Source organism: Papaver somniferum, chromosome 1 (assembly GCF_003573695.1).
Source record: "Papaver somniferum cultivar HN1 chromosome 1, ASM357369v1, whole genome shotgun sequence".
NCBI lineage: Eukaryota > Viridiplantae > Streptophyta > Magnoliopsida > Ranunculales > Papaveraceae > Papaver > Papaver somniferum.
Window position 1 is genome coordinate 6,300,210 of NC_039358.1, and position 71,386 is coordinate 6,371,595.

The following is a 71,386-nucleotide window of genomic DNA, read 5'->3' on the forward strand; positions in this document are numbered from 1 at the left end:
GCGCTGAAGCAGCTCCAACTGAAGCTGCTCCAACTGAAGGTGCTCAAACCCGTGGTCGTGCAGGACTGGGAGGTAGTCACGGTCGTAAAGTAAAGAAGAGTAGATAAATGACAATGATTTGTGTTGTACATTCGGAAGTTTGGGTAACTAAGTTAGACAAGTTCAAATGACAATGGTTTGTGTGGTACATTCGGAAATTTTGGTAACTAAGTTAACTTCCGATTATTTCAAGTTCATAATTTCAAAAGTATCAGTTTTTCCTAAATTCTGATTTTTGGGTCATCGTACATTCGGGACTTTACAAAAAAAATTATCCTCCGAATATTACAAGTTCAAAACAAACCATTCCATGGCTCTAGGTGGTTCCAAGGGCCAATATAGAAGGTTAGACAGCCCATATTCGGAAATTTTGGTAACTAAGTTAACTTCCGATTATTTCAAGTTCAAAATTTGAAAAGTATCAGTTTTTCCCAAATTCTGATTTTTGGGCCATCGTACATTCGGGACTTTACAAAAAAAATTATCCTCCGAATATTACAAGTTCAAAACAAACCATGCCATGGCTCTAGGTGGTTCCAAGGGCCAATATAGAAGGTTAGACAGCCCATATTCGGAAATTTTGGTAACTAAGTTAACTTCTGATTATTTCAAGTTCAAAATTTGAAAAGTATCAGTTTTTCCCAAATTCTGATTTTTGGGCCATCGTACATTCGAGACTTTACAAAAAAAATTATCCTCCGAATATTACAAGTTCAAAACAAAACATGCCATGGCTCTAGGTGGTTCCAAGGGACAATATAGAAGGTTAGACAACCCATATTCGGAAATTTTGGTAACTAAGTTAACTTCTGATTATTTCAAGTTCAAAATTTGAAAAGTATCAGTTTTTCCCAAATTCTGATTTTTGGGCCATCGTACATTCGGGACTTTACAAAAAAAATTATCCTCTGAATATTACAAGTTCAAAAAAAACCATGTCATGGCTCTAGGTGGTTCCAAGGGCCAATATAGAAGGTTAGACAGCCCATATTCGGAAATTTTGGTAACTAAGTTAATTTCCGATTATTTCAAGTTCAAAATTTGAAAAGTATCAGTTTTTCCCAAATTCTGATTTTTGGGCCATCGTACATTCGGGACTTTACAAAAAAATTATCCTCCGAATATTACAAGTTCAAAACAAACCATGCCATGGCTCTAGGTGGTTCCAAGGGCCAATATAGAAGGTTAGACAGCCCATATTCGGAAATTTTGGTAACTAAGTTAACTTCCGATTATTTCAAGTTCAAAATTTGAAAAGTATCAGTTTTTCCCAAATTCTGATTTTTGGGCCATCGTACATTCGGGACTTTACAAAAAAAATTATCCTCCGAATAATATAGTCGTGTTTAGAAATACCAACCTAATCGGTAGATAAAAATTTAAGTTTGCTACTGAATGTCTTATTCGGAGGGAATACGTGTATCGTTAGCAACCGATTGTAGTGCATCATTGATACGAAACCTCAACGGCCATATTTTCAGAAACCTCAACGACCATATTTTCAAAAATTAGAGTCGTTGGACTCTAATCTATATAAGGAGGGTAACCCCTCTCAGTTATTATTGAGTAAAAAAGCAGAATGAAAAACCTTTTCAATGGCAATTCCATCATCAATCGACAACATACTTCGAAGATGCAAGCGAACAACTACATCAATTGCAGCAATGGAAGAAGAAATACAAAAAAGGAACAAACAACCCAAAAAAATTAAACCATCGTTAGTGGCAACGAAGGAGGAGGAAGAGGAAATCAAGGCTAAGAAGCGAGGTGAAGAACAATTCCATCATAGAGAAAGATTAAAACAAGTTGAGGAAGAGACCGAATGGATAAAAAATTATTACATTGTGAAAGATCTACCCAAAGAACAGCAGGACGATCGTATATTTTGGATTAACGTTTCATTGGGTCCTTTTGTTGGTAAGTACAAGAAGCCACGCCACAATTATGAACCATCCCATGTTTCTTCAAGGGTGCACCATGTTATAAAATTGTGCACCGAGTACAACCGTATTCTTGCTAGGCACAGAGACGACAGGTTTGCGGCACAAGATGCTTATTCCAAGTGGAGAGGAGAGTCGTTTCTACATTTCGAAGCCGCGTTGATTGTTGCATCTCGGACTGGGAAAAAGAATAACATGTGATGTTTGAGTGCTGTAAATTCAAATTTTTAATATTAATCGGCGGTTTGATAAAATATGGAATTCCCGAATATGATTAATCGGATTGAAGTGTTATAATACTGTTGTTCCGATTACATAGTTTCAAAAAAAATTATAGCCGTGCCTCGAAATACCCACCAAATCGGTAGATAGATATTTAAGAGTTCTACCGATTATAATATTCAGAATCAAAACGTGTATCATTACCAACCGATTATAATATTCGGAATCAAAACGTGTATCAAAGAGCCCGATTCCTACATTCGGGAGACAACATTGTATTTTTTGCGACCGATTAAATCATATATCTTCACAAAAAAGTTTCCAAAAAACTTGTACAAATTACATGTTCGAAAAAAAAACGATCAAACATCGTCATCATCCGAGGGGATCAATTCGAGTAACTCAGCGGGAAAGTTGTGTCCATAACGCGATCCCAATCAACCATGTTGGACTCATATTGTTTCACCCAATCCTTGCAATGGTTCATCGGGAAGTAATCGTGCCACTTACTCAACGGAGGTAACGGACAATCTTTCTTTACTCTTAAACCGATAAAATGCATTTCATTCACAAATGCCATTACGATTCTTCTATCTTTAACCGACTCGTCGCAAGCCGTTCTTGTGGGTGCAAACGTCATGCTAAGTCCATACATAGGAGGAACAAAGAAATGTACCACGCAATTCAAAACGTCCGCTAGGAGATATCCAAATTTAGGCATTGTCATCCAATACTTGGATCCGATTGTCTTCAATCCCTTTCGGCACTTCACACGCGCAACTAAGTCTTTGAACTCTTGTTCTTTGTCGTATCTATCTCCTCGCCTCATCATCTCCATATAAAAACCCTTGTCCTTCACTAGTTGTACCGCCATCTTATTTCTTAAATATTGGCATTGGGTGACATCTTCGATATCCGCCTCTCTAAAGTAACCCATTTGTTCCGTAGCAACGTGAAACCCACAATTTCCATCCCCATCAACCTCGTCGGACAAAACAAATGGAATGATAAGTGGAGGGAGTTGTTCCAAATACTCTTTGTATATTGTATATGTGGATCGATTTGGTCTTCCATTAAGATCTCTAGGGCAACGAAGAGTACCTTTGTCCTCTTTTATAGTAAGAATTTCCATTGATTGGGTTTGTTGCGAGGCGTTCATTTGCTCAACAACTTCTTCGACAACATTGGGTTGACTTACTTGAGAAGGCTCTGTAGAGATCTTTGGCCTTACTTGTCGGGTGGTTGGTCCACTTTGATCATTTCTTGGACGACCTCTTTTCTTAGGTTCCGGCTCATCTTCAAATTCGGCTTCCGAACGCTCGTGCCTAGACAATATTCTTTTATTAGACAAATACTCCTTCAACTCTTTTCTTTGGATGGTCCTCGACACTTCGGTGTTCGGCCTACCGGTGTTCTTTTGCTTAATAGGTTCATCAACCTCCCTTAAAAAGGGTGAAGGGCTTCCTCCAAATTATGCATCAATATTTGCTTTTTGGTGCCGTTTGATGTAGCGTAACGCTCGGCTATTCGTGCACACAATTCCGACTCCAAGAAAGACGGACCATCAACTACCGGGGTGTTCGGAGTGAAATTTAATTGCTTCCAAAATGGGTGAATATCATCGATGTCAATCACTTCAACATACCTACCCAACTTATGACGACACGGGAGTCCAATACCTATCATATCCTTGCAAACACAAACCGTATTCTCGTCATCATAAGTTTTATATAACTTCAATTGTTTCATCATGCGATTTATTGCCCATCTTGAAACTTTATGAACAACTCCCCTTAGAAGCAATTTTTCCTTAATATGTTCCATCGGGAATTGGTGTACACTAAATTGCATACATTTCCTAATCTTTACGAGATCACGATTGGTGAATTCATGGATTGCTTCTTGGATCGACACAACTCCATTTTGACTACCAATTAGTATTTTCTTTAGTCGACCATGAGACCCCTCCGCAATGCTTGTCGCCTCGTTCTTGAAGTTACGATATTCATATGTCCATGCAAACACAAACCTCTCCTTAATCGTTAACCATTGTTTTTTACAATACTCAACCGGTTTTGGGTAGTCCGTGCCGTATTCATCCTCAAATTTCTTCAAGTTACATTCGTAAATTTCCTCGGTCATCGACCAAACGATTTTGTCCCATGCTTTCATGAACATTTTCCAAATAATTCCATCCTCCTTCCACTTTTCTTCAAATAGCCTATCCTCTTCCTTACGTTCTTCCACGGTTAATTTACTAATGCGCTCATCCTCTTCCTTTGACCTCTTGGTACCCTTCCTTGGTCTTTTAGCTTGGAAATGATGATGGCAATTGGTTTTGAGATTGCATTGAATGTGCCACGTACATTGCAAGTTTTGGGCTTCCGGAAACACTACCGCTATTGCATGCATTAAGGCTTGATCGTTATCCGTTACAATAACCCTTGGAAAATTATCACCGTTATAAATGGACCTCAACGTCTCCAACATCCAAATGAAACTCACATTGTTCTCATGATCCATTAAACCCCATGCAATCGTAAACGTGTTTTTGTCCGAAGTATGGCAAGCAATGTTCAACAACGGCATGTTATACTTGTTTGTCTTATAAGTAGCATCTATCAAAAAATTTGATGAAAGCATTGAGCCAATTGGATCATTTCGGGATGTGCCAAGAAAATACGAACCACTATACCATCCTTTTCTTCCCTTCTCAAGGTGTAGCCGTGTAACTCCGCTAACCACTCCGATTGTTGCATGACCGTTCTACCATCCCATTCAGTTTTTGATCGTAGCTAGGGCCGACTTAATTGTAGACAAAGAAGACAAGTTGTCGGGGTCGTCCTTTATTTTACTTAAGATCGCACTCGCTTTTTGGATCCGCATAGACCTCACCGTCTGCATTTGATGTGGTTTTAACTTGGCAACCATTACATGTCCAATTAAATCCAACGGATCATCATGGTTGTGACAACCGTTATCAACTTTATACATTTTATACTCTTTACCTTTAATACCATCGGGCTTATAGAAGACAATCTTAAATGGGCATCCTATCTTCTTGGTATTGCTTCGGTATTTCCTATTCGTCTTCCGTACGTACTTACTATTCTTTCCCTCGTGACTCTTTCGCGTCCCACCTCGCTCACAAATCATTTCAAATCGAGTGTCACTAACATGATTATTTTGAACTACCACGCACATGTTATCTTTTGCCTTGTTCATAAGCCATTCCTTTGCCTCCTTCTTACTTCCAAATGTCTAAACGTGCATAAAACAAAACAAATCTAATAAGCATAACCATTTAACATATAAATTTTGAAAAAAAGAAAAGTAGTAATGAGTATACCAAATCGTTTGCATAGTATAGGGAAGTGTCGGGCCTCAAATAGAAATCATCAACAAACTCTTCAACGGCCTGCATATGAAAGCAACAAATTATTATACAATAATCGGAGGTTATTAAATAAGTAAACTGCCGAATATACTATATTCGGAATCCTATCGGTTACCCAAAACACCCGATTTATGCAAATGAATGTACACAGTTTACTGAGTGCAAAAAATGATATAATCGGAATCTAAATATATAGTAAAACAGCCGAATATAAATAACCGGGAGATAACTTTAATCGATAAACATCCGATTTTCAAGTTTTCGGAAATTTTATTTTGAGGCCACTGTTATATTCGGCAGTCAAATAATGTTAAACTATTACCGATTGTAAAGGATAAGAATACTGAGTTTTGAAATTTTTTGAGGAATTCGTTTTTGGGGCCATTCGGAGGTAAATAACTCTACATAACTACCGAATGTAGATTTTTTGGAAAACCAGTTTGGGGTTTTTTCTCATATTCGGCAGTAAACTACTATCTTGGAACTACCGAATATACATATTTGGTACTCAGTGTGTTATATTCGTAAGTTTATTCGAGAAATTATCTACCGAATCTGGGTAGTTCATGGCATTCAATGCATGCAATAATCGGTTTTTCTTGTTTACAAAAGCACACAAACGCATGCAAATCGAGTATTTGAGTTTCTTAACACAATACCTGTGTTTTACATGCATCGTTAGCTTCAATATCAGGCGATTCTCCATTTTCTTCCATGAAAGGGTCGTCTAGGTTTTCCTCTCCACAAAAGTTTGGATCATTCAACATATACCCCAAATCGTCTTCTCTAAACGGTCGTGAACCCTCAACATTTTGTTCTTCGCCATGATTCTCACCTTCTTCTTCATATCCATCCATTTTTGTAGTGATAAAATGGGTTTTCCCTTTTTTCCTTCACCTTCTTCTCTATAACTCTAACAACTCAAAAATGAAAAAGAAATGGAAAAAATGAAACAGAAATCATTCTAATACTGCACCGACTACAATCGGAAGTCTGGGTAATATTTTGGCTTCCGATTACAATCGGAGGATAACAATGTTATCATATCCTCCGAATATATAAGGGTAATTTCGCCATTACGAATTACGCGAGATAAGGGCTGGTTACATTTTCCCTTTGGGTGACCTTTTTTGTTTTATTGTTGGCCCCTAAATCCTTTTGAGTGACACCTAAAAACGCGAGGATCTCAAACCCTCAGAAAGACTGACATATTCTTTAGATCTTCAAGACACTACAGAGAGAAAATAATGACGTGAGATAATATTTTCTTTTTTATAAAGGCAAACTGGATCCTTGCCTCGAAAGGGCCCGCCAGTTAGGCTGGCCCTACTTTCATCCCATCCCGCCAACTCTACATGCAAGTACAATATACAATGCTGCAAAAAAGTTCTAGGACCGTCGATGGATACCCGTTAATAGGAACCGGACAAGGTGGATTTGGGTCCGTTTTTGAGTCTTAAATTGGACCCATTAGTAATTTACGGCCCGACGAGTGTTAATAACTTAATCGGGCAATATCCCGTTGGGTATCCGATTATTCATTCTTTAACTCATCATTTTAGTCAAATTTTAAATATTTTATTAGTTTCGTCTTGTTTTGATTTTTTTTCTTTTCATTTTTCATGTTTTTATTTGATCTTCGTTTAAAACATAATAGCAAAATTATAAGAATCTTTTATTTTTATTTAAATATATTTTGCGCTCAAGCCGAAAAGAGAACTTAAAACAACAAATAAATAAAATAAAGATATTAATTTTCTAAGACTTTTTTGATAACTTTTTTCATAACGCCCAGAACCGTTGGGTACCTGAAGTCTCAAGCATTAAAACACAGGTAAGAGGAGATAGAGGATATTGAATCGGTATGGATGCAGTCATCTTAAACCTTGATACTTACGAGTGACCAGTCAATCGGTAACAGGTGTATATGTGACTAAATCGGTACACATCGACCACTCGGCCTACAATGAAGCTTCATTTGCAAGACGGCATAGCACTATGAAGCTTCATTCCTGCATATTGTAGCGTCCATTTCGGAGTTCACTAATTTAGGAACCGTACCAACTTTTATAAGTAGGGTCCACGTCTAGTGGTACCCGGGAGGACTCGAACTCTACAAAACAACCTAATAGAGGGGCTTCACCAATAGGATAAAAACGGGTCACTAATTAGTAATTTCAAAACTTCTTTATCTAAAATATTTTCATAGCAGCTTAACTGATAAGATCAAATTTGGAATTGATATCGGTGTACACAGTGGACTTTGAGGGCAAAGTCCCATTTAAGAAGGGTGGAATGATAAGACCACATCTTATAGGTCATGTCAACGTTGTTGACCCGATACGGCACTGGAGCATATGTGATCTTGTTGGTCCATTATATGGGTCAAGTCTAGATAAATTATGGAAGCCTCCTTGGTTAGTGAGTGCGAAAGTGAGAATATGGATTTTACGGAGAACTCGGTAATTATTATTAGTTTTGTTAGGAGTTTATTATTAATTAAAATAAGTATTTTCTTATTATTAGGATTTCTCATAGAATTTGTTTTAAGGTTTGTTTTCTTATTTTACAAGCAATGTAGCCTATAAATAGGCCTTTTCTATTCATTGATAATAACAAGAAAATTACTAGGAAAATTGCTACCCTTTGGTTTATTGATTTCTTTTAATCATGACCTTTTGAGCTTGAGTTGTTGGCCGTTGAATAAGAAACAATTTGTTTCTTATCATAAACATCCATCTTTTACTTAATGGTAATAATCTGATGAGAGAGAGTCCCCTCTGTGACGGCCCGGAAAATTTTTCGCTTCCAGTCGGCCATGGAGTTCGGGCAACTGACAAGTTCCAAATTCTCTGAGCTGTCATTTGAGATGCACAAATTGAATACCATTTTGTAAAGAGTAAAAGTCATGCTAATATCAAACATAACAAAAGATGTTTCATTTACATAAAGCAGATAACCAAAAAGTGTGGAATACAAGATATGAGACATGAAACCATTTAAACATGACCCACACTTACTAATTATAATACACTTTTTTTACAAACAACAACTTCAATAAGAAACGATAGTATCAGTTTTCACAAACTAAAACAATAAGAAATACAATATTTTTTTCATAACCAACTCAAATACACAAGAATATATATATATATATATATATACATGAACACAAAGTGATGTACTCACTTTGACCCAGAGATCTCAATGCACCAAGCTTAAGCAAGCTTACTACCTTAAGCCGCCCTCAAACTCTGTACACAACAAAAGGTTGAGCCACAGCCCAGGAGAGTTTAACGATACGATAACATGAGTATAAAGAATGCCCAAATACAAATAACGATAAAATTTCAAATCGAATAAAGCATAAACAATGCGTTGAGTTATTGAGAACATCCAAATCAAAGTATCAAAGGCCTTACAAAGCCAATACACAATCGAAATCATCTAAAACTAGTGAGTTCGAAATAATCTACTATGAGGGTCTGAATAACCAATTGTCGTAGTTTAACAGAAAACTAGCCTATCGTCCCGGACGATCTTCCGCGGGTCACCATTAATATGGATTGCCCCTTATGGGCCCGAAAAACTCAGTAGTAAGGTTTATAACCAAGAGGATGTTCAACGCAATTCATAAATAGTTCGAAAACATCGTTAAATGCGAGTATCGAACAACCATCAACAAAATATTGATTCACAAACATTGAAAGCAACTTACCATAGCTTTTCTCGCATAAAACAAGATCATAAATACATGTGAGTATCAAATCATAGAGCTGGGAAAACCTCAAAATCGATAAATGCATCAAATCAATGAATTTGTGCAACATAATCCGTTCCAAACCAAATCTCTTTTAAACCATTTAAAATCATAAATTTCCATGGGCTTGATATAAGTTAAAATTCAACAATCCTTATTACGTTAGAAACCATAGAAAGCCAGTATTCATATAAAAACTACCAACAACAAGAATACATTCAATAGCTCAAAGAACTAAATACATAAGTGTTAGAGCACTGCTCGGTCAAACTCGCATGCGTTGCTATCTCAAGCATGTTTGTCAATGTTAGTGATCAAAACTATAAGTCTTGATTTCTAGTCTATTATAGATAAGTCTCGGACTAGGATAGTAAGTGTAGTTGAGCTCAAGGACTCCATGGAGATTCATCACACAAGACGAAGAACTACTCAAGGAACCGGTGGAACTTCTCGACAAAAAGGTATGTGGAGACTTGAACTTATCTACCACTCAAAAGTCGATCTAGTATATCTCATACTCTTTGAGACAAAAAGTCGTATGCTATATATATAGACTTTAATTATACACATATGGTATTTCGAGCCGAGTATACCTCGCCTATCTATATATCGAAATATGTATTGGTAAGATTTTCGCTTCGACCAAGTTTATCTTTATCTAGTGACGAAAGTCATGATATGTTTCAATTGCTTTGAAAATTGCTTTGACGAGAAATGGTGTAACAAATGTATAACGTCCTCTAAGAATGTTTCAATGGTTGGAATGAGAGTTTAGATTACATAACCAATGGTGGACATAAACATTATTGTGGAAACACATTTATGTATAAGTCATATTCCTTAAACCAAAGTTTTTGAACTTTGTTGATCAAGAGAACCGGAAGAATGGCAAGTGCCAAGTCCGCGAAATCAGTCCGCGAACTGCCGAAGTTCTCAAACCCGAGAATTTCTGTTGGAGTTGACAAACTACTTACGTGAAGCTAAGTCCGTGAACCGGCGAAGTTCTCTTTCCCGAGAATTCCTGCTGGAGTTTGTAAACACTACCCGGTATCTTAAGTCCGCGAACCTAGTCTGCGAACTTAAGAAGGTTATATATCTAAAGATGATTTCTGAACTTAAACTTATAAAGACTAAGGAATGCAGCTTGCAAACCATGGCTATAAAAGTTCATGAACCGATTCATGTGAATCAAATCATCTTTGCTTCATTTATGTCTTGTGTAGTTACATAAGATTTCCTTACAATTGACAACTCTCTAACTAGTTCATTTGAGTCATTTGAACTAGTTATGGTGAAGAAGAACATGGTTGATATGAAATGCTCATATGGCTAACCTTTTGGAAAACCATTATTGAACCAACAATGTACACGTTTGGGTACGGTTAAAAAACCTAGAAGCGTGCATTTCATTTGTGTATAACAAGCTAAGTTTTCGATCTAACGGTTGAGAAATATTAGCTTAAATCTAAATCAGGTTTTCATCTAACGGTGGATATTGATTGCTTTGTTACCAAGGCAAAACCCTGATTTGAAAGACTATATAAGGGGACATCTAGCAACTTTGCAAAACTAGTCCCCACACCTTACGTGTGATACTATTTTGCGTGCTATAGTCGGTTCTCCTTTAACCTTTGGTTTTCTTCTTATAAAACCAGGTTAAACGACTTAAAGACTTCATTGGGATTGTGAAGCCAGACCGATATTACTTTATCGAAGTTGTGTGATCTGATCTTGCACCTTCTATCGTACGAGTACAATCATATTTATTGGCTTGAGATTGATATCTCTGATAGGCAAGATATAAAAAGTAATCGCAAACATCTTCGTCTCATTGTTTGTGATTCCGCAATTTCTTGTTTCGACCATAAGATTAAGATTGTTGTGAGGTGATTGATAACTCTAGGCTGTTCTTCGGGAATATAAGACCGTATTATCAATTGTTGTGAGGTAATTGATAACTCTAGGTTGTCCCGTGGTTTTTCTGCATTTTCGGTTTCCTCGTTAACAAAATTTCTGGTGTCTGTGTTATTTCAGTTTCCGCACTATATTGTTTTATCTTTATAATTGAAATAATACAGGTTGTGCGTTTAGATTATCAATTAAATAATCTAACCTTTGGTTTTCGATTGTCATTGATTGATCCTTGGATATTGGTCTTTGGTACCATTCAAGTTGTTCCTTGTATTTGATTAGAACTCGCAGTCCCTGCTTGAGAATCAAATCAAGAGAGAGATATAAACTCGTTGATATACTTTTAATTGATTGAATCTTGTTGATTCTCTTAAAAGTATATTCGATTTAGTCCATACATATTGCTAAGAGAAATATTGGGTGGTGTTGTGTTATGATTATTAGCAGACGATGAAGATGAAGACGGGGAAGTGGAGAAGAAAATTGGTTTATTGTTTTTTGGTGCATCGGGTATTTGATAGTACTTCCGTTGATTGTTTAGCACGTGTTGAGTGTGTGGTTTTTCGAAGGAAAAGTATGTGTCTGTAAGCAGATGTGGTGAAGGTGTACGAAGATTGATTTGGCTGAGAAGGAATGTATGACAGTTTGGTGATGGTTGTGGGCCAGGATCTTGGTTTATGCTGAAAGGATAATCCATTGGGTCCACTATCAAACTCCTACGAAAAAGAATAAATATGTATAGAAAAAAAAACTAAATATTCTTTTGCTTGAGGACCTTTTTCTTCTCGAGATCATTTTATCTCAAAAAAAATAAAAAATAGGTGAGCACAGGTAATAACCTCGGGAGTTTCAAGTTTTTAGAGAATGTGAAGGACTTGCCCATCATTAGTAAGTGCTAATGCCTCTCGGTTACGGACCTTCGTAAAGTATACTTCAGTTTAAACAATTATTTCCTTTGCTTAAATTTTTAATTTGATTCACTAATTGAAGGTGAGATATTAATGTAAACTTAAAAAACTGTTGGTGCAGTGATTTCAAGCATTCATTGTGTAAGTACAACTATGAAATGCATTGCGGTGAGTTTCTTTAATTAACGCAACATAAATGTTTAGAAGCTAATTAAGCTCTCCGAATTCTAATAGTTCAGTGTTTCAACTTTCAGCTTGGTGCAGCTGAGTTACTTCAAAAGCCACTATCAGAAGAAAAACTAAGAAACATATGGCAGCATGTTGTTCATAAGGTTCGTTTCAGCAGTCCCAGTTATGTCTTCTTAAGTAAACATTGAATCGGATTAAAGAATATAAAGTAGTTAATATTAAGAAAATTGAGATTCATAAATCTCAGAACTTATCTCATTGCTTTTCTTTTGGTCCGAGAAAAGGTAAACTTTTTGGGGGTTTTTTTCTTCCCGAAAATGTAATATTTAAGATTATGAATGAATATGATTTTGTTCTTTGATTCAGATTAGATATATAATATTTCCTACGTCTCAGTTTAGATGAAGGTTTAGGTTTTTTACAAGTCCCATATTACTTAAGGTTTTCCTATTTTTCCCATAAATTTCCAGATTTTTCCAAGCTTTGGAATCATATACAAACATGAAATATAATATAAGCTCAATTTTCCAAATGAAATTTTTAAATAATCCACTAGATTCCAACTTCACACTAAAATCTAGGAATTAAAAACTAAATATTTAAATATTTTAGGTAGCGCTGAACATGGTTTCGGTTTTCCACCGGAACCGGACCGAACCAGACCGATAAGGAAGAAACCAAACCAAACCATTTACTAATGGATTGGTTATGGTAAAAAAAATTAAAACCGACATTACTGGTTTGGTTTTGGTTTGACCTGGAACCGAACCAAAAACCAATGGAAAACCGTTAAGTATAGGCCATTGATTAAAATCAAATAGATTTAATCTACCCCGTCCATCTCACACTTTGTAAACCTAAGTTCTACCCTTACCCAGACGAGATCATATTTTATCTTCTTCTTTTTTCTCTTCTTCAGTATTTTGAATCTGTAATGTTTATGTTTTGAACTATGCTTATAAACTTGAGTTATGAACTACACTTGTGTGCTAATTAAATTCTGCAGGTAGGTTAAAACAAATCAACTGCGTTATTTTTTTTTTAAGAATTGAGCTGTCAGTTTCAGAAAATTGACATACAATTGGTTTTCCATTAGCCCAATGGAACAAACCGAAACCGACTAAAACCATTAAGAAACCGAACCAATGGTTAATGGATTGGTTTGGTTTAGATTTTTAGAACCGATAGTATTGGTTTCGGTTTTGGTTTGGCTGGAAACCGACCCAAAATCAACCATGAACAGCCCTAATCTTAGGAGATATTAATGAGGGTAAATTTGGAAAATATATAGTCTCTTTCTTGTTTCATAATATGTGTAAAAACACCTAAACCTTCATCTAAAATGGGACCAAGGAAGTATGTATTTTATCATTTTTAGAATTGAAATCCAATTAAAATAAAAAAAGAGAAAACTGGTTAAATGGACGAAAACCCATCGAATATGGTTGAGATGGACGAGTAAACTATTCGGCTGGGTGAGATGGACGGGAAAATCTCTAATATGAAAATGATAATTGTACCCCCTGAATTTTCTTTCTTTATCTATCTCATCTCTTTCTCCGTCGCTCCCACATCATCTTTCTCTCAAATAACATATAAACTACAGGCCCTATCGTTTATACACCAACAAAGAAACTATAAACTCCATCCTTCGCCATCATCCACCCCGTTAACATCAGTAAATCACTACCACTGCGAACACCACCGTAAACATCACTACCAACTCGATTCATTCAATGCCACTATCAACAACATAACACTCGGTTACTATTAAAGACTTATAGTACCCTAATTTCATTATAATTTCTCAATTTCATTATTCCGTAAGAATGACAAGCTGATTTTCAACATTACTCGTGATAATCGGAAACACGTAAGTTTCCCAACCCTAGTAAAGAAGTTTCATCTTGTTTTAGATTGGATTGAGTTTTTTTTATATTTTTAAACTAGGATGAAACTGATTTCATCCTGTTGTAGGTTGTATTGAATTTGTTTTTTATTTTTAAACTATGATGAAACTGATTTCTTCCTTTTTTTTAGATTGGATTGAATTTGTTTTTTATTTTAAACTATGATGAAACTGATTTCATCCTGCATTAGATTGGGTTGAATTTGGGTTTACTCGTGTTTAAACTATGATGAAATCGATTTCAGCTTGGTTTCACCCATGCTTAAACTAGGTTGAAAGGGATTTCGTTCTGCCTTAATTTGAGTTGAAATTGGTTTCATCTTGTTTAAATTAGTTCATATTTGATATCCATGTTTCATAAACTATGATATCATAATATAAGTGTTGCTTGGTTCATTATCTATTCATAAGAGTCATGCAGATTCTTGCTCTTAACATTTTTCCCATGCCATGGACGTTGGGATTGACATAATCACACAATAATTTCGACTGCATTTTCGCGTAAGAACATGAGTTCGATTGGTTTCAGCATGTTTAAACTAGGATGAAACCAGTTTCATCATGTTTTAGATTGAGGTGAAACTGGTTTCATCCTTTTTTACAATATAAAGTTTTAGCATTGCGCACGATAACTTTTTTAAAGACTAAACTGAACTAGAGGCCATAGTTATTGGGTTCTTTGTTTACTACTAATATTGTATTGCGTCAACCAGGCGTGTGGAAGAGATGGAGTTGTCTGTCATATATGGTAGGGCACCGCGGTCGCACCGTATTTTATGGTGATGGAAATTGCAAAGAAAGTCGTTGGTCTCTATGTACATTAGAGTTAAGGAAGACAGAAAATTCAACAATGAAGAGAGTCACACGGTGATTTTTCATGAATCTACTTTCTTGATTTTTCTGGATTGTTTTTTTTTGGTTGTTGTTTAATTACAGAGACCTGTGGAATTTGTTGATGAGTGTGAAGCCCTAAACACTTTATGCATGCCTAAATTTAAGAAACTTGACGAAGCATTTTTGCCATTTAAAGGTTTTAATGGATTTCCAGTAAAATTGCCAAGGACAATAAGAAAGGAAGATAAATAAGTTCCATAACCAACAACACATTCTTTATCTCTTTCTCGTCCTTCTAGTGAATAACAATTGAATTCTTGTAGCCGAAATGTTCAATCTTCGGTAGCAACAACATGATCAAACCCTTCAATCTATTTACTGAATGGAATCCCTCAACCACCTTCTGGGAAGCATAGGAGATGATCGTCTCCTGATTTACATAGGCGATTTCTTAGTGCTTTACAACAACTTGGGGTTCTCCAGGTAAGAAAAAAACTTTTAAATTTTTACCGAAACTTGTTTAGTTTGGTCATGAATTGAAAATTTTGAAAGAAATTTCGTAGCTTCAGTTTGTGTCGATATTGCATTTAGATTTTGTTGCTGCAATTGTTAAATTTTGTTTGTTTGTTTTTGTTTCAGTGGCTACACCAAATCAAAAAAAAGAATTGATGAAGGTAGATGGTTTAACAAATGACGAAGTGAAAAGCCATCTTCACGTTATAATTTGTAAATAGATTCAGTTGTTGAATCATGTCTCAAAATTCGGTTTTTTTTCTTTTCAGTCATGATTATGTAATGATATGTCATATAACGATTACTGTCATTTTAGTTCGGGACTAGATCTCTTTTATCTTTCCTTTTCTTTATTAGATGAAACCGACGACCAATCTTATCCCTATAGGATTTCGCTCATCTATCTCAGATTTATCTTATTAGCAGCTTTGTATTATGTTAATAATTAGATAGAGATATCTTAGTCAGTTGTGAAAAATAAATTTGTAAAATTCTGGGCAGGTTACCCAAAATGGTTAATAGAAACCTGGTTAAATTGGGGCCTATCAAATTTTCATTCCCACACCACAAAATTATTGTAGGCACCCAAACTTCTAAAAAATACTAATTTACCCCCACATTAATTTCTAAAACAATCTCATGTAAATACCAATCCTTATCATTTTCAGTAAATCCAAAAACAAAAAATCCGAAACCTTAAAAAACTTTCTATGTTCATCGTAAACTTTCCAAATTCTCAAAACCCTAATCAAGAAAAAAAAATCATCCTATTCTCCGACGATCTTCGATCCAAATAAGAAAAAGGTAAATCTCTATCAACCCATTCTATGATTTTCATTTCTTTATTGATTTACAAAGTTAAAATCTTCGATTTTCTTCCATCAAAATCTCTGATTAAACCAGAATCAATTTATATGATTAACATCAACCGATTATGTGTTTTGGTGTCCGCCATGAAGAGCATGCGCAGTAATCGGTTTATATGATGATTAACATTAACCGATTTTAGGGTTAGAAACGAAAACATCATCAGAATCGGTTTACAAGTGTTTTAGATTAATCCGATTTTGGATACATTTTTCTTTAAATATGCCATCCCAGAATCGAGTTTTATGTGCCTGATAATTTACCGATTATGTTTGTCTTTTCATATTCCTATTCATAATCGGAATTTATATATGTACCACATAAACCGATTTCGTATGCTTAATACTCCTGTATGATTTTGTAGTCAGAATCGGATTACATATGATCAATGTAGTCAATATCGGCCGTATCGGCCGATATATCGGGGATATTTCGGATATCGGCCCAGAACGATACGATAAGAAGGATATCGGGGATACGATATTCGCCCGATAATATCGGCCGTATCGGTCGATACGAAATTTTCCTACATTTCCTGATATGAGACGGTATTGGTCGTTTTCTATAAAGTTTAAGGGTAATTTTGGCGAAGAAAGTCTTCCAGGTGGTAGTAGAGGTGCATGTAGCTCTCGAAGCAAGTCTACTAAAGTTACTCTTTTGTTTTTTTGATAAAATTGATGTTATCTATTATATCTTATCCGAAAATGTGTGGAGAAATGTTTAACATAAAATTATAGTCTCTAAATCTAGAACCGATATTTCAACGATAATATCCCCGATATAAAATCGTACCAGTGTATCGGTCCCGGGCGAGATGAACCGATATCCGATATTAACTACATTGCATATGATTACTTATGTACCGATTTTTAACTATTTTTTTTGTTTTTGTTTTGTTTTATATAGATATGGACTTCGAACACCTAGCGTTTTACTCTCAAGAGCTCACATTGGAGGACATCCTTAGGAAACCACAACGAGTGCCAGAAAGAAGCCTCTACAAGTTTTCCTATGGGTGTGAGACCAATCTTGAACAAGCCCTCGCATTGATTGATAAGCTTGCACTGGAGGAGCTTTATGAGGTCATAAGGTTCGCTAGGATGAGAAGAAACATCATTAGAGCTGAGAGGGAGGTCCATGCAGAAATGGAAGGTATGTGGGAACAAATGGATCAAGTACAATTTGTTGCTCCTGATGGTGTTGATGCTGGTGTTCTTGCTGATGGTGGTGTTGCACATGCTCCCGGTGGTGCTGCTACTGCTGATGTTGATGCTCCTGCTCTTTAAGTTTTAGATATTAAAAGTGTATGATTATCAGACTTGTGGTTGCTTTAAGTTCTTAACACTGTTTTAAAGTTTGTATTTTGGATGATATTTGTGCTGAACTTAATGCACTTGAAGTTTTAATTATAATTATGTGTTGTTGCTCAATAATTCTTGCCTGACATGCCACAATCGGTCTACTCGATATGTCAACATAAACCGATTGTGCAAGCTATTTTTCCTGTATGTTTTTCAAGCTAGAATCGGATCACATATGCATATATATAAACCGGTTTTGCAAGCTATTTTTCCTGTATGTTTTTCAAGCTAGAATCGGTTCACATATGAGTATATATAAACCGATTAGTTCCGGTGAAAAATTCAATTTTTTTACATGCCTTTAATCGGTTTATATTGGTTACAAAAAAGACCGATTCCTTGTGGTATTAAAACACAATCGGGTTATACATACCTTCTAGAAGACCGATTATGCCAAATTATTTCACGTTTTTCAAAAAAAAACCGTTAGGGACTTTCTCTATAAATAGAGACCTCACCCTCGGACCCCATTTGCCCAAAATTGATCATTTCATTACCCCTCACTCCATATACTCCACAACTACTCATTTCATACATGTACATACAAGAAATGGCATCGTTTGACTCCGCGGAAGATTTGGCAATCACCGAAGCATGGTATGTGGAAAATCGCTTAGACGTCAATCCTCCGAAAGGGGAGGATTACACAACCTTTTGGGCTAGGGTACACAACAAATTTGGCCAAGAGTTTGGGAATCCTAATGATGTGTGACAACAGAGATCATTTGAATCGGTTTACAAGTGAATGAACGTAAACCGATTCTGGGTACTGTTTACGCAAAAAAAAAATGTTTGATGTTTTGATGAACTCTCTAACATTAGTTAATCTCACATCCAAAAAAAAATTATAACCTCTAATACGATTAATTAGTGCTAATTATTCAGAGATAAGGGTTGGTGTATGAGTAATTTCTAATGACCTTTTTTGTCATCTAGCTATAGGCCCCAACTTAGCAAGGAATAAAAGAAAAATCTTTTGATACCCATCCATTTAAATAATATCAAACTTTATAAAAAAAAAATCCATGTACGAATCGTTGTTTTAGGACTAGTTGACCAATTTATCTGGAAGTTAATTATTTTGTTATAACAAATCAATTCTATGTGTTTGTTTTGTGCACACAAAATTGCATTTGAAAGTCATTGATCTCAGAGCCACCTCGTATCATCAGGTACTGGACAGAAAGAATTACACTGATCTCCCAATTTATCAAGTTAGATATTTGTGAGTGTCAACGAATTATCAAGAAATTATCCCAAACGAGAACTGCATTAATCAAGTAATAACATGGTTCAACTTTTCTTATTTCTGGGAACTTTTAGATTGACGTTTTGGAACCTCAAAAAGTTAAAAGCACCTTCAGTTGTAAATCAAAATATTTTGGGGTGGAACACCAATTTATTGACAACCGTAATCTGATCATCAGAGACGGGCGCTCCCTCACCAATTATAGAAACATTCCGTTGATATGAGAGGTTGCTGTTGAGAAAGATTGAGACGAAGAAGATAAAAGAGGAAATACATCGAGCCTTTAATTTGAGAATTATCTACGTGTTTTTTTTTTTTTTTTTTTACCGTTATTAGTACATTAAGAAACTTGCTAAAAATGAGAAAGTGCTACAGGGACCCCGGTTCCTTACACCATTATGTGACACTTAGATTCACCGTTGATTTCCTCTCCACCCCCATCCCACCAGGAAAATAAGGGGCATGTTTAAAGGAATAAAGCAATGGGTAGTTGACACATAGGCGGAGTATATTTTTGGTGTCAAAGCTATCTAGCATTGGAGACCCGGGTTAATACCCTTATGTGTCATCCATCTCGACCGTAGATTTCATCCTCCCCTATCCCACCAGGAAAAAAATAGGGGATCCGCTTTAAAAATAAGTCAATAAAAACTTGACACATAGTGGTGTGAATTTTTTGGTGTATAAAACGGGCGTCTCTTTAGCATTTTCGAATTTGGAGCTTGGGATGCACTGGCTCAACACTGCGCACGTGGTTGAAGTTGTTTATTTAGTATGTCCAGATACCTGAACAACTTTACTTGCTTTTAATGAGTGGGTCTCGTGCCTTTTCTTTGTTTTTCGAATTCAAATTTAAATCAACCCACAAACCTCATATCTAAACCTAAACTACTTCAGAGTTTTATGGGTCTTGTCGACCTAAAGCCAGTCTCATCTTTCACGCTACTTCAGCATTTGGAATTATGGATAGAAATGTAAATGTAGAGGTGGAATAACAAAAATACTAATTAAAATAGCGTTTTAAGCTAATCAGAATAGTGTTAGAAAAATGTTATTCAGAATAGCGCTTTATGTTATTAAGACTAGCGCTTTTTTTTCCAGCCATTTGATTTTCAAGGGCTCGTTTTAAATCTACGAATTAAAAAAAACGCAATTCTGCGCTTTCTATCTTCTAGTTCGCTATTCAAAATAGTGTTTTACGCTAATTTGATTAGCGCTTATATGGGATTCTGCGGGACCTCTCACGAAACCATGGAACATTATTTGGATTTTTCATGGAGAACGCCAATTTAAAAGCCACTAGACTTGACATCCCATAATTTTTCCACACTTGGAATAAGATGGATTCCACCATAAGACTGGCTCTTATATACCGTGATAGATGATGTTAAGAAAAAATAAAATATTATTTTCTTGTATTTGGTTTCATAATTTATTTGGGAATCTTAGTTTTTGTTTTGGGAATCTAATTTTGTTATATTTAGAAACGGTCACTTCTGACTTTACCCCTTATAACTTTAAAAGCAACATATAATCTATTCGTGAAGGAATAAGAAACTAAAGTTTGGGACCAGGCTATCCCACCTTGCATCAATCAAATTCTCTCAGTGTAATAACAATTTAATTTTATAAATATATACATGCACGCTTCAAAAAAACAAAACAAAAACGTTTTTGGATGCCTAAATCATTATGCCAAATGACCACTGTGCATCTGTCTAAATTCATGGGAAGCATTAAATTTGAAATTTACCTATGTCAAACGTTACAGATCTTTTTCCATTTATCTTTTGAATATCTCAATCTAATTGTTTCACGATATCTTAAGATCTCTCATTCTGATTGAGGTTTTTATGATTGAACTTTTTATGAATCATGTGATACTAGTTTAGTTTACTATAATTCATATGAGGGTCTCTCAACATACATTCCAACTAAAATCTCAATCATTAATCCATATCGTTTTAGTTTTTGGCTTAGAAAACAAGGCACCTCATCATCTTAGCATGATAAATAGAAACAAGGCACCTCATCATCTTCAAAAAAATCCTTTTGATCTTCATCTATATACAACTCAATTACCTACCAACTTCATACAAACTCGAGTCTTAATCTAAAAACCCGAATTTCTTATTATAGCAACATCAACTCCATCTTTTCTAAAAACCAGTAAACATTAATCACCACCACCAACCAATTATCCATGATAACTTGAATAATTCACTCGACCTCACAGCCTCAAAACTCTGACAGAATCGCCAGAGCGCGAGAAACAGAATAAGAAAAAGAGAAGAGAAGAAGAAGGAATGAGAATGAAGAATAAGAAAGAAGAAAAGAGTTTATCGTCACAGTCTGGGGATAAGGCCGACCAAAACTACTGAGGCACAAAAAACTTGGATAAGGGCTGCCAAGTCGATCCAAATTAATAAGACTATTTTCTTTTATACTAATCTGATGATTTGTTCTTCGTCCAGTATCCGAATGACCCGTTCGAGCATTCCATTTCGCCTAACTTTTCGATACCTATCTAGTGATACTAGTTTCGCATCTAGATCGTTGTTAAATTAATTTCTATTAATTAACGTTCGGGTTTAAACTAATCGAGTTATTAACGGCTAAGACGTCTCTTGACTAGTCTAATAACGTTGACGATCTTGAGGGTCCTTACACTAAGTTTGTTCCATCCTAAAGGATTATAACCTCTATTGTTCTTATGCCGCCACCAAAAATGTCTTTGAATAGAGTCAAGCTGAGCTAAAGTATTATTGGGAAGTTTGAAGCTTCCCATCTGATGAGTAGGCAAAGCATTTAGAACATGTTTCACCATAGTAGATCTAGCAGACTGATTTATGGTTTTGCCTTTCCAGTTCTTTAATATAGAGCCAAAGGAATGTATGATGGGTTTAAAACCTTTATTCTTATCTCTGCCTAATAAAAATGTAACAGCCATATAGATGTTTGAATCTTGCATTTCAGACATATTTAAGGCTCTAGTAAGAAATTATTTAGTATCTCGACTTAAATTTTTACTAAAATAAACACTAGATTTATTAAAGTTAAACATTTGTCCCGAGTACTTACCAAAGTCACTAATAACTTTCAAAATACCTGAGATATTATGCATGTCTGCCTTTGCAAATAATAGAATATCACCTGCAAATAATAAGTGAGTGATTGCAGGAGCATTTCTTGCAGCTTTCACACCTAAGATAAGATTATTATTAGTATCAACTAATAAAAGTCTGGAAAGATATTCCATAGCTATAGTGAACAGATAAGGAGATAGAGGATCCCCTTGTCTTATTCCTCTAGTAGGACTATACTCATGAGTAGGAGTACCATTTAGCAGAATAGAGATTTTGGTAGTAGTTATGCACTGTTCAATATATCTGCAAAAAAATTTCATTAAAACCTATTTTCTTAAGCATACCCAAAAGAAAAGGCCATTCAAGCCTGTCAAAGGCTTTAGAAAGGTCAAGTTTTAGAGCCATAGTATCACTGTTTCGCTCCTTATGTTTCATGGTGTATATCATCTAATGAGCTATAACTATGTTATCATAGATAGCTCTACCTGGCACAGAAGCAGATTGAAAAGGTGAGACAACATGCTTTTAAAAGGGCTTCATTCTATTAGCTAAAATCTTGGAAATAAGCTTATAAATAGTATTACAAAGGCCTATAGGTCTAAAATCAACTGGTTTTTGGCAACTTCAGTTTTGGGTATTAAGCTTAAGTAGTTTTTGTTAAATTCACATCATAAACCACATCATTACCCACAATATCCCAATTAGCTTGGTAAAAATCAGCTTGAAAGCCATCAGGCCCTGGAGAGCTCCAAGAGGCCATATCCTTTATTGTTTTATGAATTTCCTCAGCTGAAGGAATATCTGTCGACCTGTTGTTATCCTCATCATTTAAAACAGTAGGTATAATATTACAAATTTCATCAAATAAGACAATATTAGAAGAGGTACCGGCGAAAGCATACGACATAGTCAATTGGAAGTTTTTAGAAGATATGCTACAACTGATGGGGATTCAAGGTATTGCCAAATCTCTTATAATGATCTGTGTTACTTCTGCAAGTTTCTCTATAAATATGAATGGTGCACCACAAGTTTTTTTCAAAAGTGACAGGGGAATTCGGCAAGGATGCCCTCTTTCTCCATCGCTCTTTATTATTTGCTCACAGGGGCTCTCGATCTTTATGCATCAACATGAACAAAATGGCTTATTTCAAGGTTACAATTTAAATAGATGGGCTCCAAATATAAGCCATTTAATGTTCGCAGATGATCTGTTATTTTTTGGTGAACATTCAAGGGTTAATGTTAATAACCTAAAGAAAATTCTAGAGGAAGTTCTTTATCGGGACAAAGGATTAATTATAATAAATCTTCTACACATTTCAGTAGAGGAGTTTCAGATGTGAGAAAACAGGCGTCAATACATGATCTTGGAGTAAAGTAAATGGATGTGGAAGATAAATATTTGGGTATTATCCTTTGAAGTCTGATTATAGAATATCAAGTTTCAATTTTTTGGCTGATAAGGTAAATTCTAGATATTTTGGATGGAGACATCATTTCACTAATCATGCAGGAAAAACAGTTCTATGTAAGTCTTCTCTAACTTCAATTCCAGTGTTCTTTATGAGAATCTGCTTATTACCTAAATGAGTTACAAATCATATATACAAAGTAATAAGGAGTTTTTGGTGGGGTCATTCGTCTGAGACAAAGAAAATGCATTTCTTCAAATGGGAAAAGGCAAACTTGCTAAAATATTTTGGAGGTTCGGGTATTCGCAATGCTGAACTGGTCAATAAATCCTTAATTTGCAAACTGGTATGGCGTTTCCTGGAAAATGAAGATGCAGCGTGGGTTCAATTATTTTCAGCAAAATATTTAAAGGACGACAATTTCTGGACAGTGAATGCAGATCCTAAAAACTCTGTCGTGTGGAATAGTATGTTAGAAGTTAGACCTATACTGGAAGGTAGAATATTCTGGCAAATCTCAAATGAAAGGAAAGTTAAGATTTGGGATGATCCGTGGATACCAAATCTTCTGGGAAATCTTATTCCTAAAAATATCTTATCTCCTTCAAACTTACAAAGAGTTTCAGATCTTATTTTGCAAGACACAAACACATGGAATCTAAATTTGTTATAATCCATATTTCCTCCAGATATTGTTCAAAAGATCACCGCCATTGTCCTAAGTCCACAAGATGAAGATATTCACACATGGTCTTGCTCTCCATCAGGTAAATTCTCAGCAAATTCATGTTATCATCTTCTTTCTCAAAATGTCCCAGTTTCATCTTCATATTCTCAATTTCCTTGGAAGAAATTTTGGTCGTTGTCTGGAATATTACCAAAAATCCTAATTTTTGTATAGAGAATATTAAATAATAGGATTGCAGTTAAACAAAATCTTCAAAAAGGAAGTATGAATCGTGATGTTGCCTGCACTTTTTGCAATCAAGAAGCAGAAACAATCTTCCATCTTCTTTTTGATTGTCAGATAACAAAAATGGTATTTGCTTCGGCTGCTTTAAGTCATGTTTCTGGTGAAGTAAATGAAAATCCTTTTGAGATCCTTAGACTGTGGATACAATCTTTATCAATATGTGAGTTTACATATAGGGTTTGTGTTCTATGGAATATCTGGAAGATGAGGAATGATATGGTTTTCTCTGGTGCGAATTTTTCTTCAAACCTGATTCTGCCAAAGTCTTCGATGGATTTAGACTTATGCATGTCTATCTCAGATAGTGGTCAAAATAACGATACTGGTACTCCTCAAGCACAACAATAGGTTCCTCCTGAAGAGTCTTATGTGAAGATTAATGTCGATGCAGCCTTTGTTCCTAGTAAAGGTGCAGCAGGAGAAGTAACACAAGATCATACTGGTTGCTTCTTAGGCTGTGAAACTGTAACTTTTGATGCTACTTCATCTTTACTTGCAGAATCCATTGCCTGCAATCTGGGTGTTTCGTTGGCAAAGAGGTTAGCTTTTCCCAAAGTAATTATAGAAGGTGATGCTAGCAGGGTCACTAAAGAGATTCTTGGGAAAACACGGGACATACCTTGGAGTATAAGATCAGTTATTTTGAAGATCCGTAATGACTCTTCTTCTTTTGTAGATTTCAACATGTGCCAAAATCAACAAACTATGTAGCTCATGCTTTATGTCAGTTTGCAATGCATGATGATATAATGTTTAGGTGGAATGCTAATGAACCACCTAACTGTATCTCTTCAAACCTCAATTTTAAAGGAGGTAGTTTAATAAAGCTTTGGGCTTGCTTTAAGCTTCTTTTCCCTTTAAAAAAAGGGATTTCTTAACTTATATACCCGGATAGAGGTTAAGAAGCATTTAATAGTCCACTTTTATCTCGGGTTTAGAATAGTAAACGATTATTTTTGTGCGAATTTATCACCTTGTATTGGAACTGACGTAATTAATATAAAATAATCCTCAGTAATATATTTCTGTATCTACCCTTGAAACTTCTAAAAATATGGACCTAGATATTTATGTTTGTGGGACTCGGAAGTTTTGGTCAACAAAGATTCTACTAAGTAATTCCTAATCACACTTGTATATACGAGTGCAAATTTGTGCACCCCTTGATTACCGGGGTGCACGTTCCTGCTCCTCTCATTGGTCCACGTTAAGAGATCTGGTTTCTGGTTTCCCATCTTAATCTTTATGTTTTCCTTTTTTTTTTATCTTAAATTATATTTAAAATACCAGAAATTGAAGTCATCGCCATATTTTTTCTCAATTAAATCCATGTTTATCTCTCTTCTCTCCAAATAAAAAAAAAGAATAAGAATACGGAAAGTCAACTGAATAAGTCGTGTTCTCTATCACTTTTCAAAACCCCAGCAACAACATGATTTTGAAAGAATTTTATGAAGCTAATGTCGATATTGCTCCTCGTGGAGATTCGATAATTGAGGTAACTTCTATGATTTTTCTGTTTTTTTTCCTTCTGATTTATATGTGTTTTTTGTTTGCTGGCTAATATATGGATTCATATAAATCTTGAAATGGTTTTCATAGGTAAGTAAATCATGTAGCGTTAGCGAAGATGAAGGTGACATTGATGGTAATTATAGCAATTGTTCAAAAGATAGTTTGGGATTTGAAAGTGACTGTGAAATGGTAAATGAGTACTGTGAAAAGGTTGAAAATCATGAAACGAGAGAAATATTTTCAGATGGTATTGAAACTAGGATGAAAGAAGATCCAAAGATTGGAATGATATTTGACACAATAGACGAAGCTTATGAATACTACAACAGATACGCAAGAAAGGTTGGTTTTAGTGTGAGGATACAAAGAACAAATAGAAACCGAACCGAGAAAATTCGTCGGCAACTTTTGGTTTGTAATTGTGAAGGTTCATACAGGAAGGTTAGAACACCTAAGAAGAAAAGAGCTGAACGAAGATTTGGATGTAAAGCTATGTTTGAGATTAAACTTTGTGATGGTGACAAGTATGAGGTAATCGGTTTTTGCGCGAATCATACACACGATCTCGTACCGGCATGGGGTTCCCATTATCTGAAGTCCCAAAGAAAAATCGAGGTTCCCCAACAGGGGATTATCAGTAAAATGTACGATTCTGGTATAAAACCGGCAGAAATTTTCTCATATATGCGTGAAGAATCTGGTTGCGCTAGAAACCTTAACTTCACTAGAATTGATTCTAACAATTTTATACAGAGGATTAAAAGGCTTGAATTCTTCAAGAAAGGTGATGCACAATGTCTCATAGACTATTTCAAGAAAAAGAAACAGGAAAACAAGCATTTTTTCTACTGTTTTCGAACAAATGAAGACGGAGAAACACGTGGTGTTTTCTTTTGTGATGCACAGTCGAGAAGAGATTATGCATTATTTGGTGATGCCGTATGTTTCGACACGACGTTCCGGACGAATAATTACAACATGCTTTGTGCACCAATTGTGGGGATAAATAACCATGGGAAAACAACACTTTTTGGATGTGGACTAATAGATGGTGAATCAACTGATGCTGTGGTGTGGTTATTTAATACTTTCATGGAGGCTATGGAAGGAAAGAGACCTGTAAGTATATTTAGTGATCAAGCACCAGGAATTTTAAAAGCCGTTGAAGAAGTGTTTCCATATTCTCACCATGGATTATGCTTGTGGCATATCAGTCAAAACGCAGCTAAGCATTTGGGTAAAACATTTTCTGAGTATAAATCATTTGCATCAGATTTCAAATCTTGCATATATGATCCGGAAACAATTGATGAATTTGAAAAAAACTGGAAAAAAATGCTTGAGGATTATAAGCTTACAAATAATGAGTGGTTGCAAGGGATATATGATTTGCGAGAAAAGTGGGCTCAAGTTTACAGTCATTCTTATTTTTGTGCTGGAATAACCACAACACAGAGAAGTGAGAGCATTAACAAGTTTCTGAAGTCTTACTTCTGTAATGGAAAAATTCTTCTGCGACAATTTTTTCATAAATATTCTAAGGCTATGACTGATCGACGAGAAAAGGTATTGGAGGAGGAATTTAAAACGCAACAAACATCGCCTAATGTTTTTTTTTATTGGAATGTAGCGCGTGAAGCAGCTAAATTTTATACTCGAAAAATGTTCAGTATCTTTCAAGAAGAGCTCAAGTTAATTGTTGGGTTGTTATTGGAAATGGAAAAAGAAGATGGAGGCATTCGTATTTATAAGGCAAAAGATATTGACGATATGAGAAGGATACGTACACTCACATACAATAGCATCGAGAATTCGGTTTCATGTTCTTGTAGGAAGTTCGAATTTAGTGGAATTCTTTGTGCCCATGCACTAAAAGTCTTCCATGACTTGCAGTACAAAAATCTACCCCCGCAGTACTACTTAAAAAGATGGTCTAAAAAAGCTACAAACGAAGTTGTGTTCGACGCTTCTGGCGATTTAATCCCAAATGACAACGACACATCTGCTACACAGTGTTACAGTGAGTTGTCACATATTTCTCAAAGAATTGTTAGCAAGTGTTGTTCACAATCAAAAGAATTATTTGATTTGACTAAGTTGTCACTGCTGAGAGTGGAACAACAGATGGAGGCACACATACGTTCACTAAAGGAACAAGAGTCTAATGTTCCACATAGTACATCAAATGCCCCGACCCCGGTACCAAATGTGATTGAGGAGGAAGTACTTCGAGACCCACAAAAAAAGATTTCTAGAGGCCAATCAAGGAAACAGATAAAGGGTCCGTTTGACACTGGAGTACCAAAAAATTCAGTTAAAAAAGGTTAGTCTCCATTTTTTTACCTATGCATTTCTAATTGTGTTAGCATGTTAGAAAATTTCTCAAGAACACCATTTCAGGTCGCACAGTGGATGAAGTTACCATGAACCAATTGGTGTATAATTCAGAAAGACTAGAAGCCTCACAAGGAGTTGTTGATCATCAAAGACTATTACTGCATAGTGGATCTCTTTTGACACAGCAGGTGAAAACTAGACTTGTATATATATTAGCATCAAATTTATATACGTGTGTGTTAGTGTCTAAATATTTCAATACACTTAAGTTGTTTCCATATATCATGAATAGGCAGCACGTTCCCAAAACTCTACGTCTATTGGTACAAGTATCTCTACGACAAAGAGGAAACCAAGAATTTGCAAACCATGTGACAAGGGAGGTCACGATACTCGGAATTGCCCAAGAAAAAAAGAAATTGGGAAATTGGGTATCGGCATTGTTGTTGGAGGCCAGGTTTATTTGTTAAACATATAATAAGATTTTGGTGTTCTAATTTTTCCGCCAACAACTACTATCCTAGTGATAATCAATTTATAAACGAGATTCTAACAGTTAGTTTTGGTGCGTTTTGTTTACAGGTACTTGATGATAATGGGCATTTAGACGTCAATAATGGTTAGAACTTAGAAGAGTGCTTGTGCACAGACGTGTTTCTTTCTTCACTCTTATCATTTTGGCTCAATCTAAACTTATTTTGTTTCAACATTTTTTGTCAGACTTCTTATGGTTCAGTTTAAACATTTAGTTTCACAAACTCCCAAGGGATTTATGCTAAAAAAATGTATTGAATTCCTTTCTTGTTCAGACTTGTTTCTTTCTTTACTCTTATCAACAATTTCCTTTTATGCATTAATGCAATAGTCATTTCTGTTTGGTTCCGTGGATTAAAAAAATGAACTTTTCTTGTTCAAAATCAAAAAAATGAACTTACATCCAAGCCTCAAAACTGCAGTCATAGTTACGACTTGTCGCAGACATAAAAAAGAACTTGGACAAGCCAGATGGGTAGACTGGCATTCGTTGTTGCAAACGGAATATGGAAAATTTCCTTAGTAGTCGTAGTGGGTATAAAACTATCATCTGCACTGCAACACAAAGAAAACAAAAAACTACAAACGATTCCAGAACTTAAAACAAGAAAAAAAAGAGAATTAAAACTATATTTTCTACGTTAAGTGTACAATTTCAATGAAGCATGTTCACATGAGTTAATGTTAACTTCGTTGAAGCTCCAATCCTACAGATAGGGTTGCAATATCTCATGTTCGTGTGCATGCTCGCATATCTCACGTGGGCTAAGAAGCATTTCCTACTCTTTGACGCGATGACTTTCGGACATGTCTTTCCAACCGGCGAGCATAAGCGTTTCAGTAGGTGTAGGAGCAGAGATATGTACATAGTTGAACAAAAAAATTAGCTTCCGGTGTATGAATAATACTAAAAAGAAAAAATGAAAAAAACCAATGAACACACTCATCGTTCTTGATGATAAAAAGAAAAGATTCCTTGTAACCAATACAAAATTTTACATTCAAAACTGTCGGGTTTTTTCCTTTCCACAAGTATTCGGTCTTAAGAGATTAGTATCTCCTCTGCCAATTAACATACCATTTTCTTTCTTCTTTTGTCGATTCAGTGATTTCTTAGTGGGTTTCGAAGAGAGAGAAATTTTTTTGGTGGAGATTCAATCGGGGGTGAAGAGAGATAAACATGAATTTAATTGAGAGAAATTAGGACGCTGACTTCAATTTCTGGTATTTTAAATATAATTTAAGATAGAAAAAAAAGGAAAACATAAAGATTAAGATAGGAAACCGGAAACCAGATCTCTTGACGTGGACCAATGGGAGGAGCAGGAACGTGCACCTCGGTAATCAAGGGGTGCACAAATTTGCATGTCAGTTATTTACTTTTGGTTAATATCTAATCCAACGGTCAATTAATAATCACATTAAAACCCTAATTTTTCTATTAATGATCTTTACAGATTTTTCTCCTCTTCTGGTATATTAACAAAAAACAAGCAAGATTTACACATAGAGAGAAAATAAATCAAATTTTGTGCATTAGTTTCTTGAGTTTTAAAAAGTACTGTAGGTTTAAAATCATTTTAGTTATCTAGAAAAGGAAAAAGAGAAAAGAAAAGAGGAAGGAGGAGAGACAATTATATGAAGGAAGGATCTTAGAGCTAGCACTATAGAGGGGTTCATCCCCTCTCTATCCCTCAAAAAACCAAAATGGCAATCACTGTGGTCTCCCAAATTCCTATATGAGTAGGGATATCTTCCCCTTCTTTATATGGAGGATCACATCTGATCCCGTCTGTAGGGAAGGGAAATCACACGGCTATTCAGTTTCCGTGTCAAATTCTGCTCAACGGTTACTCAGTAGACGAGTTTCCGTATTTGGTTTTTAAAGTTTTACCCTAAAACTTTCCATTTTCACATTTTTTTTTTACAAAACTCTTTTTTAACCTATTATATCTTCTTTTTACGTATCATATATGGTTTTTTATTCTAAAATATCCTTTTTTACCTTAACAAATATATTCTTATCGGAAAAAAAAATGGAAAAAAAATATACGGCAACTCGGTAGCCGTTTGACACTATTTACACGGCTACTCAGTTGCCGTTTCATGTAGGGACGAGATGAGAGGACACCATATCAAGCTTGGTTTCATTGTGCCATCCCTTCCTTACATATAAGGGATATGCAGCACCATAGTGCTAGCTCTTATCATGTTAGGATTTTTCATTTCATCATCAACAATTAATAGTATGGTGGACTCCACCTGAGTTAACCAGGGGGTATACTAGTGATATGGCACAAGCGAAAGCAATGAAAAACAAGGAGAATCCACTTCTTAATGGTGATGGTAGAAAACTCCAATCCATGAACAAAGACTCTAATACAAGAGTTAAAAGGAGAATAACAATGGTGTTGAACCAAACAAATTTTAGCAGTTTCATTAATCAAATAATAGCGAGCGCATCCGTTTTACAAAGATGATAGAATAGGCTATTTATAGCCTCAAACATAAAACCTAGAAATCTAGACCATTCCTAACTATCCTAACAGAATATATTATTCTCATTAAAACAATATTAATTAAATAAATTCTCTTAAATAAAATACTTAAATCAAGATATATACAACATATCAACAAATCTTGGAAACAGTTATCCAACCCCAAATACGTCCATATCAACTAGGAAACTTTGTATCATCAAAAACATAAAACAGTAATTGATGAGATTCTTTATGGTCCTAATCAATAGTTGTTAAATCTAAGATAAAAATAATATATTTAAGGCCATATATGGTGTATACAAGATAAGAGGGCCAAAAACAAAAAAAAAAAAAAAAAGTAAAAAGAAAAGAAACACAAACCCGTTCTTTACTAAAAACTTCATACGGACCGATGACATGTAAACCAAAAGTCATACGGATCCATTACATGTAATAATATGAACCGTCAGATATAAATCTCAAACTCAAAAACTCGGAGGACATCTATTTCCGACCGAACAATTTTGATTGGTCGAAACCAAACTCTACGGATCGCTTAGCATATAATTTTCTAGCCCTCAGATTATAATCTAAACAGCAGAATTCATACGGATCCATGACGACTGACGTGTTTCATTTCGCCGTTTCAGGATAAATAACCACCATACATCTCCAGAAAATTTCACAACTTGAAATCAAATCTCAAATCTTTCTCAAAGACTCTGCTTTTATTTATTTACTCAGTTTTCAGTATAACAATGGAAGGAGGAAAGGTTGGAAAGGGAGGAAGGAAAGGTGGAGACAGAAAGAAGGCAGTAACAAAATCAGTCAAGGCTGGATTACAATTCCCAGTTGGTAGAATCACTCGTTTCTTAAAGAAAGGTCGTTATGCTCAACGTGTTGGTTCCGGTGCTCCGGTCTATCTCGCCGCTGTTCTTGAATACCTAGCTGCCGAGGTAAAAAATAAAATTCAATCCCTAATTTTAATTTCCAGGTTTCTGATTTTGAGATAATTGATTGAAATCCTTTGATTTGAGATCTGGGTTTTGCTTAATATCTGATTTTGGATCTGGGTTTTTGTTTAATTTGCTTTTGATTGCGTTGTTTTTAGGTTTTGGAATTGGCCGGAAATGCTGCCAGGGATAACAAGAAATCAAGGATTGTACCAAGGCACTTACTATTAGCAGTAAGGAACGATGAAGAATTGGGAAAGTTACTCGCCGGAGTTACTATTGCTAGTGGTGGAGTTCTTCCAAATATCAACTCTGTTCTGTTGCCAAAGAAGGGTCTTGACAAGGAGACTACTACACCTAAATCTCCTGCTGGAAAATCTCCAAGGAAAGCTGCTGCCTAATTATGATCTAGTTTGCTCGTTTTTAACTTGTCTTACAGTCTACTATGTAATGAAATCTGGGGTTTGAATGATCTGGTTTTTGGGGGGTTAGTTTTTATGATTTGAAATCACTTTTGGGTTTCAATGTTCATAGCGTTTACTAGAATGTAGCTATCTAATCAATGGAATCGCTCTTTTTATCTCTATTTCTTGCCTTGTGTCTCTTTATGGATGATTGTTTGGATGAATCCCTCAATGATTATGTGATGGATGAGTGTGGAACTGGAAGAATCAAGAAGCTTGATGATGGTTTGATCAACTGATTTTGTTATCCAGAGCTACCTACTTGGTATACAACTGCTATGGCATTTCAAATGTTTGTTAGATTGACTCAGTGACCTCTTTTAGAACAGGGTGTTATTGGAAGCTGAAAAACTAATAAACGAAATGGAAGAAAAGGGTTGTTTACACAGGAGACTGGCAAGGCATTACTTTTTCTTGTCAAGATTCGTGAAAGAGAATTTTGTACCAAGTGATCCTCTCTTTTCCTCTTTAGTGAACACTCTCACAGTAGGTAGATGAGCAGAAAAATTTCTAGTTGCTTTTGCTTGTCTGTGCGTAGTAATTGTTGACGTCTGACTGCGAAAATCTGAATCTCGACCAAGTAGTACAAGATAAAGAATTAGGATTGAAGTTTCTTCTTGGCCGGTTAGGAATTGGTGGTGGTTATTTGAGAACAGAACTAATGGATCTTGTAATGAGGGACTATAAGACTCCTTTTGAAGAATACTGGGATGTCCAAATGAGTGCTGGAAACTCAACAGTTGTAACATATAGTAGTGGTGGTAATATTGTTGGCGCTGAACCAGATGATGAAGGAGATTGTGCTGCATCCGCCCTTACGGCAGAGAGAGCAAGAGAAGAAGAGGAAAGTTTTGATGATGAAGGAAAAAATGAGCTGGAGACTTATTTGAGAGAGAAACGAGAACCGCGGAAAGAGAAAGTTTCTTTTGATATCTTAGGTTGGTGGAAGACGAACTCGACTAGGTATTCTACTTTGGCACTAATCGCAAGAGATATATTGGCTATACCCATCTCTTCAGTGGCATCCGAATCTGCCTTTAGCACTGGGAGGCGTATTCTCGATCCATATCGAAGTTCTTTACTTCCCACAACAGTTGAGGCATTGATTTGTGCTCAAAATTGGTTGAAGACGCCGATTGATCTTGATATTTCTTCCTTGGGACCAGAAGAGGAAGTTAGTTCAGGTATTATTTCATTTGTTAATTTGTTTGTAGAATTTTTGGACACTCACTATATACTACTGATCGTGCATTTGTTCATTGCAGAATTTTTGGACTCTCTCTAAATCCATGTTCGTAAACATAACAGATGATGATGTTGAGGACTAATGAGTACCAAGGTAATTCATCTCACCAATTGGATTAGTTTAAGTTGGTAAATATTTTTGGAAGCATGTTTAGAATGACTGGTTCAGTTATTATATTAGTGGCTACCTTTTCAAATCCGGCCAATCAGGTTTAATTTATCTGTTGTTGTGCCGTTTCGCATCAACATTACTTTAAGATGCCAGGACCAAAAGTGAATGTTAAAACACAATGAATTATCAATCACTCTTTACAATATATTCCCTCCATTCCTTTTTAATAGACTGGTTTTTATAAATAGATGTTTCAAAAAAATAGGTCGGTTTCCTAATTGGGAAGTCAAATGTTATTTTAGTTTTCTGAGACAATTTTTCTCTTAACTTTTTTTGATGACAAGTGTCATGTGCATCATTTCACTTTGCTTCTTTTGCTGACAAGTGTTATGGGGACCATTTCACTTCACTTCTTTTATTGACAAGTATCATGAGGACCACTTTCAATGATTAGTTCTCTTAATTTTCTCTAAAAACAAAACCAGCCTATTAAAAAGGAATGGAGGGAGTATTTTATACTTTTATTTTTAATGTCTCGATCTAGTTATAAAACTTGTTTGGTGTTCTAGTTTTTAACTCATGTAGACTGATTAAAATTGAGAAAAAAAAGGGAATAGTTGCTTCAAGAGAATCACCATCGGCAACACAAGTCTAGCCTAAGGATGTTATTTTTGAATGAACTATCAAAGTGCAGTTTTCATTGACAATATTGGTCTTATAGTGTCTCCATTGTTTGTCGCTGTTGCTAATGTTTTCAAAGAAAGAAAAATCTTTTATGTAATATCATGGGCAGCCCCGTTACCGGTGCCATTAACAAACACAAAGACTATCCTTTTCTTTCTAAAAACTTTGAAAAAGCAAGGGTTTCTATACAACCGTGGTTGATGCAGTTGCTCCTTTCTCTCCCATGGTTATGCAGAAATCTGATATCGGCATGGCTGTTTGATCTGTACCAGCAGCATCGATTTACGCTAAGCCATACAAGCAACTAAACTCTCGAAGAATTAAGGGATTCGGTTTGCAGTCAACCGATCTCGGAATTGATGGTTTTGTATACTTAATTAAGGTAACACACTATTTTAAGATGGTTGCATAATTGTTTCTGATTTTTCATTTTGCATCTAGGGCAAATGATTCCTGATATATTAATTCTCTGGTGCAGAATTTGTGTCTAGATATCCTTCTTGTTTTTATTAGCTTCGGATTGTTTAAGAGCCATGGAGTTATGTGTTTAGATATCTTCTTGTTTTCATTAGCTTCGGATTGTTTAAGATCCATGGAGTTATGCAAGGGCGGTGTAGAAAAAGATGAAGATGAATGTCAAGTAGTAGTTGCAGGGGAGAAGCAGGAATTTTCATCTGATGCAGTTTATGAGAATGCAGTTTATCCATTCTCTTGTTGCTGGTATACAAATGTAGTAAGTTGGAATCCTGATGGTTTTGGACTTGGTGATGCAACATAGTAATGAACCATAATTTGATGAACTTTCGATGATAACTTTAGGTGATTCTGGTAAGAAATCTATAGAAGGAGAAGTAATCTGGGATGACTTGTGCTCACTATGATGAGCCATGCTGGGGAGGAAAGACGTTGAATTACTAGAAACCTGAACAAAGTAACCTGAAGCAACAGTAGATGTTTCCTGTGAATGTTTCTGTTGAAACTGTGCATCGCAGATGATGAGTTTCTGCCAATGTTTGCTCGTCTTACCACTCATCATACCAGTATAGCTGTAACACAGTCATTCCCGGAGCTGCAATTTAAGATACTTCGTTTATCAGAATCAAAGACGGGATATGGCCATCATTATGAGGTCTTTGACTCGGCTAACTGGACTTGGAAGAGATTGGAGTACATAAAGTTTGATTGTCATGGCACTATGTTATCACAAAGAAGAGGGATTTTTCTTTATGGAGGATTTCATTGGTTAACTAATGTGGGTGAAATATTTCTCTACTACGTGGATCAATAGACAATCAAAGTTTCAAGCGAGATGAAAATCCATGCGGAACAAGCATATTACATTGCAAACGAAAAACTCGGAGTTTTGTATAATACAAAAGAGTGGACGGAAATTTGGTTATTATAGTGTTATTCCACCACCAAACCAATTTGGAAGAGGAAGTTTCGCATGGATACTAGATGGATCTTTAAAAATAGTCCCATTAAAATATCTTACACTTTTCAGTTAAATGCAGCCCCGAAACGGACCCTAACATCTGGAAGACAATCCTGAACAGGTAATCTTTCTCCTTCATTCATTGTTTCTTGTTACAAACTCGTGTTTATGAATATCAGTGATATGCATTATGAGTTTATCCTTTTCACATAATTCTGTCACACACCAGGTGTGAAAAAAAACTGTTCTTCCACCCTATATGTTGCCCTTATTAATTGGGTACATTTGCTTTCCTTCCGTCCTCAATCTTATGTCTCCCTTTTGCTTACACATTGCTTTGTTTATGTGCCATCATGAAGAGGATTTGAAAGCCCTGAAAAACAACATCTTTAGCAAGACTGAATCAGCTTAAAACTTAGACAGAGCTGAAGCTGAAGATAAGGCGACCCCATAACCTGAATATTGTAAGGTGGTGTTGGCGAGATTCAAAGGGGTGCACGAACGTATCTGTATAATCTTTATAAGAGTAAGCATCAATGAACTGCAAAAATCTGTTTCAAATTTTGATTTCTGACTAATTTTAGTAATTTTCCCTTGCTCCAAATGCAGAAGAGGATAGCTCATTCATCATCATAGGAGAGCTAATGCCACAGCTAACAAAGATAACAACTTGGAAAGGGAATTCCTAGACTACTGAGTGTACAAGGTGGAGAAGCTGACTCCAATTTCAATATAAGGTGATTTCTTCTTTATAATCAAAGGCTGTAGCTGTTTGATTTGCATGGGACCATTGGTTCATTCTGCTTTTAATTGATTGCGAATTCCTAGTACGTGTATTTTGGTCTTGTACTAATTTTGTAGTTGGAAAGTTCTTGCGTATGTTATACATTGACAAAAACATAGTAGGAATTATATGAATAGCTTTTTAGTTCTTGCAGTTGAGTACTGATTTGCTTGGTTGGCTTGGCCATAGGAGTTTATACATTGCCTTGAGCTCAGTTTTAGTCAGAACTAGACAGTACCTGTCCCTCTGGGGAATCAATTCACCATCACCAAATTTCTTCGTTGGAGAAAAGCAAGGTAGTGAAAAACTAAAGAAGAGCTTGATTCACTTTGTTAGTGAAAGCAACGTTTTGGATTCCCCGCACTTCTAAAATCCAATTCACTTGGTTAGAGCATTATATACATCTATTGTTTTTCGACTTGGATGCTTGAATTTTGTTGTGTCACCGGGGTGTTGGTAACACCGAAAAGTCTTTCGAGAATCAATATGACCATATTCTTTCTAACCTTTTTTTAAAATTCAGTTTACTAGGAAACATGTCTCCATAGATATCGTGTTTTAGATATCATTGGCTCAGATTTCATTTAATATGAGAAGGATATTTTGTGGTTCTCTCTGAGTTTGTCTTTAGCCTTAGACATTAAATCATTTTAACGAACTGCAGAACAAGCCGAATGTGAAGGTCTATGGCTAGCATTGACATGTGCGAAGGAGAAAGGAATCCAGCAGGTGTGTTTTGAACTAGATGCACAGTCAATGCAGATCTACACAAAGTAGCTTGGGAGAATCAGTCACTTGTCTCAGACATTAAGTTTATGTTTAGCAAAAACCCTCTATGGTGTTGCAAGTTTATTAAAAGAAGCTGTAATAATCCAGCTGATATAATGGCTAGGCATGCTAGAGTTTTCAAAATCTCAAGAGTCTGGATGCATAATCCACCAAGTTTTATCTCAACTGCAATTGAGAAAGACAGAACTCCTGTAATTTACTCTCTTCATTAATAAAAGCTTCATATTCAGTATCAAAAAAAAAAAAATTTAAATCATTTTAAGGTAATTCATATTCCTTTGTTTTTTTTCCTTCAAATTCTCGTTTGTTACGTTTTAGTTTGAGTTTGTTAATATTTAGAGTTCCCGTCGGAGGTTTGTGTAACTGAATCTATGATCACACAGGTTCCGTTCTAATGGTGAGAGGAAAGAGAAGACCTCTATTAACTTTAGCTGCCGCTGAAGACCATTCTGTCTATGGTTCTACTGAGTCTTCAGACTTTAAGGCTGCAGAAAACCTGCATGAAGGTGGTAATTGGGTAACGAAGGTACATAACAACTAGCAAGAGACAACAGCCGCCAAAACTCCCATATGAATCTGAGCTTGAGAACTCCGATACAGTATTGGATTCGGCAAAAGATATCCAGACCAGTAGATGAAAACTATACTTTCCATTCAATTCCAAGAAAATGTAGCCGAAGCATGTTTTTAGAAGAAGAACTGCAACGAAAAGATCAACTAGGCTTATCGTGGAGATGGGTCAATGTACCTAGCAACAACTAAATCTCTTGTTCCCGATCATGAAGGTGCAAGGCTGCATGCTATTGTATCCTCTCCACAAGAATTTTACTCTAAGAAAAAGGAAAGTGAAGTTCCAGCAAATTCTGGAGGTTTCTTTTAATTTTCTGAATGGAAATCAAACGTTTGTCTGTTGTGATGGGTGCAGCAGGATATTGTTTCATTTGCAGAAACCATAAAGGTGGTTATATATATGCAAAGTCTGGAGGATTGGGTACTGCAACAAATTTCCCGGCTAAAGTCATGGGCCTCACATGGTTATTTGTGTTTCTGAGTAGGCAGTTCTCTCTGTTTGTGTCTTGGTAAGATCACTTGGGTTGCAAAATGGAATAAGGTTTGTACAGCTTTGTGCAGTGTCAATTTGGTGCATAGTTAGAGAAAAGTTTAACTTGTCAGCGGATAAACTGACTAGAGGGGAGGAAGTTGTGCATATTGATAGACCATCCTTTTTGGTTTGTCTGGACTCCCCTTACCAATTTTTTTTTTCTTCAATTTACCTGATTTTCGTTCACTTGTAACAATGTAAGGTGCTCTTCTTTGCTTTCTCAATGAATTTTTTAACCTGGCTAAATTGGGGCTTCTACCACTTAATTGAGGCATATTGATGACAAAAAAGATCATTAGAAATCACCTACACACCACCCCTTATTAAAATAATTACCTAATTACCTATTTTATCCCTGATTAATTAACACTAATTAATTGTATTAGGAGTTAATTTTGTTTTGGATGTGAGATTAACTAATGTCAGAGAGTTCATCAAAACATCAAATATTTTGATTTTTTTCGTAAACAGTACCCATAAACGGTTTACGTTCATTCACTTGTAAACCGATTCTGGATTGGTGTTTACGAATTAACAGAGAACATCCATAATCGGTTAACTTTGACATGTTTATAGCCCGATTTACTAAATCGGATTTTACTTATGACACATATAAACTGATTGTTTCCTTTCATTACCAATTTTCATTCATTGCACTATTATTGTAGAATGCATTTAGCACATGATCAAGCCTTTAAACCCCTAGGCGACCCTAATGGACGAGTTATAGTCTCGTGAGGGTTTACATAGAGGTCTACCTACAAAACCTATACAAAAACTTCTAAAGCCATCAATCTTCCTCCGACGAAGACGATACATCATCCAAGTAGTCCGGGTTATCCTCCGGGATTCTTTTTGCCAATAAGTGATAGCTTGCATCGAATGCGAATGCTTCCCCCTATTCCTCCAAGTAGCGTGCTTTCACGACTTCGTGCTACAAAAACATAAAACAAACTTACATTTGTTAGTGGTGTTTCATTGGAATATAAAACAACATGGATCACGTAAAATAAACCACAAAATTACATACAAATTGTGCAATGGACAAGGTGAAGGGGCGAGTATTAAAAATCCGAGGTTGGAGAGCTAAAAAATAAAGTATCGCATTTTCGATTACTATGTGCCTAGCGTGCACTTGTTGAACACTTCTTGCGTTAGGATTCCCAAACTCTTGGCTAAATTTGTTGTGTACCCTAGCCCAAAAGGTTGTGGAATCCACCCTTTTGGAGGATTGACGTCTAAGTCGATTTTCCGCATACCAAGCTTTGGTGATTGCCAAATCTGCGATTGAATCAAATGAAGCCATTTCTTGTATGTGGATATATGAAATGAGTAGTTGTGGAGTATATGGAGTGAGGGGAATAAAATGATCAATTTTGGGGCAAATGGGGTCCAAGGGTGAGGCATATTTATAGAGAAAGTCCCAAGCGACTTTTTTTTTGGAAAATGTGAAATAATTTGAATTAATCGATCTTTTAGAAAGACTATAAACTCCGATTGTGTTTGTATGCCACAAGGAATCAGACTTTCTTACGACAAACGTAAACCGATTAAAAACATTTTAATCCACCGACACTAATCGGTTTATATATATTCATATATGAACCGATTCTAGCTTGGCTTAAAAACATCCAGGAAAAATGGCTTGCACAATCGGTTTATATCGACATATCAAGTAAACCGATTGCTGGCATGTCAGGCTAGAATCAATTTAAACATTAAGTGCATTAAGTTCAACACAAGATCATCCAAAATAAAAACATCAACCACACAAATATCATCCAAAATACAAACATCAACCATCCCAAAAGACTTAAAACAACCAGTCTTGTAAACTTAAAGTTTTAGTATTTAAAAGTTAAACTTAAGGAGCACCAGGAGCATTTGCAGCAGCAATAGCATCAGGAACAACATCACCAGCACCAGCACCAGCATCAAGAGCAGCAGCATCATCAAGAGCAGCAACTTTTGCATTATCCATGGCTATATGTTCGACCATTTCTTTAAAAAAACCTTCCAATTCTTGGTGGCGATCCCTCTGAGCTGAAATAATGTTTCGCCTTATCCGAGCAAACCTCGTGACCTCAACAAGCTTTTCCAGTGCCAGCTCTTCCAGTGCCAGCTTATCAATCAGTGCCAGTGCTTGTTCAAGATTGGTCTCACCTCCAAAAGCAAACTTATATAGGCTTCTCTCTGGCACTCTTTGTGGTTTCCTCAGAACATCCTCCAAGGTTACCTCTCGATTGTAAAATTCTAGGTGTGTGAAGTCCATTCTACACAAACACACAAAAAAGTAAGAAATCAGAACATATAGAAACATAAGTAATTCGATTCAGAATAGACTCAAAGAATCGGGTTATGTGGTACATGTATAAAACCCGATCGTGGAAAGGAAGATGAAGAGACTATAGTAATCGGATTATACATATTACATATATAAACCGATAATGGTGATGTATTTTAAATATTTCATTTCTACCTCATATAAACCGATTATTGTGCATACTCTTCATGGACGAAAACAAAACCCAGAATCGGTTTATTTGATAGGTCAATGGAAACCGATTCTGGGCGTAATCAGAATTTTGATTTGTCAAAAACGAAGATTTAAACATGTAAATCAACAAGATATGAAGAATCATAGATTGGGTTGATGGAGATTTACCTTTTTCTTGTGTGGATCGTAGATTTGTTGGAGAAGAAGATGAAAATTAGGGTTTTGAGAATTTGGAAAGATTAGGATGGAAATAGAAGAAAAAAATTTAGGTTTAGGTTTTTTTATTTTTTGATTTACTGAAAATAGAAAGATTAGAATTTATATAAGAGAGTTTTAGTAATTAATGTGGTGGTAAATTAGTATTTTTAAGAAGTTTGGGTGCTAATAGTAATTTGGTGGTGTTTGAAGGAAAATTTGATAGGTCCCAATTTAACCAGGTTTTTTAAGCAAAAAAATTTGATAGGTCCCAATTTGTTCTTGATTGATTCTCTTAAAGATGATGATAAGAGATCACTAGAAGAGTGATGGTTGAAATATGCAGGAAAAGGAAGAGAAGGTAAACTAACAAATAACAAGTGTGAAGGGTTAGGTCCAAGAGCATAGCTCAGTGGTATCCCATCAGTTAAGAAGGAAGTCAGGGGTTCAATCCCCGCCGCCGTAAAGGTTTGTGGTAGATTATTTGTATAGTGTGTGGGCTGAATTCGGATAGGGGCCTGGGTCCGACTTTCGCGTATCAAAAAAAACAAGTATGAAGGGTTAGTAAAAAAGAAATTGTCGTCAACAGCAGGGTTAGTAAAGATGATGATAAGAGATCACTAGAAGAGTGATGGTTGAAATATGCAGGAAAAGGAAGAGAAGGTAAACTAACAAATAACAAGTGTGAAGGGTTAGGTCCAAGAGCATAGCTCAGTGGTATCCCATCAGTTAAGAAGGAAGTCAGGGGTTCAATCCCCGCCGCCGTAAAGGTTTGTGGTAGATTATTTGTATAGTGTGTGGGCTGAATTCGGATAGGGGCCTGGGTCCGGCTTTCGCGTATCAAAAAAAAAACAAGTATGAAGGGTTAGTAAAAAAGAAATTGTCGTCAACAGCAGGGTTCGAACCTGCGCGGGCGAAGCCCAACAGATTTCAAGTCTGTCTCCTTAACCACTCGGACATATTGACGGGATGCTGATTTCTCAACGTAATATTCTTTTACCTGATTTCAACTGCTAAACCCGATCATAAATCCCCTGTACTACTACGGATGAGGTTGAACTCAGCTTTGTTTAAATTTGATTCAGAATGTTGTTGTTAGGTGCATGTCATCATTTATCATTTGTCTGACTATATTATGCTTATGTTCTGCTTTTGCTATGTACCTCGCAGAGTTATTTGATATTTTGTGTTTTTATATTGTTTCACTTTTGCGTAGATTTCTTACAAACGTTATGTTGTGTTGGGACACCGAAACGTACTACCTTGCGGCACTTTCCTAAACTATATAGAGTCTCCTAGTTGTTTTCCCATGCCAACTAAGCTATTCATTCAATTTAATACAAGTTTGCAGTTTGAATAGGAATACTGTTTAAGTTTGACAAGATAAAACAGAAGCAAAGAGAAGCTAGTGCAAATGCCAATGGGAGAGCCCCCGTCAAGAAGCAAAGTCTAGGAGAGTTGCGTCTTAATAAAGGTTTTTACTCTCCCTCCCTCCAACTGTCTGAACATGCACACATGAACCGTTTTGTGTCTTTTCCATTTATTTGTGAAATATTTTGTAGCTTTCCCATTTCATTCATTTATTTGTGAAATCTTGTTCTTGTTGATATCAGCGAATTGAATCTTCCCCAAACTACTAAAATATCATCTGATGAACTTCGAGGTCAACATTCGACCTGACGAAGGATACTACAGGTGTGTGATTTTTTTTTTGCTGAACCAGTCGCATTTGTTTAATACGTTTATTTTTCTAGTGGCATGATTCTAATAAGCTTATTTTCATGTGTGACAGGAGTGGTAAGTTTGAGTTTACTTTCCAAGTCTCCCCTACCTACCCTCATGAAGCACCAAAATTCAAGTGCAAGACAAAGGTAGGTTTCTTTTCTGGTGCATTTTATCAGTTTACATTGTGCTACTCTGTGCCTATGCCTTAACGAGAATTTCTTACTCGCAGGTTTACCATCCTAATATTGACCTGGAGGGAAATATCTGCCTCAAGACCGGAAACCTGTCCTCAACATAAACACAGTCATTTATGGACTCAATTTTCTTTTTACGGTATGTTTTGGATTGCGCCGTATCTTGAAATGCTTCTTTTTCATCCTTTAAAGAGTATTGTATCCTGCATGTTGTTCTGTTTAAGATTGCATCCTAACAGTTTGCAAATGATTGCAGCATCCTAATCATGAGGATCCCTTAAATCATGAAGCAGCAGCTGTATTGAGGGATAACCCAAAAACCTTTGAGGCCAAATGTGCATAGAGCAATCGCGATGCTTTATTGATCTCTCAGATTCTCAATTATCCTTGCGATGATATTTCCGATCCTTGAGGTTCCAAGGCTGTAAATTCAGTCCTTTCTGTCATATCCTTTACATGCCTTTCTGTGATTGAAGGCTAAAAAAACAAACAAATTATCCATAAGGAAAAACAAGGCGAGAGAAATAAAAAGAGCGATTCCATTGATTAGCTTATATTCTAGTAAACGACGCTATGAACATTGAAACCCGAAACTGATTCCAAATCATAAAAAACAAAACCCCACACCAAGAAAAAGAGCAGAACATTGATCCCAGATTTCACTACATAATAGATGTATCATTAGGCAGCAGCTTTCCTGGGAGATTTTCCGGCAGGAGCAGAAGATTTAGGTGTAGAAGTCTCCTTGTCAAGACCCTTCTTTGGCAACAAAACAGAGTTAATATTTGGAAGAACACCACCGCTAGCAATAGTAACACCGGCGAGTAACTTTCCTAATTCTTCATCATTCCTTACTGCTAATAGTACATGCCTTGGTATAATCCTTGATTTCTTGTTATCCCTAGCAGCATTTCCAGCCAATTCCATAACCTAAAAACAACACAATCAAAATCCAATTTCAAGCTAAACCCAGATCTCAAATAGAGGGTTTCAATCAATTATCTCAAAATCAGAAACTATAAATTGAAAAATAAATTTAGGGATTGAGTTTTATGTTTTACCTCGGCAGCTAGGTATTCAAGAACGGCGGCGAGATAGACCGGAGCACCAGAACCAACACGTTGAGCATAACGACCCTTCTTCAAGAAACGAGTGATTCTACCAACTGGGAATTGTAATCCAGCTTTCACTGATTTTGTTACTGCTTTCTTCCTGTCTCCACCTTTCCTTCCTCCCTTTCCAACCTTTCCTCCTTCCATTGTTAAACTGAAAACTGAGTAAATAAATAAAAGCAGAGTCTTTGAGAAAGATTTGAGATTTGATTTCAAGTTGTGAAATTTTCTGGAGATGTGTGGTGGTTTCTGGTCCTTTAAGATACACATAAAAGATTATTACATGCATCCCTAGAATACCATACGATACTTTGATACTTCGATACAATACTATGACCAACATTATATCAACTTACCCCGTTTTACTTAGAATCATTCTTATCTTAGGGCTTATCTGCTCTCTTACTCCAGTCAAAATCAAACCTTTAAAAGTGGCTTATGGTGCTTCTTAACCTGCACCAAAACAAAAACAAAAACAAAAACAAAAAGAGTTATGTAAACATGTTTTGGTTTACCAAATCACACGGAGAAGCTAACAATGAAAACGCATAAAAATAATTGAGACACCATCTTCACATTACAACCATTTGTACTATCCCTGATAATCATGTGCATGATTGAGAACGAAATTTATTTAAATTATAGCTAAGAAGAAGAAAAATACATGGTTGAAAGTTGTAACATAAAATCATAGAAGACAAAGGATATCCAAGCATCCAATGTAAATGGCTTACAAGAAATAGCATGAGAAGGTGATGAAATCAAGATAATGTATCGCATTATTTCCTGATTTTCTCATCACCATTGCCATCAATAAATTACATTTACAAACAAAATTAGAGTGTATGATATAACTCAGTATTTACACCTTCAGTCAATGAAGATCAAATGTATGCCAGCGCATCAGAAGTGAGGGAAGCTAAATATTGAATTGGGTCTACATTGAGAACGGGGACAGTCAATCTCACAAGTGCAGACGATATGGAAGATATTACATTTTCAGGTGCACAGGTGACAAAATGGGAAAATAACTACACATTTTTGTACACTGACAATACATGCAAACTACAATAAGATATCACCACAATTCAAAGGTTCCAAAACTTCTACCTACTATTGAATCTTGACCAACAGACAATCTTACGGACTTATTATACGTTTTGCACCATACAAACAATGGAATCTACTACCTTAATGAGGAAGTTTTATGGATTTGCAAATATGTAGTCAAACAAAGGTAGTCATTTCCCACTAATCACACAAGAAAATCTCTTCTAAGGAAAATATAGTAGATAATTCTTGGAGTTCCAACCTCCATGACTTTACTAGTTTCCAGAAAACAAGTAGTAAGAAAACATACCACATACTCCCATCCATGTTTCTTTGCAGCTTCTTCACTTTCGAAGCTAAGTGCAGGATCGCCAACATTGGCATATGGGTCCCCAGTTGATGTCCAGCCCATCAAAGGATTTTCCCACCTGCAAACGTGAACTATCAACAATCTCAGCATACATATTTAATGACAAAGTAGTTACAAAACGTCCCTAACTATTGCTTGTAGACTATAGGTTCCAAGATTAGGAACTAAACTTGGTACTTGGTTGATGCCCTGCACCCAGCAAACCCTCTTAACAATGCTAGCTTTAGGCCCTGACACATCAAATATCTCTTATATACCGTGAATACGGCCCTGTATTACCTCTGAGTTCTAGGCTTCGTTGAATTTATACATGCGTAGACTTAAGATTAAGGTTCATTAGTTCAATAATGAATAAGATAAGTATCAACCTAGCTTAGAAGGATGTCGTCAAGTTATCCTACACTCAAACAATGAGACCATCTTTAAACTGACTGCTCTTTTCTTACTGCAAATACATGACAAGTTCCCTTCACTGTTGAAATATAATCATTTTTTTTTCGACCTACATATACTGCCTGAAAAAGGTTTTAAAGAAAAAATGAAATTGCAAATGACTAAACATACATACTTCTGGTTTGGCATGAATTTGATCTTCCATTTTCCAACTCTCCCAGAACCTTGTTGGATCGCACTCCCAGCAGGTGAGTGGATTACAACCTGCAAATAACATACAATGAAAGATAATGAACTTCACAGGATCGGAGACAAGAAACTACAAGTGAATGTAAAATAAATAGATGGCTTAATAAGCCCAAAACTAAATGGTCTAATGAACCCCACATAGCTAAACTTCCAGATTAACCTAATTGTAAGAAATTGAATCCCAATAATAACAGATTACGATTCACCCTAATCAGCATCAAATCAATTAACCATATCTCTAATTCAAAGACATGTTCTTTGGATTTCGAAATAAGAACAAAAACCCTAAAAAATGAAAATGTACGAGAAAAGTACCCTTCTTCTATGGAGATGTTCTGGAGGGATACCAGAAACCATCCCGATCTCCCCGGGTTTAATAATCTCTACCAATGCATCTGATGAGAAAGATGTTGAAGATGAAGCAGAGGATAGAGCTAATCGGACATCATGCAACGCAACCCTAGAGCTAAGCAGAGGATAAAGCTAGTAGCCACATTGTGTGTTTGAAGCCTCTAGAACAGTTGGTAAGTTAGTAGAATAATCTGGCTGGTCGGTTAAGCTAGGTAAGCCAAGTCAGTGCCATATGTAAAAATCGACAGCATCTTCCAAATGATAATCAAAGAAATGAAGTTCCTTGCCGCTTCAGAAAATTTAAAGAGGCAACCCCTGCGCTGCAATCTCCAAATCCTAATACTGCATTGCGTTATCACTGGCACACATAGTATCACTGCTAGGCGCACTCTCACAACACACTGTTTGGGTACCACCACTACATTAAGCATCATTACTTGGAGGTATTGGTATGTTAATTTGAGATTCTGCAAGACAATTCCTCGCAGCATGGGAATTCCAAAACATATCAAAATTGTCCGTCAAGCTGAAGCATGCACAATACCCGATGCAATGCAATGGGGTATTTGAATCTGATAGCATAGCATGGGATGGGTGTCTCTGAATTTTATAGGAAAACTCCTCTTCCTCCTCCTTGTCATCGTTCACCTCTGTTAAAGGAACCATGTTGTACTTGGTCGAGATTCAGATTTTCGCAGTCACACGTCAACAATTACTACGCACAGACAAGCAAAAGCAGCTAGAAATTTTTCTGCTCATCTACCTACTGTGAGAGTGTTCACTAAAGAGGAAAAGAGAGGATCACTTGGTACAAAATTCTCTTTCACGAATCTTGACAAGAAAAAGTAATGCCTTGCCAGTCTCCTGTGTAAACAACCCTTTTCTTCCATTTCGTTTATTAGTTTTTCAGCTTCCAATAACACCCTGTTCTAAAAGAGGTCACTGAGTCAATCTAACAAACATTTGAAATGCAATAGCAGTTGTATACCAAGTAGGTAGCTCTGGATAACAAAATCAGTTGATCAAACCATCATCAAGCTTCTTGATTCTTCCAGTTCCACACTCATCCATCACATAATCATTGAGGGATTCATCCAAACAATCATACATAAAGAGACACAAGGCAAGAAATAGAGATAAAAAGAGCGATTCCATTGATTAGATAGCTACATTCTAGTAAACGCTATGAACATTGAAACCCAAAAGTGATTTCAAATCATAAAAACTAACCTCCCAAAAACCAGATCATTCAAACCCCAGATTTCATTACATAGTAGACTGTAAGACAAGTTAAAAACGAGCAAACTAGATCATAATTAGGCAGCAGCTTTCCTTGGAGATTTTCCAGCAGGAGATTTAGGTGTAGTAGTCTCCTTGTCAAGACCCTTCTTTGGCAACAGAACAGAGTTGATATTTGGAAGAACTCCACCACTAGCAATAGTAACTCCGGCGAGTAACTTTCCCAATTCTTCATCGTTCCTTACTGCTAATAGTAAGTGCCTTGGTACAATCCTTGATTTCTTGTTATCCCTGGCAGCATTTCCGGCCAATTCCAAAACCTAAAAACAACGCAATCAAAAGCAAATTAAACAAAAACCCAGATCCAAAATCAGATATTAAGCAAAACCCAGATCTCAAATCAAAGGATTTCAATCAATTATCTCAAAATCAGAAACCTGGAAATTAAAATTAGGGATTGAATTTTATTTTTTACCTCGGCAGCTAGGTATTCAAGAACAGCGGCGAGATAGACCGGAGCACCGGAACCAACACGTTGAGCATAACGACCTTTCTTTAAGAAACGAGTGATTCTACCAACTGGGAATTGTAATCCAGCCTTGACTGATTTTGTTACTGCCTTCTTTCTGTCTCCACCTTTCCTTCCTCCCTTTCCAACCTTTCCTCCTTCCATTGTTAAACGAATTAAGCTTCTGAAGACTGAAAACTAATTGAAGAAAAAGAGAGTCTTTGAGAATGATTTGAAGTTGTGAAATTTTCTGGACTAGAATGGTGGTAATTTATCCTGAAATTGCGAAATGAGACACGTCATGGATCCGTATGACATTTTGATTTAGATTATGATCTGAGGGTCAGAAAATGATATGCTTCGGCGATCCGTAGAGTTTGTTTTTAACCAATCAAAATTGTTCGGTAGGAATTAGATATCCATCCGAGTTTTTGAGTTTGAGATTTATATTTGACGGTTAGAATTCTGTACATGTCATCGATCCGTATGATTTTGGTTTTACGTGTCATCGATCCGTATGAAGTTTTTCTGCCAGCTGGAGGGAATTTGTGTTTCTTTTCTAAGAATTTTTGAGTTTTCTTAAGTTTAGTTGAATGACGATTAAATCCTCATATTACATGGATAGATGATACATCACGATATAGATATACAAAGGGTTGGATGGGAGGACACCCTTTGTATCTGGAATGACCATTTTTTGTTTAGGCACAATCTTACAGATTAATTGATCTTTCGAATTCAAAGCATTCACGTGCAGTGCATCTGTTGAAGATTTTAGACGATTTGCTTCATCGAGCATCTTCCTACTCTATCACTTTATAGTTTATCCAGTAAATCGTTTTCACCCCATCAACAGATTGGCGACCACAGTGGAAGATTAATCTCTCTGTTGCAATCCCAATTCATCAAAGATGGTTAATATTAGGTCAGGTTCAGTTACCAATCATAACCCTAACCTAAACATTGCTAACACTACCAATAATAGTGGTACTACCGTCACGTTTCCCATTTCCAACAATGGTGCTACTGATACCACACCTTCGGCCAACAATATTTGTACCAATACCAACATTGTCAACAATTTTCTCTTCGGTCGGGCTCCTAAAGAAATCAAAAATGATCCACCTACCATGGCTGACCTTATCAGACACAATATCCTTGCCAGAACTCAAAGAGACATGGCTGCAACACGGAAGAACTCTTCAGTTATCAGAAGATCTTAACAGAACAATTGTCATTTGACCAACGTCAGCATCAAAAAGGAAAAGGCAAGGATATGTCCACAGTTGATGACCCCAGAACCTCCCAGTCCCTGTCCTAAAGGATGATGAAGCATGCAGTATTGCGGACAACCCACCAACAAAGGATCAATCAAGCTTCATCATTCGTGAAGATTTACAGTGTTTCTTGGAAAATCCTGGAAAAGAATGATCGTTAACTCTCCGTTGTTACAACCCTTATACCCTCTTGATATACAGAGAGAGGCTCCCCCTTGCCAACGGATACACTTCTCAAATATTCACGCTTTATGATGGAACGAAAACGCTCGGGAGAACATTACACGAGTCCTAGAATCATTGGGTGGGCATGAATATAATCATGTCGTCTGTCTCAAGGAATTTTCGAAGTCTCTGACGGGTAGAGCGTATATATGGTACAACAACATCGCACCAGGGAGCATTGCCAGTTGGCGTGAAATGATTAATGTCTTTTAGGAGAAATACTTCTTTGTGTCAGACCGATCACCTTATACGATCTAGGGAAGATGTTATACGGGATCAAAATTGCAGGGATCACTCGACAATAAGTTATTCATTCTCTTATATCGATCACAGACCATTAAGCAAGGTCCAGCGATGCTTATGACCACATCACTTTGAAGATGAATATGGGTTCCACCCGGACATAAATCAAGTTTTACATAATCAAGGAAGATCCAAGATATGACATGATCCAAGGACGAGCATGGCTACACGCTAACAAGATAATAGCTGACAAAGCACCTCCATCGGTATACCTCTTTGAAGAAGAAAATTTTAATCAAAAAAACTTGGTATACGATCCATCCTCATGCGACTTTGAGGAATTTCGACCCTAATGGAGTTAAAACAGGAACTTAGGTTGTGTTTGATAACAGAGAAAGGAAACAATTCCATGGAAAGTGTTTCCATGGAATCAGTTTCCTGGGGGAGGCAAGGAAAGATTTTCCTTGGAATTGAGTTTAAAACATACTTTAGGACACACTTTTATTGCAATTCCATGGAAACAAATTTTTGACCAAACTACGGAAAACACACTATTTTCATGGAAAGATGGCTAATTCCATGGAATTAACTCCTATCGAACACAACCTTAGAGAAGCAACCAAGAGGTTCCTCACTCAGGAGAGTCTTATTACATTCACAGCTCCACCATTGAGTTTCCCAGATGCTTTCCTAGCATGGAGACTCAATTTCGCTAAAAAAAACACATATGTTGTTACCATATGTTATGAATGGATAGCTTCACATCTTCAATATTTTGCCAAGTATCTGAATCCAGTGCCTCTCGGAATCGAGAATCGTATTGAGACATTCATCACTAAGGTGGTATCCAATCATGGAAAGGAACGCCTTAGATATTTCCATGTAACCCTATAGGAATGTCCACATGTGGAAAAGAATCATCACAGAAGGACACTGATGTACACACATACATGTAATGCTAATGATTGTGCAAAGATGAAAGAAAAGCCGAGCTAACATAAGATATTCAGATCCAATACAATCAAGCCTAATGCATTTCACGTATGAGATTTGGTCATGGAAGTAGCAAGGCGCATGCAACCGCCATTCTGTAGCAAGCTCTGATTGAGAATAACCATTTATGATTACCAATGGTTGGCGGATACTACCAATTGGTTATTACAGATGGAAAGATGGTCGAAGTAGCAATTCAAGGAAAATAGCTCAGAGAATTTGATGCCCAAGGATTTGAAGCTCAAAGCATTTCACGCATAAAGCATTCTATGATTTTCTTGTCTTGTTTGTATATCCAATTCCTCCAAAACGGATGCAATACTTGCATCAGTAATTGAATTCCACTTCAGTCATCCAAATCTTAATTCCATCAATTCAAGAAATTTATATCTAAAAAAAAACAACTTGCAATCACAACCATCTACCTGCTTAAAACCAACAAAAATCAAAACCAAATGAAACCTTCCGTCTCTCAGAAGTCAAAATAAAAGAGTACTGGAGAAATAAAGTAAAGCCAAGGGAAATCTGCTAAGTACATCACGTTCATCCGAAAGTATTATTTCATGCTCTGAAGATTGCATTCTTCTCCAACTCCAATTCTCTGATCAACTTATTGCAATACTTGCTTCTTTTACAACATCATCATTTTAAGGAGACACACTTTCTGCTTGCATGTATTCTAAATAGCGTAAATTTCCTGATGAAACCACTTCACATTGAAGTTATACTGTTCAGAAGTATTCAAGTTGTACTCCCAATCAAATAGTGCTTCTAGCTTCAGTACGCATATTATTGATGGCACGCAACACTGCTTCTACTCAGCTTGCCAGAAAATAAGCATGCTCAAATTTCTTAGTAATTAAAACATGACTATACTCCTGCGATATCTTATTATAAAATTCAACGTATCCAACATGGATAATAAACCCACCAACTAGTTCGTGGTGGAAAGGGCTCATTGGATGGGGGATCAAAGAATACTTTAATTATCATAATTTCATCTTTTTTGGTATTTGAAGCAACTCCTGGTGCCTCTCAGCATTAACAATGGTCTTAGGAACAACATCTTCATGACCAACTTCATCAACTGTCCATTCTCTACAGCCTCAACTTGCTACTCGGTGGATCAAATTGCTACAAACACGAAGGATTCATATCAATACATGTAGATATTAAAATATATTAATTCAAACTCCTCCGAAAGCTTCCATGGCAGACAGGAACAAGTCAAATTCTACTACAAGATGTTTTTACAACCTCTACTGATGGGATGCAATACACTTCAGGTCATTAATTCAGAAATACATATCAATGGGTTATGAATGGGACAGTGCTTCCTTAACGAAAGATGCTCATCTGTCTCTACTACAACATACCAAAACAGAGCATCAATCATACATACGAGCTGAGAGATATGGCATCTACACTCGATATGTAATCTGAAATTTTTTCACGGGATTATAAATTACAACTGTGTGCGCGTCGTTGGCTGACCTCGACAATGCCAAATTCAGTGATTATTTTTGCATATGATATCCTCTGAGATGATTTTACACTGTCCTGTACAAAGCGACGATCTAGGAGAAATTTTAATTAAACTAAGCACGGGTCATATACCAATCTTTTTATATTGATATCCTCTAAAACATATCAAAAATTTACAAATATCCGACAAACGAGCAAGGAAATGTGAACCGAACACCGGACATCGTCACAACTACAGAATTTATGAAATACTCCCAAAACTTTTCTATTTTGATGATTTGAAGCCCTAAACGACCTCAAACTTACACTTGATCCCAATAACATATATCTTAATTTATGGGCATCAAAATTTTGTGGTAGATCATCGAAAACGGACGTCGGATGAAGACTTTATAGTTTGTTTGTTTTTTACTTTATAGTTTGCTTGTCAAGTGAATTTTTTTCCTAGAAGCAGCAACGAAAATGAATATGGGTATTTCTTTCAAGAGCATCACAAGTAAACGTGCAAAGGGATACTTACATCAACACTCTCGTCATCAAACGATACAGCAATGGGGATGGGTTTCTTGGTCGTGGTGAATCAAAAACCCGCAATGCTTGACGAAGCAAAATCCTGAAATTAAAATAACAAAATATTTCCACTATCTTAAGCATACGGGAAAAAGGAATTCCTCTTTAAAGCAGGCGACCCCAAGAGTGCTAAACAAGCCCAATCATGCAACGCAACCCTAGAGCTAAGCAGAGGATAAAGCTAGTAGCCACATTGTGTGTTTGAAGCCTCTAGAACAGTTGGTAAGTTAGTAGAATAATCTGGCTGGTCGGTTAAGCTAGGTAAGCCAAGTCAGTGCCATATGTAAAAATCGACAGCATCTTCCAAATGATAATCAAAGAAATGAAGTTCCTTGCCGCTTCAGAAAATTTAAAGAGGCAACCCCTGCGCTGCAATCTCCAAATCCTAATACTGCATTGCGTTATCACTGGCACACATAGTATCACTGCTAGGCGCACTCTCACAACACACTGTTTGGGTACCACCACTACATTAAGCATCATTACTTGGAGGTATTGGTATGTTAATTTGAGATTCTGCAAGACAATTCCTCGCAGCATGGGAATTCCAAACATATCAAAATTGTCCGTCAAGCTGAAGCATGCACAATACCCGATGCAATGCAATGGGGTATTTGAATCTGATAGCATAGCATGGGATGGGTGTCTCTGAATTTTATAGGAAAACTCCTCTTCCTCCTCCTTGTCATCGTTCACCTCTGTTAAAGGAACCATGTTGTACTTGGTCGAGATTCAGATTTTCGCAGTCACACGTCAACAATTACTACGCACAGACAAGCAAAAGCAGCTAGAAATTTTTCTGCTCATCTACCTACTGTGAGAGTGTTCACTAAAGAGGAAAAGAGAGGATCACTTGGTACAAAATTCTCTTTCACGAATCTTGACAAGAAAAAGTAATGCCTTGCCAGTCTCCTGTGTAAACAACCCTTTTCTTCCATTTCGTTTATTAGTTTTTCAGCTTCCAATAACACCCTGTTCTAAAAGAGGTCACTGAGTCAATCTAACAAACATTTGAAATGCAATAGCAGTTGTATACCAAGTAGGTAGCTCTGGATAACAAAATCAGTTGATCAAACCATCATCAAGCTTCTTGATTCTTCCAGTTCCACACTCATCCATCACATAATCATTGAGGGATTCATCCAAACAATCATACATAAAGAGACACAAGGCAAGAAATAGAGATAAAAAGAGCGATTCCATTGATTAGATAGCTACATTCTAGTAAACGCTATGAACATTGAAACCCAAAAGTGATTTCAAATCATAAAAACTAACCTCCCAAAAACCAGATCATTCAAACCCCAGATTTCATTACATAGTAGACTGTAAGACAAGTTAAAAACGAGCAAACTAGATCATAATTAGGCAGCAGCTTTCCTTGGAGATTTTCCAGCAGGAGATTTAGGTGTAGTAGTCTCCTTGTCAAGACCCTTCTTTGGCAACAGAACAGAGTTGATATTTGGAAGAACTCCACCACTAGCAATAGTAACTCCGGCGAGTAACTTTCCCAATTCTTCATCGTTCCTTACTGCTAATAGTAAGTGCCTTGGTACAATCCTTGATTTCTTGTTATCCCTGGCAGCATTTCCGGCCAATTCCAAAACCTAAAAACAACGCAATCAAAAGCAAATTAAACAAAAACCCAGATCCAAAATCAGATATTAAGCAAAACCCAGATCTCAATCAAAGGATTTCAATCAATTCTCAAAATCAGAAACCTGGAAATTAAATTAGGGATTGAATTTTATTTTTACCTCGGCAGCTAGGTATTCAAGAACAGCGGCGAGATAGACCGGAGCACCGGAACCAACACGTTGAGCATAACGACCTTTCTTTAAGAAACGAGTGATTCTACCAACTGGGAATTGTAATCCAGCCTTGACTGATTTTGTTACTGCCTTCTTTCTGTCTCCACCTTTCCTTCCTCCCTTTCCAACCTTTCCTCTTCCATTGTTAAACGAATTAAGCTTCTGAAGACTGAAAACTAATTGAAGAAAAAGAGAGTCTTTGAGAATGATTTGAAGTTGTGAAATTTTCTGGACTAGAATGGTGGTAATTTATCCTGAAATTGCGAAATGAGACACGTCATGGATCCGTATGACATTTTGATTTAGATTATGATCTGAGGGTCAGAAAATGATATGCTTCGGCGATCCGTAGAGTTTGTTTTTAACCAATCAAAATTGTTCGGTAGGAATTAGATATCCATCCGAGTTTTTGAGTTTGAGATTTATATTTGACGGTTAGAATTCTGTACATGTCATCGATCCGTATGATTTTGGTTTTACGTGTCATCGATCCGTATGAAGTTTTTCTGCCAGCTGGAGGGAATTTGTGTTTCTTTTCTAAGAATTTTTGAGTTTTCTTAAGTTTAGTTGAATGACGATTAAATCCTCATATTACATGGATAGATGATACATCACGATATAGATATACAAAGGGTTGGATGGGAGGACACCCTTTGTATCTGGAATGACCATTTTTTGTTTAGGCACAATCTTACAGATTAATTGATCTTTCGAATTCAAAGCATTCACGTGCAGTGCATCTGTTGAAGATTTTAGACGATTTGCTTCATCGAGCATCTTCCTACTCTATCACTTTATAGTTTATCCAGTAAATCGTTTTCACCCCATCAACAGATTGGCGACCACAGTGGAAGATTAATCTCTCTGTTGCAATCCCAATTCATCAAAGATGGTTAATATTAGGTCAGGTTCAGTTACCAATCATAACCCTAACCTAAACATTGCTAACACTACCAATAATAGTGGTACTACCGTCACGTTTCCCATTTCCAACAATGGTGCTACTGATACCACACCTTCGGCCAACAATATTTGTACCAATACCAACATTGTCAACAATTTTCTCTTCGGTCGGGCTCCTAAAGAAATCAAAAATGATCCACCTACCATGGCTGACCTTATCAGACACAAGATATCCTTGCCAGAACTCAAAGAGACATGGCTGCAACACGGAAGAACTCTTCAGTTATCAGAAGATCTTAACAGAACAATTGTCATTTGACCAACGTCAGCATCAAAAAGGAAAAGGCAAGGATATGTCCACAGTTGATGACCCCAGAACCTCCCAGTCCCTGTCCTAAAGGATGATGAAGCATGCAGTATTGCGGACAACCCACCAACAAAGGATCAATCAAGCTTCATCATTCGTGAAGATTTACAGTGTTTCTTGGAAAATCCTGGAAAAGAATGATCGTTAACTCTCCGTTGTTACAACCCTTATACCCTCTTGATATACAGAGAGAGGCTCCCCCTTGCCAACGGATACACTTCTCAAATATTCACGCTTTATGATGGAACGAAAACGCTCGGGAGAACATTACACGAGTCCTAGAATCATTGGGTGGGCATGAATATAATCATGTCGTCTGTCTCAAGGAATTTTCGAAGTCTCTGACGGGTAGAGCGTATATATGGTACAACAACATCGCACCAGGGAGCATTGCCAGTTGGCGTGAAATGATTAATGTCTTTTAGGAGAAATACTTCTTTGTGTCAGACCGATCACCTTATACGATCTAGGGAAGATGTTATACGGGATCAAAATTGCAGGGATCACTCGACAATAAGTTATTCATTCTCTTATATCGATCACAGACCATTAAGCAAGGTCCAGCGATGCTTATGACCACATCACTTTGAAGATGAATATGGGTTCCACCCGGACATAAATCAAGTTTTACATAATCAAGGAAGATCCAAGATATGACATGATCCAAGGACGAGCATGGCTACACGCTAACAAGATAATAGCTGACAAAGCACCTCCATCGGTATACCTCTTTGAAGAAGAAAATTTTAATCAAAAAAACTTGGTATACGATCCATCCTCATGCGACTTTGAGGAATTTCGACCCTAATGGAGTTAAAACAGGAACTTAGGTTGTGTTTGATAACAGAGAAAGGAAACAATTCCATGGAAAGTGTTTCCATGGAATCAGTTTCCTGGGGGAGGCAAGGAAAGATTTTCCTTGGAATTGAGTTTAAAACATACTTTAGGACACACTTTTATTGCAATTCCATGGAAACAAATTTTTGACCAAACTACGGAAAACACACTATTTTCATGGAAAGATGGCTAATTCCATGGAATTAACTCCTATCGAACACAACCTTAGAGAAGATGCAACCAAGAGGTTCCTCACTCAGGAGAGTCTTATTACATTCACAGCTCCACCATTGAGTTTCCCAGATGCTTTCCTAGCATGGAGACTCAATTTCGCTAAAAAAAACACATATGTTGTTACCATATGTTATGAATGGATAGCTTCACATCTTCAATATTTTGCCAAGTATCTGAATCCAGTGCCTCTCGGAATCGAGAATCGTATTGAGACATTCATCACTAAGGTGGTATCCAATCATGGAAAGGAACGCCTTAGATATTTCCATGTAACCCTATAGGAATGTCCACATGTGGAAAAGAATCATCACAGAAGGACACTGATGTACACACATACATGTAATGCTAATGATTGTGCAAAGATGAAAGAAAAGCCGAGCTAACATAAGATATTCAGATCCAATACAATCAAGCCTAATGCATTTCACGTATGAGATTTGGTCATGGAAGTAGCAAGGCGCATGCAACCGCCATTCTGTAGCAAGCTCTGATTGAGAATAACCATTTATGATTACCAATGGTTGGCGGATACTACCAATTGGTTATTACAGATGGAAAGATGGTCGAAGTAGCAATTCAAGGAAAAGCTCAGAGAATTTGATGCCCAAGGATTTGAAGCTCAAAGCATTTCACGCATAAAGCATTCTATGATTTTCTTGTCTTGTTTGTATATCCAATTCCTCCAAAACGGATGCAATACTTGCATCAGTAATTGAATTCCACTTCAGTCATCCAAATCTTAATTCCATCAATTCAAGAAATTTATATCTAAAAAAAAACAACTTGCAATCACAACCATCTACCTGCTTAAAACCAACAAAATCAAAACCAAATGAAACCTTCCGTCTCTCAGAAGTCAAAATAAAAGAGTACTGGAGAAATAAAGTAAAGCCAAGGGAAATCTGCTAAGTACATCACGTTCATCCGAAAGTATTATTTCATGCTCTGAAGATTGCATTCTTCTCCAACTCCAATTCTCTGATCAACTTATTGCAATACTTGCTTCTTTTACAACATCATCATTTTAAGGAGACACACTTTCTGCTTGCATGTATTCTAAATAGCGTAAATTTCCTGATGAAACCACTTCACATTGAAGTTATACTGTTCAGAAGTATTCAAGTTGTACTCCCAATCAAATAGTGCTTCTAGCTTCAGTACGCATATTATTGATGGCACGCAACACTGCTTCTACTCAGCTTGCCAGAAAATAAGCATGCTCAAATTTCTTAGTAATTAAAACATGACTATACTCCTGCGATATCTTATTATAAAATTCAACGTATCCAACATGGATAATAAACCCACCAACTAGTTCGTGGTGGAAAGGGCTCATTGGATGGGGGATCAAAGAATACTTTAATTATCATAATTTCATCTTTTTTGGTATTTGAAGCAACTCCTGGTGCCTCTCAGCATTAACAATGGTCTTAGGAACAACATCTTCATGACCAACTTCATCAACTGTCCATTCTCTACAGCCTCAACTTGCTACTCGGTGGATCAAATTGCTACAAACACGAAGGATTCATATCAATACATGTAGATATTAAAATATATTAATTCAAACTCCTCCGAAAGCTTCCATGGCAGACAGGAACAAGTCAAATTCTACTACAAGATGTTTTTACAACCTCTACTGATGGGATGCAATACACTTCAGGTCATTAATTCAGAAATACATATCAATGGGTTATGAATGGGACAGTGCTTCCTTAACGAAAGATGCTCATCTGTCTCTACTACAACATACCAAAACAGAGCATCAATCATACATACGAGCTGAGAGATATGGCATCTACACTCGATATGTAATCTGAAATTTTTTCACGGGATTATAAATTACAACTGTGTGCGCGTCGTTGGCTGACCTCGACAATGCCAAATTCAGTGATTATTTTTGCATATGATATCCTCTGAGATGATTTTACACTGTCCTGTACAAAGCGACGATCTAGGAGAAATTTTAATTAAACTAAGCACGGGTCATATACCAATCTTTTTATATTGATATCCTCTAAAACATATCAAAAATTTACAAATATCCGACAAACGAGCAAGGAAATGTGAACCGAACACCGGACATCGTCACAACTACAGAATTTATGAAATACTCCCAAAACTTTTCTATTTTGATGATTTGAAGCCCTAAACGACCTCAAACTTACACTTGATCCCAATAACATATATCTTAATTTATGGGCATCAAAATTTTGTGGTAGATCATCGAAAACGGACGTCGGATGAAGACTTTATAGTTTTTGTTTTTTTACTTTATAGTTTGCTTGTCAAGTGAATTTTTTTCCTAGAAGCAGCAACGAAAATGAATATGGGTATTTCTTTCAAGAGCATCACAAGTAAACGTGCAAAGGGATACTTACATCAACACTCTCGTCATCAAACGATACAGCAATGGGGATGGGTTTCTTGGTCGTGGTGAATCAAAAACCCGCAATGCTTGACGAAGCAAAATCCTGAAATTAAAATAACAAAATATTTCCACTATCTTAAGCATACGGGAAAAAGGAATTCCTCTTTAAAGCAGGCGACCCCAAGAGTGCTAAACAAGCCCAATCATGCAACGCAACCCTAGAGCTAAGCAGAGGATAAAGCTAGTAGCCACATTGTGTGTTTGAAGCCTCTAGAACAGTTGGTAAGTTAGTAGAATAATCTGGCTGGTCGGTTAAGCTAGGTAAGCCAAGTCAGTGCCATATGTAAAAATCGACAGCATCTTCCAAATGATAATCAAAGAAATGAAGTTCCTTGCCGCTTCAGAAAATTTAAAGAGGCAACCCCTGCGCTGCAATCTCCAAATCCTAATACTGCATTGCGTTATCACTGGCACACATAGTATCACTGCTAGGCGCACTCTCACAACACACTGTTTGGGTACCACCACTACATTAAGCATCATTACTTGGAGGTATTGGTATGTTAATTTGAGATTCTGCAAGACAATTCCTCGCAGCATGGGAATTCCAAAACATATCAAAATTGCCCGTCAAGCTGAAGCATGCACAATACCCGATGCAATGCAATGGGGTATTTGAATCTGATAGCATAGCATGGGATGGGTGTCTCTGAATTTTATAGGAAAACTCCTCTTCCTCCTCCTTGTCATCGTTCACCTCTGTTAAAGGAACCATGTTGTACTTGGTCGAGATTCAGATTTTCGCAGTCACACGTCAACAATTACTACGCACAGACAAGCAAAAGCAGCTAGAAATTTTTCTGCTCATCTACCTACTGTGAGAGTGTTCACTAAAGAGGAAAAGAGAGGATCACTTGGTACAAAATTCTCTTTCACGAATCTTGACAAGAAAAAGTAATGCCTTGCCAGTCTCCTGTGTAAACAACCCTTTTCTTCCATTTCGTTTATTAGTTTTTCAGCTTCCAATAACACCCTGTTCTAAAAGAGGTCACTGAGTCAATCTAACAAACATTTGAAATGCAATAGCAGTTGTATACCAAGTAGGTAGCTCTGGATAACAAAATCAGTTGATCAAACCATCATCAAGCTTCTTGATTCTTCCAGTTCCACACTCATCCATCACATAATCATTGAGGGATTCATCCAAACAATCATACATAAAGAGACACAAGGCAAGAAATAGAGATAAAAAGAGCGATTCCATTGATTAGATAGCTACATTCTAGTAAACGCTATGAACATTGAAACCCAAAAGTGATTTCAAATCATAAAAACTAACCTCCCAAAAACCAGATCATTCAAACCCCAGATTTCATTACATAGTAGACTGTAAGACAAGTTAAAAACGAGCAAACTAGATCATAATTAGGCAGCAGCTTTCCTTGGAGATTTTCCAGCAGGAGATTTAGGTGTAGTAGTCTCCTTGTCAAGACCCTTCTTTGGCAACAGAACAGAGTTGATATTTGGAAGAACTCCACCACTAGCAATAGTAACTCCGGCGAGTAACTTTCCCAATTCTTCATCGTTCCTTACTGCTAATAGTAAGTGCCTTGGTACAATCCTTGATTTCTTGTTATCCCTGGCAGCATTTCCGGCCAATTCCAAAACCTAAAAACAACGCAATCAAAAGCAAATTAAACAAAAACCCAGATCCAAAATCAGATATTAAGCAAAACCCAGATCTCAAATCAAAGGATTTCAATCAATTATCTCAAAATCAGAAACCTGGAAATTAAAATTAGGGATTGAATTTTATTTTTTACCTCGGCAGCTAGGTATTCAAGAACAGCGGCGAGATAGACCGGAGCACCGGAACCAACACGTTGAGCATAACGACCTTTCTTTAAGAAACGAGTGATTCTACCAACTGGGAATTGTAATCCAGCCTTGACTGATTTTGTTACTGCCTTCTTTCTGTCTCCACCTTTCCTTCCTCCCTTTCCAACCTTTCCTCCTTCCATTGTTAAACGAATTAAGCTTCTGAAGACTGAAAACTAATTGAAGAAAAAGAGAGTCTTTGAGAATGATTTGAAGTTGTGAAATTTTCTGGACTAGAATGGTGGTAATTTATCCTGAAATTGCGAAATGAGACACGTCATGGATCCGTATGACATTTTGATTTAGATTATGATCTGAGGGTCAGAAAATGATATGCTTCGGCGATCCGTAGAGTTTGTTTTTAACCAATCAAAATTGTTCGGTAGGAATTAGATATCCATCCGAGTTTTTGAGTTTGAGATTTATATTTGACGGTTAGAATTCTGTACATGTCATCGATCCGTATGATTTTGGTTTTACGTGTCATCGATCCGTATGAAGTTTTTCTGCCAGCTGGAGGGAATTTGTGTTTCTTTTCTAAGAATTTTTGAGTTTTCTTAAGTTTAGTTGAATGACGATTAAATCCTCATATTACATGGATAGATGATACATCACGATATAGATATACAAAGGGTTGGATGGGAGGACACCCTTTGTATCTGGAATGACCATTTTTTGTTTAGGCACAATCTTACAGATTAATTGATCTTTCGAATTCAAAGCATTCACGTGCAGTGCATCTGTTGAAGATTTTAGACGATTTGCTTCATCGAGCATCTTCCTACTCTATCACTTTATAGTTTATCCAGTAAATCGTTTTCACCCCATCAACAGATTGGCGACCACAGTGGAAGATTAATCTCTCTGTTGCAATCCCAATTCATCAAAGATGGTTAATATTAGGTCAGGTTCAGTTACCAATCATAACCCTAACCTAAACATTGCTAACACTACCAATAATAGTGGTACTACCGTCACGTTTCCCATTTCCAACAATGGTGCTACTGATACCACACCTTCGGCCAACAATATTTGTACCAATACCAACATTGTCAACAATTTTCTCTTCGGTCGGGCTCCTAAAGAAATCAAAAATGATCCACCTACCATGGCTGACCTTATCAGACACAAGATATCCTTGCCAGAACTCAAAGAGACATGGCTGCAACACGGAAGAACTCTTCAGTTATCAGAAGATCTTAACAGAACAATTGTCATTTGACCAACGTCAGCATCAAAAAGGAAAAGGCAAGGATATGTCCACAGTTGATGACCCCAGAACCTCCCAGTCCCTGTCCTAAAGGATGATGAAGCATGCAGTATTGCGGACAACCCACCAACAAAGGATCAATCAAGCTTCATCATTCGTGAAGATTTACAGTGTTTCTTGGAAAATCCTGGAAAAGAATGATCGTTAACTCTCCGTTGTTACAACCCTTATACCCTCTTGATATACAGAGAGAGGCTCCCCCTTGCCAACGGATACACTTCTCAAATATTCACGCTTTATGATGGAACGAAAACGCTCGGGAGAACATTACACGAGTCCTAGAATCATTGGGTGGGCATGAATATAATCATGTCGTCTGTCTCAAGGAATTTTCGAAGTCTCTGACGGGTAGAGCGTATATATGGTACAACAACATCGCACCAGGGAGCATTGCCAGTTGGCGTGAAATGATTAATGTCTTTTAGGAGAAATACTTCTTTGTGTCAGACCGATCACCTTATACGATCTAGGGAAGATGTTATACGGGATCAAAATTGCAGGGATCACTCGACAATAAGTTATTCATTCTCTTATATCGATCACAGACCATTAAGCAAGGTCCAGCGATGCTTATGACCACATCACTTTGAAGATGAATATGGGTTCCACCCGGACATAAATCAAGTTTTACATAATCAAGGAAGATCCAAGATATGACATGATCCAAGGACGAGCATGGCTACACGCTAACAAGATAATAGCTGACAAAGCACCTCCATCGGTATACCTCTTTGAAGAAGAAAATTTTAATCAAAAAAACTTGGTATACGATCCATCCTCATGCGACTTTGAGGAATTTCGACCCTAATGGAGTTAAAACAGGAACTTAGGTTGTGTTTGATAACAGAGAAAGGAAACAATTCCATGGAAAGTGTTTCCATGGAATCAGTTTCCTGGGGGAGGCAAGGAAAGATTTTCCTTGGAATTGAGTTTAAAACATACTTTAGGACACACTTTTATTGCAATTCCATGGAAACAAATTTTTGACCAAACTACGGAAAACACACTATTTTCATGGAAAGATGGCTAATTCCATGGAATTAACTCCTATCGAACACAACCTTAGAGAAGATGCAACCAAGAGGTTCCTCACTCAGGAGAGTCTTATTACATTCACAGCTCCACCATTGAGTTTCCCAGATGCTTTCCTAGCATGGAGACTCAATTTCGCTAAAAAAAACACATATGTTGTTACCATATGTTATGAATGGATAGCTTCACATCTTCAATATTTTGCCAAGTATCTGAATCCAGTGCCTCTCGGAATCGAGAATCGTATTGAGACATTCATCACTAAGGTGGTATCCAATCATGGAAAGGAACGCCTTAGATATTTCCATGTAACCCTATAGGAATGTCCACATGTGGAAAAGAATCATCACAGAAGGACACTGATGTACACACATACATGTAATGCTAATGATTGTGCAAAGATGAAAGAAAAGCCGAGCTAACATAAGATATTCAGATCCAATACAATCAAGCCTAATGCATTTCACGTATGAGATTTGGTCATGGAAGTAGCAAGGCGCATGCAACCGCCATTCTGTAGCAAGCTCTGATTGAGAATAACCATTTATGATTACCAATGGTTGGCGGATACTACCAATTGGTTATTACAGATGGAAAGATGGTCGAAGTAGCAATTCAAGGAAAATAGCTCAGAGAATTTGATGCCCAAGGATTTGAAGCTCAAAGCATTTCACGCATAAAGCATTCTATGATTTTCTTGTCTTGTTTGTATATCCAATTCCTCCAAAACGGATGCAATACTTGCATCAGTAATTGAATTCCACTTCAGTCATCCAAATCTTAATTCCATCAATTCAAGAAATTTATATCTAAAAAAAAACAACTTGCAATCACAACCATCTACCTGCTTAAAACCAACAAAAATCAAAACCAAATGAAACCTTCCGTCTCTCAGAAGTCAAAATAAAAGAGTACTGGAGAAATAAAGTAAAGCCAAGGGAAATCTGCTAAGTACATCACGTTCATCCGAAAGTATTATTTCATGCTCTGAAGATTGCATTCTTCTCCAACTCCAATTCTCTGATCAACTTATTGCAATACTTGCTTCTTTTACAACATCATCATTTTAAGGAGACACACTTTCTGCTTGCATGTATTCTAAATAGCGTAAATTTCCTGATGAAACCACTTCACATTGAAGTTATACTGTTCAGAAGTATTCAAGTTGTACTCCCAATCAAATAGTGCTTCTAGCTTCAGTACGCATATTATTGATGGCACGCAACACTGCTTCTACTCAGCTTGCCAGAAAATAAGCATGCTCAAATTTCTTAGTAATTAAAACATGACTATACTCCTGCGATATCTTATTATAAAATTCAACGTATCCAACATGGATAATAAACCCACCAACTAGTTCGTGGTGGAAAGGGCTCATTGGATGGGGGATCAAAGAATACTTTAATTATCATAATTTCATCTTTTTTTGTATTTGAAGCAACTCCTGGTGCCTATCAGCATTAACAATGGTCTTAGGAACAACATCTTCATGACCAACTTCATCAACTGTCCATTCTCTACAGCCTCAACTTGCTACTCGGTGGATCAAATTGCTACAAACACGAAGGATTCATATCAATACATGTAGATATTAAAATATATTAATTCAAACTCCTCCGAAAGCTTCCATGGCAGACAGGAACAAGTCAAATTCTACTACAAGATGTTTTTACAACCTCTACTGATGGGATGCAATACACTTCAGGTCATTAATTCAGAAATACATATCAATGGGTTATGAATGGGACAGTGCTTCCTTAACGAAAGATGCTCATCTGTCTCTACTACAACATACCAAAACAGAGCATCAATCATACATACGAGCTGAGAGATATGGCATCTACACTCGATATGTAATCTGAAATTTTTTCACGGGATTATAAATTACAACTGTGTGCGCGTCGTTGGCTGACCTCGACAATGCCAAATTCAGTGATTATTTTTGCATATGATATCCTCTGAGATGATTTTACACTGTCCTGTACAAAGCGACGATCTAGGAGAAATTTTAATTAAACTAAGCACGGGTCATATACCAATCTTTTTATATTGATATCCTCTAAAACATATCAAAAATTTACAAATATCCGACAAACGAGCAAGGAAATGTGAACCGAACACCGGACATCGTCACAACTACAGAATTTATGAAATACTCCCAAAACTTTTCTATTTTGATGATTTGAAGCCCTAAACGACCTCAAACTTACACTTGATCCCAATAACATATATCTTAATTTATGGGCATCAAAATTTTGTGGTAGATCATCGAAAACGGACGTCGGATGAAGACTTTATAGTTTGTTTGTTTTTTACTTTATAGTTTGCTTGTCAAGTGAATTTTTTTCCTAGAAGCAGCAACGAAAATGAATATGGGTATTTCTTTCAAGAGCATCACAAGTAAACGTGCAAAGGATACTTACATCAACACTCTCGTCATCAAACGATACAGCAATGGGGATGGGTTTCTTGGTCGTGGTGAATCAAAAACCCGCAATGCTTGACGAAGCAAAATCCTGAAATTAAAATAACAAAATATTTCCACTATCTTAAGCATACGGGAAAAAGGAATTCCTCTTTAAAGCAGGCGACCCCAAGAGTGCTAAACAAGCCCAATCATGCAAATTTGGTCCCTCCATCATGAAAATCACTAGTGTTTCACCAATTTATGCTCTCTGGAAGATGCTATATTATTCTGCAAGCACTACTACACTAACTATTGCTCCTCAAATGATTATCCGACATCATTGAAACGCGAATCAAGATTCCTCGTAACAAAACTAACGACCACGTTCAATTACTTATTTCGCTTATATTAGTAAAATTTCCATCCGACGCTTACTGCGGAACATGACTAAGCATGAGATTTAATGTTGATGGTTGATTTTTTGACGAGGGGTAGAATTATAAAATCATAGTTTCATATGTCTCTGAACCGACTTCAAATGTGTATGAAATTCATATTTTATATTGTAGGGATGAAATCCTTGCTATAGGGATTTCTGATGTAACCTCTTCAGAGCATATATATATATATATATATATATATATATATATATATATATATATATATGTAATGGCAATGTTAGATCTTATCAATTTAGCTTTCAATATTCTACATATATCATCATTTATATTGTGCAACTCAACATCCACTTATGTATAAAATAGAGAATGATTTGACAACTCTTAGATGGATTAACCACTAGTATAGAGAAATAATGTCTTCAGGATGTCACTGGTATTGGTCGTATTATTCCCCTCTAGGTGTTCCCTGACTATACAAAATAAATAATACTCAAAATCGGTACGATACTACTGATGTATTTTCAAATGGTTGTAGTGATAGTGGTAAAAATGGGTTATTTTCAGATTTGTAAAGGGAATAAAATTTTTAGATTTTTTTTAAAACTTAAGAATGTAGCAAAATTAATAGCTAAGTGATGTGAAATTTTATGGACAAATAGGGGTTTAAGATTCCACCATTCAACAATACTTATATGATCTAATATTTTTTTTACTATGCAATTTTAAATAATTGGTTTGATTCAAAATATTGCCAAAAGCATATTTCCAAAATATCAAATGTTAATCACAAGTATAATGCATCAAGAGTCTAAAACTAAGCATGCATTATCAAGGGAAAACACAGTTAATTAATAAAAATCATTTAATTCATTTTTATCAATGCAATTAATCACATAAAAATATTGCATAAAAAAAATAGAGATTACCACATAATTATTATGAGAATGGCTTCCTCTGTCACCCCTGGGATTGGGTTTAGCTACTCATGATGAAAAACCTCTCAAAATATTTCATTGATGCTCAAAAGTGTTTTACAATGAAGAGAAAGACAAGAAAATGATATAAAACATGATTCTGCGACCCACAGAAGGCATCCAGAATCAACGATAGAGATGAAGTGCTGTTGTCGTTGGAAAACTATGACCCACAATCGACAGTCGTTGTCTTTGTTGGTAAACGACTGCCTTTGGTAGTCTGTTCTTCCTCTTCTTCTTCCTCCTCGAGCAGCAGCAGCAGAACCAGAATCTCTGCAACTTCAATTTTCTTGCTCTGTAGTGCTCTAAACCTCTCCCAATTCTCTCTCCCTCTTCTATGAGTCCCCAACACTCTATATATACTCCACAGGATCAAGAAGTCTCGCTATAACTCGAGATAATTCTCTCTTAACTCGGTTTGATGAAAAAATATTCTGGGAATATTTTCTTCCCTGATTTAGCTTCTCACGTGTAGATTTCCATCCTGGTCACTCTAGAAATGTTTACACACGACCCACAATGTTGCTAGAGTCCTCATGCATGAGCAGAACACGCTCAAATCTTCTCAAATCCCGTGTCCAACCCGTGTTTCCCTGTTTTGCATTCCATGAATTATCCAGCTAATTCTGGCCAAATTTGATCGAACCAAAATCCCAAAACGTGTTTGCTAGGATATATCACAACTTCCTACCAAAAATCAGCCATTGAATCGCCCTAGAAGACGTTCAAAAATTCCAATAAAACATCTGCCAGTTGATAGTATTATTTCCCGCCAAGTTTTGGTTTTTGAATTTGGGAAGAAGATGCCCTCCCCCCTAACCAGAACTGGGGTGCGAATAGCAGCTGCCTTGGGGGTGACCTGGGGGTGCTCCGTGCAACTTTTCGAGCCGAATTTTCCAACAATAATTATTTTCCAAAAATACCTACAAACACACAAAACACCATAATAAGGACGAAAACAAGTACTAACAATACGAAACATTGAGGACAAATTAGACACATAAATGCGTCTATCAAATACCCCCAAACTTATTATTTGCTAGTCCTCGAGCAAAAATAAAAAATAAAACCGAGTTAATCTCGGGAGGCTTTACCAGAGGTGTACCCACAAAACCATTACTCCAGACCCTAGCTATCTATGTCGAACCTTGGAAGGCACTAAAGAATCTCCTTGGTTGGCTTACAATCACTGACTACAGGAGGAAGTACCCTGATGCGAAATTCCAATTGTTGTACACGAGTTTACACTCAAGCATACTAAAATTCATATAAAGTGACAGAGCTCTACTCAGATAGTTGCACTATGGACATCATATTTGGAGTCAAACTAATCATATGGATAGAAAAAGGAGATGGAAATAGAAAAATGTAGATGGTTTTGATGTTAACCAAATGATCGATGTTTCACATATCTGTCTGAATGCCACTGCCAGAATGAACCTATCCTAATGGACTGAGATACCGGTCTGACTAATATCAACACAACTGGCATATACAAGGGAACCAGTGGTCAATAACTTAAATCTAGATCAACAAACTGGCAAATACAAGGGAACCAACAGTTGACTACACAGAACAATAACCTTTTTTTTTTAACTTAACGGCATGAATAGATCTTTTTGATCCAAGCGCATGCTTCTTGTCAGCAGATTACACGATGTTCCCATGGGTCCTGCATTCCACGCTTGCTTAGGCGACGGAAACAGGGAGAACACACGCATATTGCTATCCAAGTGTTAATACTTATTCCGATTGGTCTAACTGGTCCGTTCTCTTTTTTTTTTCTTTTTTTAGTAACTCAGTCACTCTAATTCACCCTAGCAGTGGTAACAACTTAAATCGTGTGCCCCACCTAATCACTTAGAGAAACATAGTTTAAAATGAAAAAAAAAAATAAAAAAAAAAATGAAAAGGTCTCAACGAGATATGGTGCAACTATCATGTTATTTCTAACACCTGAGCTCTGTGCTTTTATGAATAGACTTTATAGATGTTTCCATCTAATCAGATTGGTTCCTCAACTCCTACAACCAAGATGCTTCCACCCACTTAGATTAGTTAGTGCCATCCTGAATACGCATAAATTTCTAGGCTCTGGAGTTTATTTATTGCAACTAAAAGCTAACAAAAAGTTTCTTCCCCACCCCCAAACTTAAATCTAACATTGTCCTAAATGTTCTAAAGATAAAATTAAAAGCATATGAACAAGGAGAAACTGTTACCGTTTGAAGCAAAAGAGTTAAGGAAAGATATTACCGTGTCGCATGAGATTGGGTTACCTCCCAAGAAGTGCTAAGTTTAAAGTCTTTAGCCAGACATCGGAAGGAATTAGTCACCTCATAGAATCAAAAAGTAACAGCCGAAATAACTGTGGGTCTTCAAAACCAAAAAGATCTGACCAAAGGAAACTGCAGTAAACCAAGAAAATGAACAAGACTAGCATGCCCTTACCTAGTTTCCTGATTAAGACAACTACGTCTAATTGTGTTTCAGGTTCAGGTTCTATAAAAGGGTCTAAATATATTTCTTTAGGCTACAACTCCTCAAAAGTGAGATCCGAATTATTAGGTCCTAGAGTCTGTAAAAACTCAAATAAAAATTTGGAAGCACATAATAATAACCTAAATAATTGAGGATCCTCTAAGTCAATCAAGTTTGACTTACAAAATTGACCACAGTGAGGGTAGTAGTCATTCTTAAGAAAATGTGTTGATTCTAATTTCCTAAAGCATTTAGATTTAGTCTCACAACTAAATATTCGACACATTTGAAATATAGACGTTCCCACATTTGGAAGAAAACTATTTGGTGGGAAAACAAAGTCAATAAGGGTATCATAGCCTGGGAAAACCACATCAACCAGAGGATGGGTTTCTAATGACTGAACTTCTTTCTGGACATTATTAGGTTCGGGAAAACGTGTATGGAGATAATCTTGTACGATGGTTGAGGCACAAATGTCAAGCCCTACACGAGGGAACTTTCTAAGAGTTAAAGGTAAAGCACAGGGAGAATGATAATCACCCCCAAACTTAGAGTTTTGGGTGTCTCTAGGTAGACTAACTACAATTTCCCTAATTTCTAAATCATCGGAATCCTGAAAATGGTCAATTGCTTCTGTTAGGTTATACTCAGGTGATACATCCTCACTCATATTTAAAAGCTCTACGAGTTCATCTTCTTCGTCTAAGACTATTGTTTTTAAATCGCTAGACTCT

At 36.5% G+C, this 71,386-nt stretch overlaps 7 protein-coding genes, 1 long non-coding RNA gene, 1 other non-coding gene and 1 pseudogene across 9 annotated transcripts; 4 read left to right on the plus strand and 6 right to left on the minus strand.

The window, feature by feature from the left end:
• The first annotated feature begins 24,636 nt into the window (after positions 1–24,636).
• Positions 24,637–29,049, plus strand: LOC113292139 (protein FAR1-RELATED SEQUENCE 5-like). The gene is made up of 7 exons (XM_026541511.1): positions 24,637–24,733; positions 24,965–25,112; positions 25,999–26,071; positions 26,176–28,411; positions 28,489–28,613; positions 28,718–28,882; positions 29,008–29,049. Exons 1-7 carry the CDS (start codon positions 24,637–24,639, stop codon positions 29,047–29,049), a joined length of 2,886 nt encoding a protein of 961 aa, XP_026397296.1.
• A 3,067-nt stretch (positions 29,050–32,116) lies between these two features.
• On the plus strand, positions 32,117–32,978 carry LOC113278533 (histone H2A.1-like). The gene is made up of 2 exons (XM_026527353.1): positions 32,117–32,395; positions 32,551–32,978. Exons 1-2 carry the CDS (start codon positions 32,198–32,200, stop codon positions 32,791–32,793), a joined length of 441 nt encoding a protein of 146 aa, XP_026383138.1. The 5' UTR covers positions 32,117–32,197; the 3' UTR covers positions 32,794–32,978.
• Positions 32,979–35,051: 2,073 nt separating this feature from the next.
• LOC113278544 lies at positions 35,052–39,182 on the plus strand. Its single transcript, XR_003325564.1, has 5 exons — positions 35,052–35,279; positions 35,376–36,453; positions 36,692–36,858; positions 36,942–37,069; positions 38,289–39,182. It is a non-coding gene; the product is annotated as an uncharacterized LOC113278544 (long non-coding RNA).
• A 3,374-nt stretch (positions 39,183–42,556) lies between these two features.
• Positions 42,557–43,961, plus strand: LOC113293296 (annotated as a pseudogene).
• TRNAS-UGA lies at positions 42,584–42,665 on the minus strand. The gene has a single exon. It is a non-coding gene; the product is annotated as a tRNA-Ser (tRNA).
• A 175-nt stretch (positions 43,962–44,136) lies between the features above and the next one.
• Positions 44,137–45,124, minus strand: LOC113278552 (histone H2A.1-like). Its single transcript, XM_026527364.1, has 3 exons — positions 45,087–45,124; positions 44,680–44,891; positions 44,137–44,548 (listed from the first exon to the last, which is right to left on the minus strand). Exons 2-3 carry the CDS (start codon positions 44,875–44,877, stop codon positions 44,300–44,302), a joined length of 447 nt encoding a protein of 148 aa, XP_026383149.1. The 5' UTR covers positions 44,878–44,891; positions 45,087–45,124; the 3' UTR covers positions 44,137–44,299.
• Positions 44,866–47,358, minus strand: LOC113278584 (NADH dehydrogenase [ubiquinone] iron-sulfur protein 4, mitochondrial-like). The gene is made up of 5 exons (XM_026527394.1): positions 47,108–47,358; positions 46,719–46,807; positions 46,091–46,208; positions 45,087–45,183; positions 44,866–44,891 (listed from the first exon to the last, which is right to left on the minus strand). Exons 1-4 carry the CDS (start codon positions 47,147–47,149, stop codon positions 45,148–45,150), a joined length of 285 nt encoding a protein of 94 aa, XP_026383179.1. The 5' UTR covers positions 47,150–47,358; the 3' UTR covers positions 44,866–44,891; positions 45,087–45,147.
• A 916-nt stretch (positions 47,359–48,274) lies between these two features.
• LOC113278561 (histone H2A.1-like) lies at positions 48,275–49,146 on the minus strand. Its single transcript, XM_026527376.1, has 2 exons — positions 48,858–49,146; positions 48,275–48,702 (listed from the first exon to the last, which is right to left on the minus strand). Exons 1-2 carry the CDS (start codon positions 49,053–49,055, stop codon positions 48,460–48,462), a joined length of 441 nt encoding a protein of 146 aa, XP_026383161.1. The 5' UTR covers positions 49,056–49,146; the 3' UTR covers positions 48,275–48,459.
• Positions 49,147–54,862: 5,716 nt separating this feature from the next.
• LOC113294202 (histone H2A.1-like) lies at positions 54,863–57,483 on the minus strand. Its single transcript, XM_026542831.1, has 4 exons — positions 57,478–57,483; positions 56,467–56,656; positions 55,441–55,670; positions 54,863–55,290 (listed from the first exon to the last, which is right to left on the minus strand). Exons 1-4 carry the CDS (start codon positions 57,481–57,483, stop codon positions 55,048–55,050), a joined length of 669 nt encoding a protein of 222 aa, XP_026398616.1. The 3' UTR covers positions 54,863–55,047.
• A 3,963-nt stretch (positions 57,484–61,446) lies between these two features.
• On the minus strand, positions 61,447–62,318 carry LOC113278572 (histone H2A.1-like). Its single transcript, XM_026527385.1, has 2 exons — positions 62,030–62,318; positions 61,447–61,874 (listed from the first exon to the last, which is right to left on the minus strand). The coding sequence occupies exons 1-2, from the start codon at positions 62,225–62,227 to the stop codon at positions 61,632–61,634; spliced, it is 441 nt and encodes a 146-aa protein (XP_026383170.1). The 5' UTR covers positions 62,228–62,318; the 3' UTR covers positions 61,447–61,631.
• Positions 62,319–71,386: the final 9,068 nt, after the last annotated feature.

Coding starts and splice junctions, on each gene's coding strand:
- LOC113292139 (XM_026541511.1), top strand. CDS start 24,637: ATGGTATTTGCTTCGGCTGCTTTAAGTCATGTTTCTGGTGAAGTAAAT. Junction 24,734..24,964: donor GATACAATCTTTATCAATAT/GTGAGTTTACAT, acceptor ATGTCGATGCAG/CCTTTGTTCCTAGTAAAGGT. Junction 25,113..25,998: donor GGTGTTTCGTTGGCAAAGAG/GTTAGCTTTTCC, acceptor TCAAAACCCCAG/CAACAACATGATTTTGAAAG.
- LOC113278552 (XM_026527364.1), bottom strand. CDS start 44,877: ATGGAAGGAGGAAAGGTTGGAAAGGGAGGAAGGAAAGGTGGAGACAGG. Junction 44,549..44,679: donor TTGAATACCTAGCTGCCGAG/GTAAAACATAAA, acceptor TGTTGTTTTTAG/GTTATGGAATTGGCTGGAAA.
- LOC113278561 (XM_026527376.1), bottom strand. CDS start 49,055: ATGGAAGGAGGAAAGGTTGGAAAGGGAGGAAGGAAAGGTGGAGACAGA. Junction 48,703..48,857: donor TTGAATACCTAGCTGCCGAG/GTAAAAAATAAA, acceptor CGTTGTTTTTAG/GTTTTGGAATTGGCCGGAAA.
- LOC113278533 (XM_026527353.1), top strand. CDS start 32,198: ATGGAAGGAGGAAAGGTTGGAAAGGGAGGAAGGAAAGGTGGAGACAGA. Junction 32,396..32,550: donor TTGAATACCTAGCTGCCGAG/GTAAAAAATAAA, acceptor CGTTGTTTTTAG/GTTTTGGAATTGGCCGGAAA.
- LOC113294202 (XM_026542831.1), bottom strand. Junction 55,671..56,466: donor TGGAAATGGGAAACGTGACG/GTAGTACCACTA, acceptor TTCTTCAATTAG/TTTTCAGTCTTCAGAAGCTT. Junction 55,291..55,440: donor TTGAATACCTAGCTGCCGAG/GTAAAAATAAAA, acceptor CGTTGTTTTTAG/GTTTTGGAATTGGCCGGAAA.
- LOC113278584 (XM_026527394.1), bottom strand. CDS start 47,149: ATGGTTTCTGGTATCCCTCCAGAACATCTCCATAGAAGAAGG. Junction 46,808..47,107: donor AACATCTCCATAGAAGAAGG/GTACTTTTCTCG, acceptor TGTTATTTGCAG/GTTGTAATCCACTCACCTGC. Junction 45,184..46,090: donor AACATGGATGGGAGTATGTG/GTATGTTTTCTT, acceptor GTTTTGGTGCAG/GTTAAGAAGCACCATAAGCC.
- LOC113278572 (XM_026527385.1), bottom strand. CDS start 62,227: ATGGAAGGAGGAAAGGTTGGAAAGGGAGGAAGGAAAGGTGGAGACAGA. Junction 61,875..62,029: donor TTGAATACCTAGCTGCCGAG/GTAAAAAATAAA, acceptor CGTTGTTTTTAG/GTTTTGGAATTGGCCGGAAA.